This window comes from Arachis hypogaea, chromosome 17 (assembly GCF_003086295.3).
Source record: "Arachis hypogaea cultivar Tifrunner chromosome 17, arahy.Tifrunner.gnm2.J5K5, whole genome shotgun sequence".
Classification (NCBI taxonomy): Eukaryota; Viridiplantae; Streptophyta; class Magnoliopsida; order Fabales; family Fabaceae; genus Arachis; species Arachis hypogaea.
In genome coordinates this window covers 132,875,116-132,943,962 of record NC_092052.1, presented here as the reverse complement: position 1 = coordinate 132,943,962, position 68,847 = coordinate 132,875,116, and the positions used below count along the sequence as shown (strand labels likewise).

General features: G+C 35.8%; 8 protein-coding genes and 1 long non-coding RNA gene across 31 annotated transcripts in view; 4 read left to right on the top strand and 5 right to left on the bottom strand.

Moving 5' to 3' along the window:
- LOC112764565 (vacuolar-processing enzyme) overlaps positions 1–3,925 on the bottom strand; it is a 4,632-nt gene extending 707 nt beyond the window's left edge. Inside the window, exons 1-8 of the mRNA XM_025810236.3 lie at positions 3,432–3,925; positions 2,670–2,834; positions 2,435–2,591; positions 1,887–1,972; positions 1,589–1,788; positions 1,213–1,261; positions 785–997; positions 1–101 (exon numbers count right to left, since the gene is read on the bottom strand). The exon at positions 1–101 is cut by the window's left edge and continues 106 nt beyond it. Of these exons, the coding sequence (XP_025666021.1) occupies positions 1–101; positions 785–997; positions 1,213–1,261; positions 1,589–1,788; positions 1,887–1,972; positions 2,435–2,591; positions 2,670–2,834; positions 3,432–3,641 (1,181 nt within the window). The 5' untranslated portion in view covers positions 3,642–3,925. The remainder of the gene's footprint in view (positions 102–784; positions 998–1,212; positions 1,262–1,588; positions 1,789–1,886; positions 1,973–2,434; positions 2,592–2,669; positions 2,835–3,431) is intronic.
- An 11,669-nt stretch (positions 3,926–15,594) lies between these two features.
- Positions 15,595–18,901, top strand: LOC112766139 (uncharacterized). Of its 2 annotated transcripts, none has more exons than XM_025812006.3 (5): positions 15,595–15,695; positions 15,904–16,174; positions 16,482–16,587; positions 18,051–18,194; positions 18,352–18,901. In XM_025812006.3, exons 2-5 carry the CDS (start codon positions 15,918–15,920, stop codon positions 18,613–18,615), a joined length of 771 nt encoding a protein of 256 aa, XP_025667791.1. In that variant the 5' UTR covers positions 15,595–15,695; positions 15,904–15,917; the 3' UTR covers positions 18,616–18,901. The 2 variants fall into 2 exon arrangements, with proteins under 2 accessions (XP_025667791.1, XP_025667792.1); XM_025812007.3 differs by having other exon boundaries at positions 15,674–15,733.
- Positions 18,902–18,969: 68 nt separating this feature from the next.
- LOC112766138 (probable protein phosphatase 2C 72) lies at positions 18,970–21,329 on the bottom strand. The gene is made up of 5 exons (XM_025812004.2): positions 21,035–21,329; positions 20,056–20,364; positions 19,852–19,966; positions 19,482–19,705; positions 18,970–19,326 (listed from the first exon to the last, which is right to left on the bottom strand). Exons 1-5 carry the CDS (start codon positions 21,221–21,223, stop codon positions 19,111–19,113), a joined length of 1,053 nt encoding a protein of 350 aa, XP_025667789.1. The 5' UTR covers positions 21,224–21,329; the 3' UTR covers positions 18,970–19,110.
- Positions 21,330–33,007: 11,678 nt separating this feature from the next.
- Positions 33,008–35,119, top strand: LOC112766453 (protein PARTING DANCERS-like). Its single transcript, XM_025812354.3, has 6 exons — positions 33,008–33,268; positions 34,251–34,423; positions 34,504–34,592; positions 34,694–34,789; positions 34,891–34,985; positions 35,060–35,119. Exons 1-6 carry the CDS (start codon positions 33,184–33,186, stop codon positions 35,107–35,109), a joined length of 588 nt encoding a protein of 195 aa, XP_025668139.1. The 5' UTR covers positions 33,008–33,183; the 3' UTR covers positions 35,110–35,119.
- Positions 35,120–35,143: 24 nt separating this feature from the next.
- LOC112766454 (uncharacterized) lies at positions 35,144–37,268 on the bottom strand. Of its 2 annotated transcripts, XR_003184349.3 has the most exons (3): positions 36,856–37,183; positions 35,340–36,416; positions 35,144–35,250 (listed from the first exon to the last, which is right to left on the bottom strand). It is a non-coding gene; the product is annotated as an uncharacterized lncRNA (long non-coding RNA). The 2 variants fall into 2 exon arrangements; XR_011875723.1 differs by lacking the exon at positions 35,144–35,250 and having other exon boundaries at positions 35,958–36,416; positions 36,856–37,268.
- Positions 37,269–38,450: 1,182 nt separating this feature from the next.
- Positions 38,451–46,100, top strand: LOC112766786 (CRS2-associated factor 1, chloroplastic). 9 transcript variants are annotated; one of them, XM_072223740.1, is made up of 9 exons: positions 38,485–38,798; positions 39,664–39,765; positions 41,306–41,353; positions 41,731–42,558; positions 42,948–43,075; positions 43,476–43,701; positions 43,800–43,927; positions 44,052–44,950; positions 45,668–46,100. In XM_072223740.1, exons 4-8 carry the CDS (start codon positions 41,736–41,738, stop codon positions 44,937–44,939), a joined length of 2,193 nt encoding a protein of 730 aa, XP_072079841.1. In that variant the 5' UTR covers positions 38,485–38,798; positions 39,664–39,765; positions 41,306–41,353; positions 41,731–41,735; the 3' UTR covers positions 44,940–44,950; positions 45,668–46,100. The 9 variants fall into 9 exon arrangements, with proteins under 9 accessions (XP_025668464.1, XP_072079841.1, XP_072079839.1 ...); XM_072223738.1 differs by having other exon boundaries at positions 38,485–38,911; XM_072223739.1 differs by having other exon boundaries at positions 38,497–38,857.
- Positions 46,101–46,559: 459 nt separating this feature from the next.
- Positions 46,560–55,160, bottom strand: LOC112766788 (protein REPRESSOR OF SILENCING 3). 2 transcript variants are annotated; one of them, XM_025812686.3, is made up of 5 exons: positions 54,476–55,160; positions 53,206–53,430; positions 52,883–53,098; positions 48,129–48,533; positions 46,560–47,773 (listed from the first exon to the last, which is right to left on the bottom strand). In XM_025812686.3, the coding sequence occupies exons 2-5, from the start codon at positions 53,410–53,412 to the stop codon at positions 46,781–46,783; spliced, it is 1,821 nt and encodes a 606-aa protein (XP_025668471.1). In that variant the 5' UTR covers positions 53,413–53,430; positions 54,476–55,160; the 3' UTR covers positions 46,560–46,780. The 2 variants fall into 2 exon arrangements, with proteins under 2 accessions (XP_025668471.1, XP_072079842.1); XM_072223741.1 differs by lacking the exon at positions 48,129–48,533.
- A 329-nt stretch (positions 55,161–55,489) lies between these two features.
- On the top strand, positions 55,490–59,868 carry LOC112766789 (uncharacterized). Of its 4 annotated transcripts, none has more exons than XR_003815058.2 (5): positions 55,490–55,628; positions 55,753–56,428; positions 56,536–56,666; positions 56,903–57,248; positions 57,870–59,868. XR_003815058.2 is itself a non-coding variant. In XM_029294346.2 (4 exons), the coding sequence occupies exons 2-4, from the start codon at positions 56,027–56,029 to the stop codon at positions 56,973–56,975; spliced, it is 606 nt and encodes a 201-aa protein (XP_029150179.1). In that variant the 5' UTR covers positions 55,490–55,628; positions 55,753–56,026; the 3' UTR covers positions 56,976–57,337. The 4 variants fall into 4 exon arrangements, 2 of the variants coding, with proteins under 2 accessions (XP_029150179.1, XP_072079843.1); XR_003815060.2 differs by having other exon boundaries at positions 55,495–55,628; positions 55,972–56,428; XM_029294346.2 differs by lacking the exon at positions 57,870–59,868 and having other exon boundaries at positions 56,903–57,337.
- On the bottom strand, positions 57,816–59,817 carry LOC140181080 (uncharacterized). Of its 9 annotated transcripts, none has more exons than XM_072223747.1 (4): positions 59,017–59,608; positions 58,478–58,589; positions 58,199–58,384; positions 57,816–58,081 (listed from the first exon to the last, which is right to left on the bottom strand). In XM_072223747.1, exon 1 carries the CDS (start codon positions 59,606–59,608, stop codon positions 59,102–59,104), a length of 507 nt encoding a protein of 168 aa, XP_072079848.1. In that variant the 3' UTR covers positions 57,816–58,081; positions 58,199–58,384; positions 58,478–58,589; positions 59,017–59,101. The 9 variants fall into 9 exon arrangements, with proteins under 9 accessions (XP_072079848.1, XP_072079845.1, XP_072079846.1 ...); XM_072223744.1 differs by having other exon boundaries at positions 58,199–58,389; positions 59,021–59,608; XM_072223745.1 differs by having other exon boundaries at positions 59,021–59,608.
- Positions 59,869–68,847: the final 8,979 nt, after the last annotated feature.

Here is a 68,847-nt window from a genome sequence, read left to right as displayed (position 1 = left end):
AGTTTGACGCTGCTGTCTATATGCATTCTGTGAGACATTACTTCCATAACTTGTTTCTCTGCTGCAGCTTTCCTTGGAGAACCCTCAGGAGCTTTGAGGTACTGACAAACGAGAAACAGAAGATGATGTCAACAGGTAGATAAACCAGAAAATAAGTGTCAAGTGTCAACAAATAACGATCTTTATTTCATCGTGTAGACTCAGACATTAATGCCAACATTCCCAATCTAGTTCAAGTTCTGCATCCGAATAAATAACCCATATTCGGTTTAGAGGAAACCATTGTAAACAGAACAGGCATTCATCTAAAGTTCTAACTGAAGCATAGAGTTCCTAGGGTTTACCAAATTAAATCAGCCATAGAATATCTTGCTAATGGAATCTACTCTAATGGCACATTCAGGGCAAGGAGTGGTAGATTCTATGGAGTAACCTCAAATGGAATAGCCATTCCCAGCGTTAAGCTTCATAAGTTCAGGAACAAAACAACATTCAATTGTTTTGTACTTACAATAAATCAACGATAAGCCTCATTCCAAGTAATGGTGGATCACAATCCAAGTATCAGACAAGAAGCTAGACCTGAACTCCCAATACCATTCTCATATATCTTCATTGTTCAATACTAACTTATGCTATCCTTCATTAAATTTCAATGCTAGAATGATGAGAAAAATATATCTACCACTCAATCTGCTCCATTTTCAAATTTGGGTACACAAGGAGGACATAGCAAAGAAATAATTTGAACAGGAATAAAGTAAAATATTTCACAAAATGATACCTTATCCCAGAAATGGACAAGATCTGCATCACGTTGGTTTACTGCTGTCTTTGACGGTAGCTTCAAGGAGTTGTTATCCACAAACGTAAAATTTTCATTAGCTGGATTTGTACCCAAATATAGGAAGAGATTATTACTGCTAATCCCTATATCACCATATTGCATCACATGAGAGCCATACATTGAATTTCCATTGAAAGTCCTTTCTTTAACCTGGGAACACAGGAATAACAAAATTTTTCTCACTCAATTCATGCACACATTCTACAATTTTGAGACCAGAAAATCTTTAGGCCAATCAACATACACAATTTTGAAAACAAACAAAATTTTCTCCCATCCATTTAAGAAACCAAGGTATAAATCTACATTCCTCAGTTAATATTAGTTGATTATCTAAAACAACTAAGTTAGCAATAGGATCTTACCAATTGGTATTGTTGGTGCAAAGTTTCTGTATGTAAATTGTGTATGGCACTGTTCAAGAGTAAGGAGAACAAAACAAAGAATCAGTACCATAAAAGAACTTGCAGTAAAAAAGGAGGGATGAAAAAGATTGCCTTTTCCTTCTAGAACAAAATGCGTTCAGCAAATTACAAATACAAGGTATATAAAATCCTAATATTGACATGCTCTCATCATAGCAACCAATTGTTTTCAACACTTCATGGTGATAGTCTGGGAACAGATAACACACTCAATAAACCTTATTTAATTATAGCTCTCATATAATTTATAATTAATTATAGAGTCAGCAAATTATATAGGAAAAAGATTTATTTATTCTATATGCTATTTTCATACCTGTCTTCCATCCAAGCAACACTGTATAGGTCACCTAGACAGGTTCCAAATTCTGGTGGAGGACTAGGATTCTCCCCAGGGCAATATGTTCCCCAACTGCTTTCTTCTGCGTTTGCGGCTGTTGTTGCATAGATATTCAGACCTTCTGGAAGAAGGCCTTCAAAGATACTTCCAGATTCACATGCCTCGAGATAAAATACCTGCACCAGCATTACGTAAATCCAAAGAATTGGGAAATATCTCAACAAAGATTGATATAAACATTAATCAAGCAACGTATAGTATGCAAGTAACTTACCATGCTTTTATATGTTCCAGAAGCATGCTTCTTCTTCAAGACTTCGATCAGATCAGATGCATATAAGTAAGGACTAGTAGGCATCCCTGAAATCCATCCCAGTTCCCACAAAATATTAGACCATATAAGAGCTTCAAAAGGGCAGATATCATTGTTATGAGAAGAGTTGTATTGTGTAAGGATGCAAAGCAAAATTTTAGTAAAAGGATCACAAATGAAGACAATTTTGACTGGAATAAAGGGATCACGTCCAATCAATTCAGTTTTCTCTCTATCATTCTTATCTTGACACACTAAAAACAAAAAAGAAAAAAACTAAAAGACAATTTTAACCGTAAAAATAACCAGATAACAGAACATAACTTCTTTCACTGTTTCACTCCATGTTAGCAAATAAACCCAAAATGCTACAGCAAACACTATTTGCAAGTAATACTCCCCAGTAGAAGACAACCCATAGTACCATGCTGAAAAAGGATACAATCAACACATACACAATCCATGATTTTCGTCATAAAGTCCCTTTGGAAGAATTCAGAGCTACTTACCAAGCACCCCAGGACCCCCATGATCACTATAGTATATAAATATATGATCATTGGGACCACTATCCACAACCTTCCCACTGCCACCTGTAAGAGCGGACTTATTTCCAAGTATAGCAGCAAAAAAGTTGTTTACAGTAACATCTCCACCAACATAATCCTATCATAACAAAGTTCATATCAGAAGACTTTTTAAGTTTCAAACAGAATCAGGATTTGCAATAACAAGATCTCAAACCTTTGGAACTCCTTTGTAAACATCATCTCCATGTGGACTGTTAATGATGACTCCGGGCCTTGGGTTCTCTTCATTGAAAGCAATGTCATCATACATAAACACAATGATGTTTTCTTCTTTGAGACCACCTTTTCTCAGTAATTGATACGCATGACAAACATCAGCCTGAAAAAAGATGAAGCCTCATCAATCATCACTCATCAGTGAAACAAACCAAGTAATACAGTCCAAATGGTAAATTAGTACTAACAGCTGAATCAGCAAGTTATATAGACCAATCACCAATGACCACAGATTAAGTTGACCAAACTGAACAACCCAAACCCAGAACAAAACAGAGAGCAGTTTCTTTTTGATACGTGGAACACAAATTATCAATTATTGCAGGCTTTTGTTTCAGTGCAGTATAGACGTTAGATCCTCCAAGGGCCACTATTCACAATTCACCTTTAGAATCTAAGGTGCAAGTAGCTGAGGCGAATGCAGAATCTGCATCAAATGCCGATTTTAACCTAGACTGAAATAAAAGAAAATAGTATTCTAAATGCTGTCAACTAAACAAGATGCCCACGAACCAGTGGAACAGGAAAAACAATATGAAAACCGAAGGACAGTGATAAGCAACAGTTCATCAATTTCATACTAAACAGTCAAACAAAGAAGGAACAAAATACTGACAAGGGAAAGCGTTGAGGAAAGGAAAGCATAAGAAGAAAAAAAAAATTGAAGCTTGAAAGAACGGGAGTATAAGAATGACGGTACCTGATGTCTGTAATTCCAGTAGCCATTGGAACCAGCGATTAAAATGGCCCAGCGAGTTCCTTCCTCCACGTTGTCGCCGTCGTCGGAAGGCGCTTTGAAGAATCTGGAAGCTTCGGAAGGAAGGCGGATAACTTCTCGGTCGGGGTCTCGGACGGCGGAGACAAGGACGGCGAGGAAGGCCGCGAGCAGAAAGAGGAGAGAACGGCCCATTGGGCTGGAAAAGAAAGAGAGGGAGAAAGGGGTTTGAAGATTAGGTGAGAGGAGAAGAAGGAGATGAATAAAGAAAGGGAGCACTACTCCCTTCCCTCATATATATATTGGTATTCCCCCAATTCAATATTTCATGTTGTCGTGTGTATTATTATCATGAGGATGGTGTTTGTTAAGGAAAGAGACGAAGTAACGTCTCGTTGGAAGGTTCCTTCTTTTTTTTTTTTTTTTTTTGGGGGGGTTTCAAGGTTTGTTTTTTGTTTATTCATAGTGCTTCTTGCCACATTTGAAGGGTTCCTTGTTGCTTACGTTTTATAATTAAACCCTTTGCCAACTTTTTTTCCCTTCTCTTAATGCTTATTTGGGTGGTATTATTTTAATAAAAAAATATTATTTTAATAAAAAAAGATTTTTTTTTATATTTTTTAATATATTTGACAAATTTTCAATAATAAAAATAAAAACATTAAAAAAATAAAAAAAAAAATTTGAGAAGTTGTAATTTATATCTATTTTTAAAAGATTTTTTTCGTAAAAAAAATATTTTTTATGTAATAAATAAACAAAAAAGTACTTTTATATTGTTATACCCAAATATAATTAATAGATAAAAAAAAAATTTTTGCATGAGATATCCAAACATAAAATTACTTTTATTTTTTATCTTTTTTAAAAAAGATAACTCAAAAAAAATCTTTTTTTAAAAATTCATCCAAACATGTCTTACTCGTACTTTTTTTTCACCTTTCTTGCATTTTGCCTTTTTTTTTACAGAAAGAAATATTTTTCATTCGTAGAGAAGTCATTTGAGTCACAAAAAAAAAAAGAAGTCATTCCGATATTTACATCTATCATAAAAATATCACTTTTATATTTGATAATAAGAAGATAAATATAAATTTTTTTTGTTTTTTAAATTTATATATTCGTGTTGCTATTACAAGACAGTAAGATACATCTTTTTTTTATAGAATAAATTACCATTTGTATCCATGAAAGATATAAACGCTGACAAATGTATCTGTTTTGAGGGTTACCTAGGGCATGAACAGTATCCATATAAAAATAAAACGACAACTGTACCCACGGAAGATAGTTTCCGTGTGCCAAGAATACCCTAACGGACCAATTGTGTAGCCAACGTCTGGGTACTTTTGGCACACAAAAACCATCTTCCATGATTATAATTGTCATTTTATTTTTATATGAGTACATTTATCAGCATCTATATTTTTTATGGGTACAAATGGTAATTTATTCTTTTTTATATATATAAATCTAAATATTTTCAACGTCTAAAAATTTTTCTATGAACAGTAATAAACTTTTCTTATATTATTTTAGTGAAAGTGTGCATTTGAATTCTCATATGATTTAGACAAATTTATGAAGATAGATATTTCTGCAGAAATAAAGTATTCAGATTCGTTTTCACTTTGACTCGTGATCTCATAAAGTTTATTAAAGTTTGACCAGTTGAAAATAGGCATGCATGAGATTATTTTTGTATGTAATTTCTGAATGTTCTCATCTAAATTTGATCTATATTGTTGAGTATATTAATATGGTGATTATCCTAGTTTCGTTGCAACACTAATATGATAAAAGCTGCAGTAATTTCATAGCTGATATATGAGATGGACCAGATTATTAAAGTAATAAAAGAAATAGCATTTAGATGCGCGCATAAAGTTTATAAGATGTGATTATCTCAGAAAAGTATATATGTATAGCTCAAGTGTGAGATTTTTAAGAAATTATTATTTTCTAATATATTTATAGACAATACATATATTAATTATAATCGCAAATTAAGTTATTTTACATTAAATGACTTATATAATGGTGATCTCATTTATTGTTATAAATGTTGAATTAAATAAGTCATTATTACTTTTGATTTGAAATTAAACGAGAATAAAACTAAAGATACTATTTTATTTGGATTTTAGGATTTAATGGGTATCACACTCAAATATAAATAGTGATTTCAGGATTTTGGTCCCAATACATCAAAATCGTCTCCGTATCTCTTTTTTCATCAAAAGAGTTACAATTCAGTTCTACCAAGGATACAAAAGACTTTGGTTGAAGAAAATCAAAGAATCAACTCTCTCAATTATACTCACGAATTCAAGTACATCTTTGCGCTCTCAAGTATCTCTTTCTTAATGATTTAACATAGATGATCTTTGGGGCTAAGAAAATCTTAGAATTTTCATGTTTAAAATGAAGCTTTTCTAAAATTATTGAACTCTTAAATTTTTATTTTATCAAGCTTCTCGTTTTAAACTATTTTTAATTTAAGAGGTAAATATCAAATTAGTATCTGAAAGATTCTGACGGTGACAAAATGGTACTTGACTTTTGTTATTGACAAAATAGCCCCTGAAATATTTTAAAATTTGACAACGTCACCCAACCGTAAAAGGATGATGTCACAGTGAACGGAAAATATTGCTGTGGCCGTTGGAAGAGAGCTTTGATGATAGCAGAAATCTCTGACGACATTTCTGGTCTTCTTCTTCTTTGCCATGGCGGAAGGGGACGCAGTGGCGAGATGTTGCCATGGCGGAGAGGACGTTTTCTTCTTCTTCTTTGCCATGGCGAAAGGGGATGCAATGGCAAGATACTGCCATGGCGGAGGGGACGTAATGGCGTGTTGAAGAAGAAAAAGCAGCGAACACAAGAATACAGCGAGGTACTGCCATGGCGGAAAGGGACATAGTGGCGTGCCATGGCGGTCTTCTTCTTGAGCTGCCATGGTGAAAGGGGACGCAGCGACGTGTTAAAGAAAAAGTAGCGAATGCGAAAAAGAAGAAGAAGGTCGCCAGAAACATCGCTGGAGCTCTTTGCCATCATCAAAGCTCTCTTTCGATGGTTACATTACCGTTTTTCGTTCACTATGACGTCATCTTTTCACAGTTAAATGATTTTATCAAATTTTTAAATTTTTCAAAAATTATTATATCAATAACAAAAGTCAGATACCATTTTATCAGTGTTATCATCTTTTAGATATCAATTTAGTATTTACCTCTTAATTTAAATATGATTGGAATATTATTTTCGCATTTTTTGAATAAGAGTTTAATTTCATTGTTTCACGTCTTTTTAATTATCGCATATATATGGAGTTCAATAAAATTAACATTATTGTATCCCCTTTTTCTCTTTCTTTAGTCTTTTTCCCCCTGTTTTTTAAGTGATTCATGCTGACTTACAAAGTTAAAGCAATACCCTTTTTTTTTATGCGTAGTAAAGCAACACATATTTGATGATACAGAATGACTTAAACGTAGGATACACTACAATAATTTCATCATATAAATAATACAGTCGATTGATATCTACAACGTTTGTTTGTTTGACTTTGTGTTGCAGTTGTGTATCCGCCAGACTGCCACCCTTTTCATCCTTACTTCCTGTCCAATCCAATATATAATAATCAATTTTTTTTGGTAGTTTATAGCAATCAATATTGATGGTGAGAGATTTTCAACTTGCTTCATTAATTAAGATTTACTTAGTTTTCATACTTACCTCGCTTAGCTTTTTCAGATTGCTTCTAAACTCATTTACAACGAAATATTAATCCTTGAACAGAATTCAGGCAAATTGCTCACACACAAAAATGCATATTCTTTGCATATCAGAAATTAATTATTCTAAAATTACACTTGATGGATAACTAACACATGTCCCGCCAAGATACCGCATGTGACTGAGGAGGTTGTTTCACGAATCAGATAAAATAATATACATTGAATGTATATCAATACAGGATGAAGCATAAAACAAATAGATTATCAGCTCAATTCATGTTAAGAGAATATAAGAAACTATCGGCAGACTTATTTTTCAAAAAAAATATGGAGTTTTTCAAGTTTTTCAATTAAGATAACTATATTTATAGTTTTAAGGTTTTTCTAAACTCTCTTGGCTTGATTATGAAGAACTAACCAAACAGTCAAACCATTCACCTTAAAAACTGTTACCTAGATTATTTCTTTATCAATAATAGGTTTACCATTGTAATTTTTATTTTTATCAACAGTGTTTCTCAACGTCGAACATGAGCACCAGCTATCAGGAATCTCAACTGAATTGTCAAGCTTATATGCTTCTGCTAGCTCATCTGCTTTGTGTACTAACTCAGAGATAAAATTTGGACCAAATACACTTCTCAGCTCCAGAGATCTGCCGCAGCACTCCTCAGTGACTTTTGGGCAGGGTATGCTGCCATCACTCTCTGCATGCCACCCATCCCTTGACCACCCACGTGGTACAGGAATAGCCTGTGATTCCTGAGTCTGAACCTGTGATCCATTGGATTTTCCCTTTACTTCTGGTTTTGGTTCACCATGCAGATATCCGATTCCCCGGTTGACAAACCCAAACCCAATTGGATCTGGACCACCTAAAAGCTGCCCATTACGAAATTCATGGCAACAGCTGAGACACAGGTCAAAAGAGCATGTTTCACAGCTGTTGCCATGAATTTCGTAATGAGCAGCTTTTAGGTGGTCCAGATCATTAAAAGAAATAGCAATAAAAACTAAGTACGGTTATTGTTGTGATAAGGATACTTTATCATACCTTACGTGGATGACCATTTTCCATGATATATAATTTCTCAAGAATGACTTCATTTAATATGAAGTTGAAAAAGTTACCTAATGTACGTGTATAAATAGAGGCTTAAGCCTCTAACAATTACACACAAGCAATAATACAAATACAAAATCTTCTCTTTCTTTCTACGTACAAAAGTTCTTTTCTATTCATATATTACAACAACAACAGAATAAATATATTATCCTTCCTTCCTTCTCATACAAATAAATCCTCTTTTATGTTACAATCAAATACCCTTCTCCTTATATTACTATTACAATTCTTCCTCTTCTTTTATTTTATAAGTATTTTAAATTCTATTTTCTATTACTCTTTACATATAATATTAATAGCAATATTAACCATCTTTATTATATTGAGATAGTATCAAATGCAAATCTCTCTCTCTTTATTTTTAATACTTTTCTTATCTTTGTATATATATACACAATACAACATATAATTTTATTATATATATATAAATTATTATTGAGCTAATTATTTTAATACTAGAGTCTTCTATTTATACAACTTTATTATATATATATCTTTTATTTCACAATACGTTATCAGCACGAGACTCTGATCAAATCTTTAGGAAGACTCAGGTAACAAATTTTCATTATGTCGAAACTCTCTCATCTTGAATTCAATGCTCTCGATATATCTGGAAACAATTATTTATCATGGATACTAGATGCTGAAATCCATCTTGATTCAATGGATCTTGGAGATACCATTAAGGCTGAAAATAATGCATCCCAGAAGGATAAAGCCAAAGCCATGATTTTTCTCCGTCGTCATCTTGACGAAGGATTGAAAAATGAGTATCTTACATTAAAAGATCCTGCAGATCTTTGGAAAGACCTTGAAGAAAGGTACAATCATCAGAAAACGGTGATACTTCCTCAAGCCCGGTATGAATGGACGCATTTGCGTTTACAAGATTTTAAATCTATAAATGAATATAATTCTGCAATGTTTCGGATCACCTCACGAATGAAATTGTGTGGGGAAAAAATAACTGATCATGATATGTTGGAGAAAACTTTCTCAACCTTCCATGCCTCGAATGTGCTCCTGCAGCAGCAGTATCGAGAGAAAGGGTTTAAGAAATATTCTGAATTAATTTCTTGCCTTCTTGTTGCCGAACGCAACAATGAGTTGTTATTGAAAAATCATGAAGCGCGCCCAGCTGGCGCCGCCCCATTTCCTGAAGTAAATGCGGCAAATCATTACCCCAGAAGAGGTAAATGGCAAGCTTTTAATAACAAGAAAAATTATGGAAGGAAAAAGAATTATGTTCAAAAGAGAGGATCTCACCAGAAGTGGGACAAAGAAAAGAATATCGGGCAGAATAAATCAACCGAGGAGAAGTGTTTCCGCTGTGGTGGAAAGGGCCATTGGTCTCGTACCTGTCGTACCCCAAGGCACCTAGTCGATCTTTACCAGGCATCTTTGAAAAAGAACGACAAAGGAAAGGAAACAAATTTTGTTTCAAATGATGCTGAGAACTCCACCACTCATTATGATGTATCTGATTTCTTTGAGGATCCTGAAGGAAATATTGGTCATTTGATCAATGATGGAATAGTTTAATCTATGGGATTGTGAAGTATATATGTAAATAAATAATGTAAAGAACTTATTGTTAAGTTTTATTTTCTATGTATTTAAGTTTCAAATGTGATGTACATAAATAATGAAATATTAATATTTATGAATTTTGAAATTATTAATTGTGTCAAATTTTAAAATAAAATTTCAGTATATGACATTATTTTATGTGCAGTATTTCTTAGAAAATAATTCTGATCAAGTATTCAATTTAACTATGCATACTACTCATTTTATTATTATTTGTTTTTGAAGAATGGCAAGGATATGTAATGAAGATGTATGCCTTGCGGATAGTGCAAGTTCACACACTATTCTCAAAAGTGATATATATTTTACCCATCTTGTGCCAAAAGAAGAGTGTGTTAATACTATCATTGGCTCAGGCAATGTGATTGAAGGCTCCGGAAGAGCTGTAATTTTGTTTCCTGGAGGAACAACATTTATAATAAATAATGCACTATTGTCTACCAAGTCTCGAAGAAACTTGTTGAGTTTTAAAGATATTCGCCGAAATGGATATCATATTGAGACGATGAATGAGGGAAATCATGAGTATTTATGTATCACAACTCATGATTCAAATAAGAAAGTTATATTAGAAAAATTACCCTCACTTTCATCTGGGTTGTATTATACTAAGATTAGTGCAATTGAATCACATGCCACTGTAAACCAGAAGTTTACTAGCCCAAATGAATTCATAACTTGGCACGACCGTTTGGGCCATCCGGGAACAACCATGATGAGAAGAATTATTGAAAACTCTCATGGACATTCACTAAAGGACCAGAAGATTCTTAAAACTAGTGAATTTTGTTGTGCTGCATGTTCTCAAGGGAAGTTAATTTTAAGGCCATCACCAGTAAAGATTGGATTTGAGTCCCCTGAATTCCTAGAAAGGATTCAAGGTGATATATGTGGACCTATTCATCCACCATGTGGATCCTTTAGATATTTTATGGTCCTGATAGACGCATCTTCGAGATGGTCACATGTGTGCTTATTATCTTCTCGCAACCTGGCGTTTGCGAGATTACTGGCTCAAATTATTCGATTAAAAGCACAATTTCCAGAAAATCCAATTAAAGCAATTCGCCTTGATAATGCTGGTGAATTTACTTCCCAAGCTTTTGATGCTTATTGTATGGCTAATGGAATAAGTGTTGAACATCCAGTAGCTTATGTTCACACACAAAATGGGTTAGCAGAATCACTTATTAAGCGCCTCCAATTAATTGCTAGACCCTTGCTTATGAGAACAAATCTCCCAACCTCGGTTTGGGGGCATGCTATTTTACATGCCGCAGCACTTATTCGTTTGAGGCCAACGAGTTATCATCAATTCTCTCCTATACAATTAGTTTTTGGCCAGCAGCCAAATGTTTCCCATTTAAGAATATTTGGGTGTGCGATATATGTTCCCATTGCACCACCTAATCGCACCAAAATGGGACCCCAAAGAAAATTGGGGATATATGTTGGATATGATTCTCCCTCTATAGTGAGGTATCTTGAGATACAAACTGGTGATGTGTTTAAAGCCCGGTTTGCCGATTGTCATTTTGATGAATCAAAATTTCCAACATTAGGGGGAGAGAATAAGTTTCCTGAAAAGGAACTTAATTGGAATGCATCATCGTTGATGCATTTAGATCCTCGATCAGCGCAATGTGAACTAGAAGTTCAAAAGATTGTACATTTGCAAAGAATAGCAAATGAATTGCCTGATGCATTTTCCGATACAAAGAGGATAACCAAATCTTATATACCAGCGGAAAATGCCCCAATTCGAATTGATGTCCCAGTAGGACAAGTAGCTACTGAAGCGAATTCACGCCAGAAGCATGGCAGGGCGGAAAATGTCCCAATTCGAATTGATGTCCCAGTAGGAAAAATAGCCACTGAAGCAAATACACGCCAGAAGCGTGGCAGGCCTGTCGGTTCTAAAGATAGAAATACTCGAAAGAGAAAAGAGGTAAATACTATTCCTGTTGAAAAAGACATAGTAGAGACACCCGCAGTTGTCCAAAATTCTGATATAACGCCAGAAGACGTTCAGGTACCTGAAAACTGTGAAAATGACGAGATCTCGATAAATTATGTCTTTACAGGAGAGAAATGGGACCGAAATAAGACAATTGTCAATGAAATATTTGCATATAACGTGGCATTAGATATCATGCATGAAAGTAAGGATCTTGAGCCAAGATCAGTTGAAGAATGTCGACAAAGAAATGATTGGCCAAAATGGGAAGCAGCCATGAAGGCTGAATTAGACTCACTTGCAAAACGTGAAGTATTCGGACCTGTAGTCCGTACACCAGAAGATGTAAAACCTGTTGGATACAAATGGGTATTTGTGAGAAAACGAAATGAGAAAAATGAAGTTGTGCGCTATAAAGCCCGACTTGTGGCACAAGGTTTTTCACAAAGGCCCGGTATAGATTATGAAGAAACGTATTCCCCAGTAGTGGATGCGATAACATTGCGTTATTTGGTCAGTTTATCTGCATATCATAAACTGCATATGCATTTAATGGATGTGGTAACAGCCTATTTATACGGCTCATTAGACCGGGATATCTATATGAAAGTCCCCGAAGGACTAAAGATATCTAAACCATCCAATGAATATTCGCAAGGGTTATACTCAGTCAAATTGCAAAGATCTTTATATGGTCTAAAGCAATCTGGACGAATGTGGTATAATCGTCTTACTGAGTATCTGGCCAAAAACGGTTTCAAGAATGATGATATATGCCCGTGTGTTTTCATAAAGAAAACTGCTTCTGGATTCATTATAATTGCTGTGTACGTTGATGATTTAAATATCATTGGGACTCCTGAAGAGATTCCAACAATTATAAAAATTCTAAAGGAAGAGTTTGAGATGAAAGATCTTGGAAAGACTAAGTTTTGTCTCGGCCTGCAGATCGAGCATATAAAAGACGGGATCTTTATCCATCAAACAACATACACAGAAAAGATCTTGAAAAGATTTTATATGGATAAGTCACATCCATTAAGTACCCCAATGATTGTAAGATCTTTAGATGTGAAAAAGGATCAATTCCGTCCTAAAGAAGAAAATGAAGATATCCTTGGTTCTGAAGTACCATATCTTAGTGCCATTGGAGCGCTAATGTATCTTGCTAATAATACGCGACCTGACATATCTTTTGCTGTGAATTTACTAGCAAGATATAGTTCCTCTCCAACCAGAAGACATTGGAGTGGAATCAAACAAATCTTTCGATATCTTCATGGGACAGTTGATATGGGTTTGTTTTATCCCCATGGATCCAAGTCACAATTAGTTGGCTATGCAGATGCTGGATACTTGTCTGATCCACATAAAGGGAGATCTCAAACAGGATACCTGTTCACATATGGTGGTACAGCTATATCATGGAGGTCCACGAAACAAACGATTGCAGCAACCTCCTCTAATCATGCTGAAATACTGGCGATTCATGAAGCTAGTCGCGAGTGTTTTTGGCTGAGGAGTTTGATTCAATATATTATGTCATCATGTGGACTGATTGATCATAAGATAGCTCCAACTGTCCTGTTTGAAGATAATACAGCATGCATTGCTCAACTTAAGGGTGGATATATCAAAGGTGATAGAACAAAGCATATTTCTCCCAAATTCTTCTTCACTCATGACCTACAAAATCAAGGGACAATTGATGTCCAACAGATCCGTTCAAGTGACAATCTGGCAGATTTATTCACAAAGTCACTCCCAAAATCCTCCTTTGAAAGATTGGTACATGAGATTGGGATGCGCCGATTTCGAGACATTAAATGATGTCGGCAAGAGGGGGAGACTGTACTCTTTTTCCCTTGGTCAGGTTTTTTCCCATTGGGTTTTTCTTGACAAGGTTTTTAATGAGGCAGTCCCCATCACAAAGGATTTTGTACTCTTTTTCCTTCACTAAAGTTTTTTTCCCATTGGGTTTTCTTTAGTAAGGTTTTAACGAGGCATAATCCTAAATGGTCATCCAAGGGGGAGTGTTGTGATAAGGATACTTTATCATACCTTACGTGGATGACCATTTTCCATGATATATAGTTTCTCAAGAATGACTTCATTTAATATGAAGTTGAAAAAGTTACCTAATGTACGTGTATAAATAGAGGCTTAAGCCTCTAACAATTACACACAAGCAATAATACAAATACAAAATCTTCTCTTTCTTTCTACGTACAAAAGTTCTTTTCTATTCATATATTACAACAACAACAGAATAAATATATTATCCTTCCTTCCTTCTCATACAAATAAATCCTCTTTTATGTTACAATCAAATACCCTTCTCCTTATATTACTATTACAATTCTTCCTCTTCTTTTATTTTATAAGTATTTTAAATTCTATTTTCTATTACTCTTTACATATAATATTAATAGCAATATTAACCATCTTTATTATATTGAGATAGTATCAAATGCAAATCTCTCTCTCTTTATTTTTAATACTTTTTCTTATCTTTGTATATATATACACAATACAACATATAATTTTATTATATATATATAAATTATTATTGAGCTAATTATTTTAATACTAGAGTCTTCTATTTATACAACTTTATTATATATATATATCTTTTATTTCACAATAGTTATTAATGTAGAACAGATTTATTTCTTTGTGCATGGGGAAGAGAAAAAATGGCGAAGGGATATAAGATTGGAAGAGTTTTTAAGTTTACCAAAAATATCGTTATTTTAATTGTTGATTTGAATTATAAACGATATATATAATATATATTAATTAAAATCAATTAATTAAAATTAACTATTAAAATAATTGAAATATTAGTATTTTTAGTACACTTAATTTTTTTTTATAAAATTACTTTTTATAGATAATTAAGTTTTTTTTAATATATTATTTTATTTTGATTAATTTTTTAAAAATATATTATACACGCTATCTTTCGTTCTCTTCAAACAAACATCTTTTAATATTAGAAATATCCTTATTTTGACACCTTTTCTTCTTTTTTTTTTGTCATACTAAAAAAGGGTCAACTTTTTGTATAGAGTAGAACAAGATTTTTTCATGATAAAATATTATAATTTGGCTAATAAAAAAATAGTTTAATTTAGATTTGACTAATTTAAAAATAACACTCTACATACCATTTTTAATTGATTTATAATAATATTTATTCATAAAATATAAAGTAAAAAGTATTGATAATTAACATTATGCAAACAACATTTTTTTTGGTGACTTATGCAAACAACATTTAATATAAGAAAAAATATTTAAAACTTTTAAAAATAAAAATATTTGAAATTTAATTAAAAAATTTAAAATTTAAACTACTCAATAAAAATAGACGAGTGAACAAACCAATCGACCAACCTAAATTTGTTTAATTCTTTATATCTCTAACATTATTCATATATAAAGATACTACTTTATGATAGAAACGAATTTGAATCCTCTAAATTTTAAATTTTTACTTTAGAGGATAAAGTGTGATATCTCATTCTTGAATAGTTTTTCTCTCATATTTTCTTTTAGTTTCAATAAATAGTAAGAGATCACACTTTATTCTTTAAAGTTAAATTCAAAATTTAACATTCCACCACCAAATATGGGCCCCACTTTTTGTATGTATATATTTTATGTAGTGATTTTATATTCATGAGCCCAAAATAAGAACTGAGAAGACCAACCCAAGTTAAATGATTTAAGCCCAATTATATATTTGGCCCACTCTTGCACCTACGCCATTACGGCAATACTCTTCTATTCTGTTCCGTTCCTCAACAGTGGCGCTCTGCAAAGCAAAGGTGACCAGAGCTCATCATTCCATTTTTTACTCTGCTCAGTTATTTCATCTCTGTAACTTTATGGTTTTCGCATTTTAGTTCGTTGTTTATTTCACTTATCATAATACTGTTACTGTTCCTATGTTGTTATCACCGACCTGAATGTTCTGCGCTCCATCTATTTGTTGATATGTTCAAATGAGTAACAGTTTGGGTACCCTGTGTGTAGGTTATCTGTTTGATATGGAAGGTGGAGAGAACATTCTAGATATCATTCATAATGATTATGATGATGGTGATGATGTTGAAATGGTTGATGTTGAAGAAGGAGAGTTGGTGGAACCTGATTCCCGGAATTCTTTGGGACAAAGTGAAGCTGGAGGTACCAATGAAGCAAATGAAGACTCTCATAACAAGGACCACAGGCTTAGAGCTAAAAAGAAAAGGAATAAGAGAAAGAAGAAAGCTTCAGGGTCCAACAAGGCAATTGATATAAACAGGTTTATCATTTTCTCCAATGCGAAATTTAATATTATCTTCATGAACTCATTTTAACTTTATGACCCAGTAGAATTCGGATTGTTTTATGATGTATTTAAGGCTTTTGAATTCATCTCTTCATTTTCATTTAGTTATAGAATGAAGCATTGGTCACTGCTCCTTTTTAATCCCAACCTCAATATAGTCCCTGAAACTTAATCGAATTAATGTGTAGATAAGCCTTGATTTGTTTGTATCACTGTTAACAAGTTTTTGCTGCCATCTTGTCCACATGATTGAATTTGTAATGAATTGTGTGCTTTTCAGATTTGTGATAGATGTGTGTCGCCGTTTGAAAGAGAAAAAACAATATATGGTATACACTGCTGTAGGTTGCCTTGGGATTTCTGCACTAAGCGATCTCGTCAAAGAGGTAGGTTATGTATTCCATGTCTTTAGAAAGCAAGTTTCATTTGTTCTTTTTTTTTGTCCATAAGAGTGCACCATGTGACTTGGTAGTATTCAACTAGAAGTCTAGAAGATATATCTAATCAGAGGGTCTACCAACCCAATTGTTTTTCTGTCATCAAAAGCTAATCAAGGATTTGTTTCTAATGATATCTTTGTATTGGAGTTTTCAGCCTCCTTCACAAAATTTCTCTCTCTGCATCTTGTCATGTGTAGTTGTTTGCTCCCACTAGTTTCATACTTCTAAATCCTTCTTTTCCCACCCAAATTGTGTATGGTTTTCAACATCTTACATATTGTTTAGAATTGTCTTTGTTTTATGTCTTGACCTGTTTTGGCCACATGTGCAAGCTTATTAGATGATTTCCACAATGGTCTGTTCTTTTAATCACTCTCTGAAATGTGCATTTCAAATTACTATTTTTGCGTTTTGTTTTCCTTTGAATTTCTCCATTTCTTAAATGGAAATGTGGTTATGTTTGGGAGTAGGCGCAACTTACTCACCTATTGCAAGGAAAGGTGGGAGTTAAGGTTCCATCAGATTTGGAAAAGTCTTAAGCTGCTATGCTCATCAACTCTTTCAAGCATCACACAACCATTCATAGTTCTGATGTGTGTAATTTTCCCATAACATTGCAGATTTTCTTCCTGATGCTAGTTTGCTCCTTCTCCTCTGCTTGAGCCTCATTGTTCTTGAGTGAACCACTTCATTATTTACTGATTTTGAAGGTTGATATCCATTTATTTATGTTGATATGTATATGCATGTAGACTGTAGAGAATGCTTTTAGTTTTCAGTTTAAACTAAATTAAGATTTACCATGCCCTGTTGTGAAGGTGAAGGGAAACTAGTGCAATCAACTAAATCATTTTTACTCACCTAAATTTACAGAAAGTTCAGAGCCAAATTTATATCTGATTTCCTCTAAAATTACATCATATCACATTGATGGTTATCTCAATATCATTTCATTTTTTACATCGCAAGTCATCTAGTATTTTTCCCCCTGGTTAACGTCTGCATCCTTTTCTACTCTAGCTTCTTCAAGCGTTGGAAACTTGGCAGAAATTTTGAAATACTATAACCTATGAACTTAGTCTGCTTCTTCTTCCCTTCCCCCCCCCCCCCCACTATTTTGACAGTGCCATTATACATTATTATATTATATTATAATTGGGCATGTACTTTTCATGCAATGGCTGGGCAATGTCCTCTATTTATATTATCTCATGGGTTTAAGCCGTAAAATTTTCCACTGATACAAACCGTGTGTTACGTGAGATGTTTGTGCACCAGGTTGCCCTTTTTTTTTTGGAGACATTGCTTACTTAAATTTCAGACTTATAGAACCAACTTGTAATTTTACTATCTTGAATCTGTCCAAATCAATACACCACAAACTTCATAATGATATGTGAAAGTCACAGGTTGATGCAATTCAGGCTTGTGGGGGCCAAAAAACAGCTGATGGCAGTCGATTCCGGACAGGGGGTGGCATACTGTGGAACATCATTAAAGTTCGAGAACCAAAGGTGTACAAAGAGATAATGAAAAAAGTAAAGGAATTCGAGGTGTGTAATTGATGTTTTTTCTAGTGCTCACACTTTTTTTCATAAGTTTTCTTTTAAAAAAAGTAATTGATAGCCAAGGTCCAAGACTCTTAAAAGTTGTTATCGGCTTTGTAGTAACTTCTATTTGTGTCATTCCTCATTATGTACAATGATGCAGAAGCAATTCAGGCAGCCATACGTTAAGCAACCACCTGTGCCAAAGAAGATAGATCCTTCGGAAGGGATCAACCTTCCGTTTGCTGACAGAGATGAGGGAAATGTTTTAGGCAGTGCCTTCCCTGCTTCCCAAATGCAAGATCAACATGAACCAGCAGCAACTTCTGAAGCGAAACCTATCCCTGTTATTCATGATAGGTTAAGGACCCCTGTTTCGTATGATGATGATCTGCTTGGAGAGGATCCAGAAAAAGATGCAACCTGATTATGGAAGTAAATAGCCCTTTATCACATGGCAAGTTTTTGGAGTTCTACTTCACCTCTTTTTCATACCCCTTTTGGACTGCTACTCTGTTCTGCTTTTCGCCCCTCCCCAACTTCTTTTTGCTATACAACTTACAAGAGATTGAGCAGTGTTTGTATATTCCTTTTTTCTTCAAAGAGAATCGTGCTAAGTATTTTTCTTTTCTTTCCCCCTTTTTTTAATTACAAAAGAATGTTGGATGTATAGTGATTTCAATTCTCTAATATGAAACGCTGCATTTGTCTAATATGAAACCTTGTCTCTGAAGAGTTCTATTAAAAATAATGAACTAAGAACTGGAGGACTTTTTGAGGATGTACTAATCACTTTCAGAGTTTGAATTTCTCTTCCATACTACTATCATTAAGTGATGTATCATGTATATAAATATATCACATTGAACTAGGCTTGCGATTCCACATTATATCATAGCAAGGCCTTTGTCAATAACGCAAGTTAGTTAACATTATTTCCAGTTTTTACATATACTAGGCTCCTTTGTTTCTTCTGCAGGAAGAGGCAAACTGCGGTGCAGTCGTCTACCTTGGAGGAAGGATATTTGCTTTTCCATGCAGCTGTAGCTGCTTCCACCACTGCCTTAGCTGCCGCTGCTTCATTCTCTGTCATCCACACGATCGAGCAAACCTCGATGTTGCTTAGTACATCCCACACCTACAACAAGATAAGAAACCTCTGAACCATAATGCTAATGTGAAATGAAAATGAAAATCAACATCCATAGATTTTCTTTCCCTCCCCCTCCCCCTTTTATTTTTCCTTTCTAAATCTTCATACACACAAGAAACCATTAGTCACACAACACATACCCCATCACTTGCAAGCACAACAAATTGGTCACTTGATGTTAGAGGGCGAAACGAAATCTCCGGAATAGCAATGATACCGTGGTCCTTAAGAATGAAATCTCCAAAAGCACGAGACATGGCTAGGCCTGGGGAGTTCTCATTGGGTAACCACACTCTTTGGATGTGTGGTTCCTCATGTAGAGCAAATACACGACCATTACAACTTCTTATTCTATCTGCTTCACCTGCATTGGGTCAATATAACATACTTAGTATGCAAAATTATCAAGTTTGAGAACTCATTATACTCATAAACTTGAATGTTTGATATCCTTGTTAGATGGTTAAGGCTTGAATGGGAAAAAGTGGTCATAGTATTAGTCTCTCTTACGAGGTAATCCAGGCTTCATATCTGTGGTCAGTTGAATGGGAATGATTTCACCGTCACAAATTGTCCCCAAGACAGCTCTTGAGTCACCAAGGTTAGCCATGATAAGATCTTCACTCTGTTTTGTTGTTATGATTAGCAAATTTTGAGGTACAAGAGAAGAGACCACAGAAGCAGTGCAAATATTGCAATAGTTTCATGGTTTACCTGTCTTATAGCAACTATAGCTGTAGTTCCACTGCAAGAGAAATCTAGATTCTCTAGTTGATTCACCTCCTTGTCCATCACCCTGAAAGCACAAAGAATAGCTTCTTTCCACTCTTGAAAATTCTTGTTTGTGCACGAGTCATCATCTTCCAATATGGTATTGTTATCAATCTTGGCATGAGCTATCATATTCTTTTGGTCCAGAATGAGTGAAGACAAACGCTTGTTTACTATTTGGCTCACTATGCGACCATTCCTTCCGTGCCCATCAAAAACACCGCAAAATGCTGCATCCTCCATTCCATAACCCTTTAAGGATGAAAAAAGAAAGAGAGAAATCTTCAACGATGAGTTGAATCCCATTTTGGCTATCCCATTTTGGCTCTTGAAATTTTCGACCGGCCTCAATTTCGACCCTCAAATTTATAGTTACCCAATTAACACCCCCAAATATTGGATTGTGCCCCACGCTTGCCCCTGTAGCTATCTCCGTTAACGGAGATTTGATGTGGCACGTTAAGTTGACAGAGTGTGTATCCACGTGACACCCAACTTGCTAGAATGGATGTGTAATGAGTGAATGACGTGGCAAAAGTTGAATGAACTCAATTTGCGATCCTCTTTTCCCAATATGTTCGAGACTTTACTGGAGAAATTGAGTTCATTCAACTTTTGCCACATCATTCACTCATCACACATCCATTCTAGCAAGTTGGGTGTCATGTGGATACACATTATGTCAACTTAACGTGCCATATCAGATCTCTGTTAATGGAGATATCTACAAGGACAAACGTGGGTCACAATATAATATTTGGGGGTGTTAATTGGGTAACTATAAATTTGGGGGTCGAAATTGAGGCCGGTCGAAAATTTCAGGGGCCAAAATGGTTTCAATTCCTTCAACGATTTTATTATATGCTTTGTAATAATGAACATATATCAAGCAAAAATTTTGTTCGACATAATAAACAATTACCTGGCAAAGAGTGGCAGCATCTTGGTTAAGTCCTTTGCTACCCTTTTTAGAGTGAATAGAAGAAAGTCTGTGAATCTTACTTAAATTAACATTCTTGCTAGATTCATACACTGTTACATTCTCTTCAGTAGCTAAGTTAGATGATTCGTGATGAATCTCTGAAGATTCAGCGGATATGCAGATACCCATTTCAATTGAGGAAGCTTTTCTTTTTCTAATTTCTTTTTATTTACGGTCAAAGAATCAAATAAGTCCTAATCCTCATTCCTCAAGAAGTTGAGGAACTAAATATATAGCCATTTTACAACAAACGTGCATACGTAGAGAGCTTACAAGTTATTAAAATCTTTATGATTGACTATTTTATATTTTTTAATGTCTTTTTATTAAACTAGGATGTCCCAACAGTGGCTTTAAGGGACATGTACGTCGTATTTCTACCATATTATAGTCATCAAGGGGTATGACTTTCTATTTTAAATTAAGTTCACTTGCATCATGTTATATTCTAATTGAGTAAATATTGTTTTTGTCCTCAACGTTTGGGGTAAATCATATTTGTGTCCCTAATGTTTAAATCATTCTATTTGTATCCCTAACGTTTGTAAAAATGATTCAATGTTATCCTGCCGTCAATTACACATCATGAACGCTTTAGTTTGAGTTTTAAAAATCTCTTCTTAAAGTTAGAATACAAATGTTTGGGATAGAATCGATGATCCACTTTGAAAAATAGATCATCAAAAGTTGAAACTGATTTCTACAACATTTACATAATTCACTTTTCTAGGAACATAATTGAATCTAAACACAAATAGTGTGTATAATATTAAAATCGAACACATCCAAGTGATACCTAATTGAGAATGAATACATCCAAATGAGAATAATTGAAAAACATAATCTGATTTGTTAGTATAATTGATAGTAGGATAACATTGAATCACTTTTATAAACGTTAGGGATACAAATAGGACGATTTAAACGTTAGGGACACAAATAAGACTTACCCCAAACGTTAGGAATAAAAACGATACTTTACTCTATTATAATTATTAGCAAGGTTATGCAAAATTAGTGTTCCATTATTTGAACAATTCATACACGTTTGATGCTATATCACTATTCCATAGAATGTAGATACAACTAATTGGGAATTAATCATACAAGACCAATTATTGGTAGTTCTTATCAATTTTCTCGTAAGATGCGTGGTTTACTTACTTTGGAAGGTCAAACCAATTCTAATTCTAACAATGAAATATAGATGGATGTTGAGGATTACTTATACGGCAATAAATATAAATCTAGAGTGGAAGAACTTTAGGTTCGCATGAAAGGGCAAACTTCTCACATGATCATTCAATTATATGATGCGTTCAATTGAAATATAATAATGAAAGTATGAGATAAATAAAAATTAAAAAGGGAGAACTCAATTGTTACGATGTGTCACCAAAGAAAAAAAAAAGGAGAGGAGAGCTTTAATATCTTAAATACTCTCACTGTTATTATTAAGTTTTAAATTTCTTACTAGCGTTAGGTTACCTTTAATTTTGACCATTTTATTTAAGATATATTATATTCATGTAATCCGTTATATGTGATATAAATAAAATACACAATTTTCTATTTATAAGAATAAGAGGAATAAAAATACCCACTCATAATAAATAATAATACCAACACAATAATATTAAATAGTACTGGAAAAATTACATAAACAAAAAGTAAAAGAGATAGAGACAAACTAACACAACAAGATTTTTAACGTAGAAAACCTCTTCAATGTGATAAGTAAAAATCATGAGTTACCAAAATCAGAAAATAACTTCATTATGATGAAAAATAGGGTACAAAAAAAATCACAAATTAGAGTATAAAACATGTATATAACAAGTCAAACAACCCAAATTTCAAATCTCATAAACAACAAAAAAGATGAAGATACCACAAAAATAGAGCCTCTGTCCGAGCTTTATTTTTTCAACTGTAGACCTCCAATTGAAATCTCCACTATTTAGAATGAAGAATAAGATGAGGTGAATATGCAGTCCAAATTTCACGCCAATCCAACGTGAACAAGCAAGAAACGAACGCTCAAAGTCTGTTACTCTGCTAAAAAACGTAGACAGTGTTCTCGCTTCTCTTTCTCTCTTAATGCTTGTGTTTTTGACAAAATGAGACCTCCCATTTCAACCTTAGCATTCTTAGCAATTTCAACTATCTATGGGTCTGGATACCAACATTTGGGCCTTTCTCCACGTAGGAAAGGAACCCAAAGCCTAACAAATCTCCCCCTCACGACTATGTGGAGGTAACCGCCAATCCGCAATTAAGCAACAAACTTCAAACTTCCACCTTGGTGATGTCTTAGTCATCATATCAGAATCACTCTCATAAGTGTGAACCTTCATAAGTTCTAACAACTCAGCATCCAAAACATCATATACCCAATGATACCTCACATCAATATGTTTGGACCGAGAATGAAGAGTAGAGTTTTTACCAAGATGTATAGTACTTTAACTATCACAAAACAACACGTACCTCTCTTGAGCAAATTCAAGTTCCTTCAAGAATTTCTTCATCCAAAACATCTCCTTGCACGTTTTATTAATGGCAATAAACTCGGCCTCGATAGTGGACAAAACAATACATTTTTGCAATCTAAATTGCCAAGACACAGCTCTACCTACAAAGTTGATCAAGAAGCCTGAAATGGACCTTCTAGAATTAATATATCCGAGTCAGTATAACCAAATGGAATAGGCTTCTCACTTCCATAACACAACTTCATGCTAGAAGTACTACGAAAATATCTCATTATCCATTTTACAGTATTCTAATGCTCTCTTCCGGGGTTTAAAATAAAATGGCTAATACAACCAACAGCATGAGCTATATTTGGCCTTGTGCACACCACAACATACATTAAACCACCCATGGCTGACGCATATAGAATTTTTTCATATCTTTCTTCTCTTCTTTACTTGATGAATTTTGCTTGCAACTCAATTTGAAGTGTGTAGTAAGAGGAGTACTAACGCCTTTGTTGAACCTATGCAACATTGTCTCAATATATTTCTCCTGTGATAACCAAAGTTTCTTCTCCTCTTTATCACGCTAGATTCTTATACCAAGAATCTCCTTTATCATCCCAAGATCCTTTATTGCAAATGACATCGCAAGTTTCCTTTTCAACGTGTCAATCATAGAAGTATTCTGACCAACAATAAACATGTCATCAACATCTATCAAAAGGATAATAAAATCATTACTAGCAAACTGTTTAATAAATACACAATGATTAGAAGTAGTCTTCTTATAGCCTTGTCTATCATACCAGACTCGAACTTCTTGTACCATTGTCTTGAAACTTGCTTCAAGCCATATAAACTCTTCTTCAGTTTGCAAACATGATCTTCTTTGCCTTTTACTATGAAACCTTCAGTTTGTTGCATGTAAATTTCATTCTTAAGATTACCATGAAGAAAATCAATTTTCACATCCATTTGTTATATCCCTAAATCAAGACTTGCAGCCAAACTCAAAACAGTTCTAATAGAAGATCTTCTCACAACCGGTGAAAAGATTTCATTATAGTCAACTCCCTTTTTCTACCTATAGCCCTTGACCACCAATCTAGTCTTGTATCTTGAACATTGAGAATTTTCTTCATGCTTCAACCTATAAACCCACCTGTTTTGCAAAGCTTTCTTTCCTTTTGGCAACTTCACAAGCTCAAATGTTTGATTATCATGCAAGGATTTTATTTCATCTTGCATTGCATCAAACCATTTCTTATTGTCATCACCTTCCATAGCTTTCTCATAATCTTTAGGTTCTCCTTTATCAGTTAATGTCACTGAAGGTTGTAGATGGTTTAGAGAAGGGGGTTGAATCTATAGCCTTCTTTTGATTTAATGAATTAAGCCTTTAATATCTAAGTTACAGTTAAAAACTGTTTGAACTGTGTAGTGAAAATTTTATGAGACAAGAGAAGAAAGATGACACAGACATGTATTCTGGTTCAGTTGCCTTGTGCAATGCAACCTACATCCAGTCTCCACCACAACAGTGGTAACATTTCCACTATAGTTAAATTATTACATACACCAATTTCTTAGGATTCACTCAATCCTTTCACTCTCAAGTTCTTATCTAGCTTGACTTGGTTATGCTAATACCTAACTCTTCACTCTAAGTGCTAACCCAACTTAGAAAGGGGCACCTCACAGGTACAAGACACAAGACATATGAAACAACCTAAAGAAATCTGAAATAACTCTAGGCTTTTTTCTCAAGTATTTCACTCAACCTTTTGTCACACGTTGGCTTTTTCTTGAATTCTCTCTTTTAACCTTTTACCTCTCAAGAAATTACAGAAAGATATACATTGAAAATAAAATACAAGCTGTAAAATATGAAGGAGATTAATGCATCATCAACCTTTGTTGCTATAAGTTGAACCGGATTATTTAGCTATCTCTGATGAAACTTTTCATCTTGGTGGAATGTTTCTTTAACTTAGAAATACTGTCTAAAACGTTGAACTCTTCACAGGGAAGCTCTCAAACAAAACTCAGATTCTGGTTCTCTCTCCTTATCTTTAAAAATGAAAAACAATTTCTTTTTGTACCTCTTGCTAAGTTGCTGTTTGGATTTCTCTTTAGTCAACTCTTCGAGTTGTGTGCTTCCCAGGCTTGTCATTTCATTTTCTTCAATTAACCCCCAAATTAGGGATTTCAAAGCTGGTCATTTTGCTTGACAGAAGACCTCAGATCAGCAAAGAGAAATGTTTCAATGGTAAACCCAAATCTGAACCCTTGAGCAAGTGCTTTGTCCCCAAGAAACAATTTTAGCCTTTGATTCACAGTAGTGATTTTCAGAGAACACTTTCTCCATTTATCCCAAATTGGAGTTGCAGAAATTTAGAGAAGGAGTAATGAAAGTAAATTGCATGCAAATAGAAATAAATCACATTTATTCTCTGACTTAGCTTAGCTTGCTTTGATTTGGATGATTAGACACTAGCTTTTGATATTTACCTTTCTCTCTCTCTTTCTTCTCTGGTGAAATGAACAAAGAGAACAACTCTCTCTCTCTCTCTCTCTGATTTTGACCGAAGCAAATTATGTGAACGTTGGCTTTGAAAAGTTTCAGCTTGGTGAAAACTTCTTGGACTTGGGTTGGATATATGTTCCATCTGGCCCAGCTGAATCTTTGCTTTACTAATTTTGGGCTTTGTTAGCTAGAGAACTCACTAACAATTTATGTTTTATTTTCTCTATCTCATTGGGCTGCTGCTATTGTAATTTTGGCCTGCACCAATAACCAAAACAATTAAAAGCTAATTGGGTGTTTAATCCTTTAGATCAATGTTTGTCATCATCAATTTAGTTAGTTAATTTCTTAACTCAACAATCTCCTCTTTGATGACAAACATAGTTATGAAATTGATCAAAAGAAATTTAATTCAATAAGATTAAAGTACTTCCCTTTAGATGAAGTCACTTGCTTTTGAATTGCTCTCCCTTTCCTTCTCAAGAGTTGCTCCCCCTAAATTAGTGTTCTTCTTTTGTTTCCTGTTTACATATTCACGTAGGGAATACAACACTATACTATATACAATTTGTTATCCATGGATGAAGCATACAGCAAGAATTTTAACCTTTTCAACATCACATGAAACAGAGTCAAAGAATGTATCAAAAACAGCAAGACCAGTCAGCCCAAATAAAGCAAGAGCAACAAAATACAAATACTAATACTAATACTACTCCCCCTTTTTGTCATTAACGGAGAAAATTGCAACCAGCTTCCAAACCTGCAGCAAACAGTTAAGACACAGTCCAGATAATTAGAAAAGTAAAACAAAAATTAGCAGTTGTTAAATAATTTATAGTCATCCGAGACTGCTAGGAAGTCCAAACACAAAATACAATTGTTCCATGAGACAATTTTCAAAATAAAATAGCATATAAAATAGCAAAAGAGGAGGCATCCTTAGGCATCCGAACCATCCTCTATCTTGATCAGAATCAGCATGATCTTCAGGATCAGTGGCCATTGTTTCATCCTTTTGGAGATTGTCAATGAACTTCATGAAAACTACCACTCTAGCTCTGGACTTTTTGAGGAAGTTTGCATGCTTGGCAACAAGTTTCCTTTGTTCTTTGCTCATTGCAATTAGATGATTGGATTGAGAAATAAATTCTTGAACTACATCTTTCACCACTCCATATAAAAGTGATTTGTGTCCAGTGGAAGCTGAAGTCCCAGAGGCAGATGGAGGAGAGGATTCTTCTGGTTCATAGTCATCATCATCATCATCGATTACCACCCTTTCAGTTTGAGTTGGTCCTTTTTTCTATTGTTTCACTGAACCACCTCCTTTTAGATATGAGTGTCTATTTTCATATGTCTCATTTGACAAGTTAACACTAAAATATTCAAAAATACAGGTTAAGAACATGCCATAAGGAAGAGCTTTATCTTTCTCACTTCTAACACAATCAAACATGTATCTTACCATTAGGTATGCAAAAAAAATTTCAGTTTTTGTGAGAATAGCATACAAAACCAAAGTATCACAGAAAGACACCCTTTGATATGAGTCACTCTGAGAGAGGATGATATGGTTCACTATGCGATGTAACTGAGTACGAGTGTAACCAAGAGCTTTGTGAGTTGGAGTGATGCCATCAATCAAAGATATGTGTTCACACACATAGGCCAGAGCATCATTGTAAGAAAGACCTACCCCTTCATTCCACTTACCCGAAGTGTATGCACAAGCACCAACATCAGTGTATTTCAACGAATCACTATTGGTTTCATTGTTCAAAACAAGATCTCGGCCTTTAACATAGGAGTGAATGGTGCCCTCATGATAGGTCATGTTTGCATAAAACTCTTTGACTAAAACTGGGTAAAGTGGTTTTTTATTTTAAAAATATGATTCCAGTCCAAAAATTCAAAATTTTCAGCATAAACAAAACCTTTCTTTTTCAGATTTGGTAAATCAACTAAAAAGGTGGAACATTACGATGAGCAATAACACCATCATGGAAATCATTGTTCATTGCATATCAAAAATGGAGAGGATTGTAGTTTGAGTGGGAGGACATAAAGTGTGATTTGTGTGTAAAAGGATCAATGGAGGGCTTTTTAATTGATTTGAAAGGAATGCGAGGTTTACCTCATTGAGGACGAGAAGGAGCAGACCTAGGTTTAGGTCTTGTGGGTTCAGGCGCAGGTTCCTCTGCAGCAGGGCGCTTCCCTTTCGAAGTGCTTGGCTTGGAAAGAGCGCTAGGTGGAGCCGTCGGCTTGGAGGAAGAAGGAAACCTTGAAGGATTTTTCGTTCGTGCCATGGGGACTGTACGAGGAGGAAAGGTAGGAGGAGATGGAGAGGGCGTGAAAGTCTGATCTTGGGAGCGAGTAGAAGGTCTAGGTTTCTCTGAGAGTTTGAGGATTTTAGCCCTTGGACTCTTTTGAATCACAATTTTCTTCCTCATTAGAGTGAACTCAGGTTTCGAATGAAACAAAGCACTAATGGTAGTGGGGAAGAAACGAAGAGGTAGTGGATGGAGTTAAGAAGAGAGAAGTTTGGTAGCTGCACCAAGAAAAGAGGTTTCTTGAAACATGCAACTGCATCACCTATGACTTGACCTTGAAAAGACTTGACATCATAGAAAAAGGTGATTTGATTTGATTAACAAATAAAACAAAACATTTTTAAAAGAAAATTTTTTTACTAAAGGACAAAACACAGAATATCACATGGATAATGTAACACTCATTGGGCCCAGAGATGGTGGTGTTTAAGGAAACATATTGGACCAATGTAACTCTGAACTAAAGGGTTGGCCTAGAAGATTCAGATCGTGTAAATGAGCCCAGAAAGTGATATTCAAAGAGATGGTTCTTCACTTGCCCATAATTGTCTCATCCATACCTGAGAGAAAAAAACTTCAACAAAAACATCAACTATGCAGAAATAACGAATCATGACTTAAAATTTCTAGATTAGTCCTAAACTTGCAAAATCTGTCTTCAGCTAGAGGTTTGGTAAAAATATCTGCTAATTGATCTTCTGATTTAACAAATTAAATGCTAATATTCCCTTTTTGAACATATTCTCTTATTGAGTGAAATCTCACCTTAATATGTTTAATTCTAGAGTGCAAAACTGGATTTTTGGAAATATTTATGACACTCATATTACCACAAAACAAGTGAATATTTTCAATATTTAATTTAAGTGTTAACCCAACTTGGATGCTAATACCTAACTCTTTACTCTAAGTGTTAACCCAACTTAGAAAGGGGTACCTCACAGGTACAAGACACAAGACATATGAAACAACCTAAAGAAATCTGAAATAACTTTAGACTTTTCTCTCAAGTGTTTCACTCAACCTTTTGTCACTCATTGACTTTTTCTTGAATTCTCTCTTTCAGCCTTTTACCTCTCAAAAAATTACAGAAAGATATACATTGAAAATGAAATACAAATTGTAAAACATGAAGGAGATTGATGCATTAACAGCCTCTGTTACTATAAGTTGAACCGAATTCAACTGACTCTGATTAAGTTCTTCATCTTGGCAGAATGCTTCTTTAACTTAGAAAATACATTCCAAATGAACTCTTCACAGAGAAGCTCTTCAAAGCAAACTCAATTTCTAGTTCTCTCTCCTTGTCTTCAAAAATGAAAAACATTTTCTTTTTGTACCTCTTGCCAAGTTTCTGTTTGGATTTCTTCTTAGTCAACTCTTTGAGCTGTGTGCTTTCTAGGCTTGTCATTTTACTTTCTTCGATTAACTCCCAAATTAAGAATTTCAAAACTGGTCATTTTGCTTGATCAAGATCTCAGATCAGCAAAGAGAAATGTTTCAATGGTAAACTCAAATCTGAACCCTTGAGCAAGTGCTTTGTCCCCAAGAAACAATTTTAGCTTTTGATTCACAGTAGTGATTATCAGATAATACTTTCTCCATTTATCCCAAATTGGAGTTGTAGAAATTTGGAGAAGGAGTAAAGAAAGTAAATTGCATGCAAATAAAAATAAATCACCTTTATCCTTTGACTTATCTTAGCATGCTTTGATTTGGGTGATCAGACACTAGCTTTTGATATTTACCTCTCTCTCTCTCTCTCTCTCTCTCTCTCTCTCTCTCTCTCTCTCTCTCTCTCTCTCTCTCTCTCTCTCTCTCTCTCTCTCTCTCTCTCTCTCTCATATTTTGACAAAAGCAAATTATGTGAATGTTGGCTTTGGAAAGCTTCGGCTTAGTGGAAGCTTCTTGGACTTAGGTTGGATATATGTTCCATCTGACCCAACTGAATTCTTTGCTTTATTAATTTTGGGCTTTCTTAGCTAGAGAACTCACTAACAATCTTTATTTTATTTTCTCTATCTCATTGGGCTGCTGCTATTGTAATTTTGGCCTGCACCAATAACCAAAACAATTAAAAGCTAATTGGGTATTTAACTCATTAGATCAATGTTTGTCATCATCAATTTAGTTTGTTAATTTTTTAACTCAACAGTTACATACCCATCAGTAAATATCACATACTCATTAGAAGAATACCTCCTAGGATGAAAACCTAGTGGATCTTTAGGTAGCCCAGGTTGATTATCAATATCATCATCAGCTAGAGCATCAATTAGATCTCCCATCTACTGATCATTAGGAACCAAAAGCTTATTTTGCTGTATATGCTCTTGATCTTGTAATTTCCTACTTGCAATAATAAGAGGAGCAACAATACTCACTCACAACAAGTAATAACAGCAAATCAATAATACTAAATAGTAGCAAAAAAATCACATAAACCAGAAAATAGAGGCAAGTTAACACACCAAGATTTTTAACGTGAAAAGCCTCCTCAATGTGAGAAGTAAAAATCACGAGTCATCAAGACTAGAAAATAGCTTCACTATTATAAAAAAAAAAAAAAGATATAAAAAAGTCACAAATTACTATACAAAATGTGCATACAATAAGCTAAACAACCCAAGCTTCAAAGTTCATAAACAAAAAACAAAGAAGATGAAGATACCACAAAATAGAGCCTCTGTCTGAGCTCTATTTCTCCAACTGTAGAGCTCTAATCAAAATCTCTACCGTTCAAAATGAAGAAAAAGATGAGATAAATATGCAGTCCAAATTTCACGTCGATCCAATGGTGAACGTGTGAAAAACAAACGCTCAAAATCTGCTATTCTGCTAAAAAACATGGACAGTGTTCTTTCTTTTCTTTCTCTCTCAATGCTTGTATTTTTGACAAAATAAAACCTTTCATTTCAACCGTAGCACATTTTTAACAACTTTAACTATCTATGAAACTGAATACCAATATATTGGCCTTTTTTCATATATGAAGAGAATCCAAAATCCAACGATATGATGTTTAAGGTAAAAAATAATTAAAACTACGCAATGGAATAATATACTCAAAGAAGCCAAATGAAAGTGAAAACTATCAAATTATTCTAAATGAGAAAGGATAACATTTGTCCTCCTAATTTTTATGTAAATCGTTGCCTTTATACTAGTTAAAAAGATATATATATATATATATAAAATCCTAGACAACGATTCATGATTAAATTATGCAATGCTTAAATAGTGGTTAAAAAAAAGGAGAAAAACCTTGTTAGCAGAATGAGCATAAATCATGGATAAAAAGATAATTTTAAACATAAAAAGGTAAAGCATATGAAGAACCCAAAATTTATGTAGTTCTAATTCAAAATCCATGAGGATCTCATCATGATTTATGTAGTTCTAATACATGCAATATTCTTTGATATCTCTTATTTTTATTCAGACACAGTTGTTCTTTTTATATGTTACTCAAATCCACTTCATATGCTAATAGCCTAACACACGATACATTGACTTAAATTAGGAGGGGGCAATGAGTAGAGTAGGATAGGATTTAGATCCAATTCTGATTTTATCTGTGGGTAAAATTTTTTATATAAACTCAATCATATTCTATTCACAAGTTGAGAATATTCCAACTTTAACCCTATCCGTTATTAATTCGTGAGTATCCGATCCTATTCGGAAGTTACCAAAAAGATGCAACATTATTATAATTTGATAATAATTTAAAATAGAACTGACTTTTAATAAAAAAGAAATAGGAAGAAAAACATGAAGGATTTTAAGTACCTCGTTTCGGGTTAAACTGAAACCCTTTATCGGACCTGGATGAACAAATAGTGGCAGTACCCTCGTCGACAACAGGGTCTAAATCTTCGACGTATAACAACCTTGTAATGAAGTGGTTCTTCACATTCGCAGCACCCGCCGCTGTCGGCAAAGGAGCGGTTGCGACATTATTCTGCGACGAATCCTGGTTCTTCAGCACCCTCTTCTCCTTCTTCCGTTGGGTTTTCGTATTCTCTGCTTCGTTCTGCCTTTCTCTCTCTCACCCTTAACCCTCTTTTCCCTGCAACGTCGCCGAAAAAGTCTTTTTCCTGTCCACGCCACCTACTCCTCCTTATTAAGAATTGCAGTTCTGTCTCTGTTCCTCTCTTCTCATTTTTTTAATTTGTCTTTTTAGTTTTTTGTTTCTTTTTATGATTAAGATGAACAAACAAACCCATATATGAGGATAAGAGAAAAAAAATAATTTTAAAAGTGATCTACAACTAGAACAAAGTTAGAACAAAATAGTTTTAAATTTAAACTTAATAAAACTCCCGCTTAATACTTTTTTGTGTTACGAAACTTTGAATTCTTGCTCACATAATAATTTTTGTTACTTTGCCACTTGTTAACCCGTACATTTGTTGTTCAACAAATCTATACACTTGTCCTTTAACAAACTTACTACTATTCTCGTATTATATATTATATTATATATTAAAAAATAAAAGAAAAATGCTTGAAGTATAAAATTCTTATTTTTTATTTTTTTTTTAAAAAAGATCAGAGAAGTATAAATTCATTAAATTGGTTCAAAACTTGGCGGGAAACACTTTTTTTGTGTGTACCTAAGAGGCTAAGACGGGAATCACGTTCCATCTTCTATTTCCGTTATTGGTTCTCTGCAATACCGAAAGAGAACGAACTTTGAGTTCGAGATCCGTCTAGCAAACCGCTTCTTCTTTCTTCTCATTTCTGATGCTCAGTTCTCAGTTCTCAGTTCTCATGGATATGCACCTCAGTGATTCAAGTACTTCAGCTCCATCGCATGCCACATTATCTGGTACCGATCTTTTGATTTCTTAATCACCTGAAAAACACCGTTACAGTCACAATTTCGTTTCCAGAACGAATGCTCTTTGCTTATCGATTTTATTTTATTTTAATTTTCTATTGAATATTAGTTATTTTTTTTTTTGTTTTCCTTAGCGATTATGTTTGTTCCGCGAGAAAACTAATCTTGTTTTGTTTTGGTTGGATTCCGTTTGTTAGCGTTACGAATCCTATAAATAGAGGACATGGAATCGATCTAATGCTAGTTGATACAGTAGTAAAATTAGTAATAATAAGGCTTTGATTTACTAATAGCAAGATGAAACGAGAAGAGTAGGCTCATGCGATTCTCTTTCTCTACTTTTTGGTTTGATCTGATTTCGGTGTAGGAACAACTTCATAGTGTATCGGCAGAAGAAAATTTCAAAATCAATTTGAATTTCGTGTTTTAGGAATCTATTGCTTTTATTCATTGATCTTTTTTCACAGTTCGAATACCATAAACATTTTTTGAAGTAAGATTTTGATTAAATCAGCACTACAATTCATTGAATAATCAGAATCTGGTTTGTAACCACAGAATCCATGGGAATAAGGGAGTGACAAGTTTAACTTCCCTTAATAACTGCCTAACTAGCTTGTATGAAACAAACAATTCGTAACTATCATAAATTAATTATGGTGTAACAAATCTAGCTATAGCATGGATTGATTTGTGGCGTATGAGAATATTTTAGGTAACTAATGGCGTTTTCAAGAGAATGCTCCATAATATGTACTGGTAGAGCTGCTTGTTAACCTGCAACTGTAGATTAAAAAGTATATTATAATGCTTCTGAATTCCGATCATTATCTATTTGTTTTAGCTTCTTAAGTATGCACTATTGCACTGTCTTAACCCTGTACTGAGTAATTACAGCTTGATGCAGGCAATTATAGCATCGCATGTTTGTTTTTATATTTATTTTTCGTGCTTAAATGTTTAATCACAGGAAATTGCATCCAACACTTTATAATGAGGCTGCAATTATGGATTGCTGCAGGCCCAGGGGGAGTCTGTTTGATGAGAAATGCATGGAAAGGGGAACATCCATCTGTTATCAACTTTATCTCCAGTTTCCTCTCTGCAAATTCTTTTCGCCTTAACTTTGTCCCTATTGCTCCAGTAATTGACAGATTCTGTGTCCTCTTAATGTTTATTTCAAATACTTGCTCTCTACTGAACTTCGAGAAGCTTATTTGTAGGACTTCATTTTCAATTGTGGGGGTTTGTCTGTAGCCTTTGTTTTTGTGACTAACTGGGATTGCAACAATGTATCTCTGATCTTCAGCAGGTAACTGAGCTGTTGATTTTCAAGTCTTTAGTTGGGACTTTGTCATCTATTGAATAAAGAGCTTTTCGAGTTGTATGTCAGGTTCAAATCTTCTCCTGCAGAGTTCAGAAATTGAGAACACAATTTGCACGCTTTTATGTTATCATCACACTCCCAGCTAAACAGCAAATCGATTCATTTATTCAGTCATACTTCAAGTGAGTTAAATACGTTACTTTTATTTTGTTCTAATTGATCATTTGCTATGTACAACTTCAATAGTGAGAAAGCAAGATCCATGTTTATGTTTCACCAATAGATTTGAGATGGTGATTGGCAAGCCTACGTTTGTTCCAGTTCAGGACATAGAGATGGGGTTTGAAAAGATGGTAAAAATAGCTCATTCATCTGGAGGTAGAAACTGAAACTTGATACCAACTATGATGTGTTGTTCCAATTCATATTTCTTATCTTCAAAATAATTGCAGTATACAAGCAGCAGAATATTGGAGAGAAACTGAAAGCTGAGGTCAGTTGACAAATAAGAACCGCATAGTAGCAATATGCTACAATCTCCGATCTAGAATAGACATAACACCCATTTTCATGCCCCAAAACTCAATTCATCATCACTTCAAAGTTCAAACTAAACATTCATCCTTACAGCAATCTTAAACTCCTGTTCCAATATCCCCAAAAACTAGAAAAAAGTTTAAAACTAGAAAAATTAAGAAAGAAATTAACTTTATGATGAATTAAAACATATACCTTTGCTCCAGCAACCAACTAAGCTTCACAGTTCACACTACTCAATTCACTTGCAAAGAGAACGCATAAGAATCAAACTGAAGTTACTATAAAATACTCTCATTCTTGAAGTTAATTACGTTCATACCACTGTCCAAAAACTATACAAAAAAAATTGCCTTTTGTGTGTTGGCGATGGAGAAAAACAGAAAATAGAAAACCCCAAAAGGACGTCGCTTCGTAATTCCGAAAATGCCCTTCACCCTTCGGTTTATCGGTTAGGAGAGTTATGTTTCACTGTTTTGAGCAAGGTTGCGAGAACTGGACCGGTCATTGAATCGGTCAGGTGACAGGTTTAATGGTTCAATGGTTCAACCGGGGTCCAACCGGGGTTGAACCGGTTTCATTAAATATATAATATAATTATTGAAAATTCAATATACAATTTTAAATATACAAATTCAATAAAAATTTCAATCCATCATGATCATGTTTAATTCTAGAAAAATAGAAAACTTAATATTGAACAACACTCTCATTCTTGTTTAATACAAGGGTATACTCTCATCATGATCCTCTGCAATATTCAATTCACAATCAAAAGAGGAAAGACAAGCAAATGGCTAAAAACAAAAACAATGAAGGAGAATCAAATCCGTAAACCACATTAAAATAAAGGAAATCTGTCATATGACTTGTAAACAATGGAAATCTGTCAATAATCAAATACCAAATAATCATTTACTAGCTTACTTCTTTATGGATGAGAAACTCACTTCTCCTTTCTATTCATTGATCCTATTCAGACCTTCAAAATGTTACTCCTTATTGTCACACCAGCCATTAAATCTATCCGTTACAAACAATGACAATACTACAATAAATTACATAACTTAGTTAAAGAAACGATTTCTTCCCTAACCCAGCCACAACTATTAAAAATTCCAGCCAAAACTTGCCAGCTAGTTACTGAAAACTAACCATAGAAAGATACTGAGCAGGCACAGAGGGCGTGATCGCCTGCAAGAACTGCTCCAGATTGCTCAATCACTTCTCAGCATTATCTTGTGGCTGTGGGTTACTTTGTGATTGTTCCATCTGTAACAATCAGAAAATCAAAGGCCAGAAAATAATTTCAGAAAACCATGAACAAATAAATAATTCAGCAACCAAAATCATGAAGCAGCAAACAAATTCAAATAACCTCAGAAAATCAAAACCCAAAACCTTGAAGCAGCAAACAAATTCAAATAACCTCAGCAAATCAAAAACCACAAAACTATGAAGCAGCAAACAAATTCAAATAACCTCAGAAAATCAAAACCCAAAACCATGAAGCAGCAAACAAATTCAAATAACCTCAGAAAATCAAAACCCAAAACCATGAAGCAGCAAACAAATTCAAATAACCTCAGCAAATCAAAAACCACAAAACCATGAAGCAGCAAAAAAATTCAAATAACCTCAGCAAATCAAAAACCACAAATCATGAAGCAGCAAGGAGGAATAATAGAACAAGTGAATAACAGAGTATCACCGGCGGCGAGTAACGGCGACGACGGAAGAGGAGGCGAGCTCGGCGACGACGCAACAGGAGGCGAGCTCGGCGACGACGCAACAGGGGGCGAGTTCGGCGACGAAACAGGACGCGGTGGTGGTTGCCGTGCTCAACGCTGTCGCTGCTGTCGCTGCGGGATGCGGTGGCGATGGCGGTGGAACTGTGGGTGGTGAACTGCTTTTTCAGTGATTCTTCTTCTCTTCTGGCTTCTGGAGTTCTGGGATCTGGGTGATTTCTGTGAACATTAGGGATTTAGGGCTTCGTTTACTCGTTTAGGCGTTTAGCCCCCTTTTTTTTTTTTTTAAACTCCCAAAACGACGCCGTTTAGCATTTTTATTTTCAAACCAAAAACCGTAAAAAAACCGGACAGTTCTTTCGGTTCACCGGTTAACCGCTGGTTCGACCGGTTTTTTGACCGGTTTTTTGCCAAACGATTTTTGACCTTATCCGGACCGGCTAGGTAACTGATTTCCGGTTAATTTGGTTGAACCGGCCAGTTCGGTTCGATTTTTAGAACCATGGTTTTGAGCAATATTCTGAAAACTGGACCGGATTACCGGTTTGACCGGTCTAATCGTGAACCGGCAGTAATTACGGTCCGATTTGTCCTCTAAAACGGTTTCTCTAAAAACCGGAAATCGGCCGATTGAACCGGACAGAGAACCAACCGGTTTAAAAGAAACGGCGTCGTTTTTGCCAATTTACTTACTTTCACTCTTGGTTCTAAAGCTCCTCCGTTTCTTTCTCCCTTTCTCCCTCCGTTTCTTTCCTTCACAGAAACTCAGCCAAAAAACCCTAGCACTGTAAGCCTACACCACCGCCGCCGCAAGGAGTGGCATACTGCCGCCGTCCGTCCGTCTATCTAGCTTCCCTCGTGCTCCAAGTCTTCAACCCCCATTCGTTGTCACCGATCGCAGCTGCTTCCTCGAGCTCGGCGTCCGTCGTCTTTGTCTGCTCAGCTGCGCTTCCGCCGCCGTTGGTTGCCGTTAACGTTCGCGTCTTCGTTCAGCCGTCGTCTTCGTTCGCGTTCTTCGCCGTTCAAGTTTGCTCGGCGTTCACCGTTCGCGTTCACTCGCCGTTCACCGTTCAGGTTCGCCTTCGTCTGGAAGCCACGTTGCCCTGCTTCAAACTCTGCGACCAACCCGCGCGCTTCAACTAGCCGTCGAACTGCTCTCTTTTGTCGCTGCCGTGAGTTCCCTAAACCCACCACCAGACAATACACTCACACAACACCAATACTCTGCTTGAAACTCTGCAACTTCTTATTTCTATTACGATAAGTAACTATTTGATTTGGCAGTGGTTTGGATTTTTTTCATAGACTGAATTAAAGTATACAATAGTTATGTTCTCTTCTCTATCACATTCAATGTTCTGAAAACCGGACCGGACTGGCCGGTCGAACCGGTTCAACCGGGAACCGACAACAAAAACAATCCGGTCCGCTATCTATAACCGCTCTGTCAAGAACCGTTTAAAAACCGTTGAACCGGTCAAAAACCGGCCGGTTGGACCGAACCGGAAACCGACCGGTTCCTTAAAAACGACGCCGTTTGGAGTTTTTTGGAAAAAAGAAAAAAAAGGAAAAGCAACGCGTCACTCTCACCCGGTCACCTCCTTCCCCCAACACCCCTCTCTCATTCGTGAATGCCACACTCATCTCATCCCTTTCTAAAGCAAAGTTCACAATACTGACAAACCAAAACCCTAGCCTCCTCCTCAATGATTCTACTACCGCCGTGCGTGGTTGTCGGCGCCTCCGTGGGTTCCTCCTTCCCCCTTTCCCGAGCCAAAACCCAGGACCTCTATTCTAGCGCGGCACGTCATCCCCATCCCTGGCCTCTTTGTTCAAGCCTTGGAGCAGCTCGCCGTCGTCTCGTCGCCGTTTCGTTTACAACCCAGAAAAAAGAAACAAAGCTTCGGTAGCGCTGAGAGCCCCTTGCCCCCTTCTCTCCTTCTCCTTGCCCCCATCCCTGGCTCTGTTAGTTTGTTTAATTTTGCTTCGCATCCGCTCCTTCCTTTTAATTTTGCCATGGTTAGTGGTTACTGATGAGTGATGAGTGATGGCTCTGTTTAATGTTGTTTCTGGTTACTGATGGGTTTGTTTAATTTTGCTTCGCATTCGCTTCTTCCTTTTAATTTGCTCTATTTACTGATAAGTGATGGCTCTGTTTAATTTTTGAATGCTTTGTTCTTCTTGTTCTTTTTAATTTCTGGAATTTTTGTTCAAATTTGTATGTAATGTTTTGTAATGTTTGATAATGTTGCTGTTTTGTAATTGCTGGTTGCTGGATGCAGGTTTAGTGTCATCACTATTTTGGAGTGTTTATGTACTAATGTTTGTTGCTATTTTGTCATTGCTGGTTGGAGGTTTAGTGTGATTATTGGTTAATGTTTTGTAATGTTTGTTGCTGAATGCTGATTGTTGAGTTCAGATATGGTCTTCTTGCTGAATGCTGTTTGTGCTGAATGCTAAGTGTTTGTTGCTGAATGCTGCTGCTGTTTTTAATTTCGTGAATGATTTATTAATTTCATTGTTCTTAACCGCTGTTCTTGTTAAAAATTTGCAATTGATCTTTTGATTGATTATATGCCTCATGTTTTTAATTTCACTCTACTTCTAGGCTTTGAAATCAGTTTATGATAACTGATGCAATTATTTAGTTGAATAACTGATGTAATTATTGAGTTCAAGAGATTGAGTTTTTCTGTTCTCATTATTAGTAAGACATGGATAGTTTAGAATTTTCTATTTCTTTCCCTTACTTCTGAAGTTCATTGTTTCAGAAGGTTTAGTGTTGGCTTCAACTTTCAAATGGGAATTGGGAGCTGGTGAAGATAATAACATCTTCTGGAACTGAGTCTGTTGTTTTACTGCCTGATGGAAAAGTAAGATTTGATCTAGAATTACCATAGTACACAGTGATGTTTGTTTCATCTAGCTGGACTCAGTGAGACAACTGGAAAGTGTTCTTTAAATTTAACCTTGTTAATCATATCTTGTACAATTTTGGTTGCCATAAATCCCTTGAAGAAAGTTCTTCTGTATGGTAATGATTATATTGAAGCCTACAAGCGTAAGAATCCTGTTTTGTTTTACTTTTTGACTTAGCTACATTAAGGCTATATTCTCTATTTTTAACTTGTGCACTGCAATTCAATCCAACTATTTTTAAAGAAAGTATAATTATGTTAAATGTCAACATATTTGCTGTAAATTTGAGTATTTTGATGATTAATTACATTTAGTTGGTGATATTTTATATAGGGTTTTAAATTTGAAAGATACTTTATGATGTTTATTTATAATTTATTTATTATTTTATTAAGGAACGGTTTTTCCGGTTGAACCACGGTTAGACCGGTTAGACAATAAACCAGTGATCCAGTGATTAGAGCGGTTCAATGACCGGTCCGGTTTTCAAAACCTTGATCACATTGATACTAAGCTTTGAATTCTCTTATTTCGTTTCAAGTTTACCGCACTCAACATGTTTGATGAAATGCTTTAACCATATTTCGGGTTGGTTTTATCATTTCTAGCTTTTAGAAACTTAGTAAGTTGATTGCATGTGAAATTAGAATAATTGGATCTTAGTAATTAGGAAATTTTAGCTGCACAAATAGCATCTTTGTAGAAAACATATTAGCATGATGATTCCACTTGCATTAGTGTTCTTCTGGTAAATTTTAACGGTTAGTGTGAACTTGTTAATTTGCTAATTGTTCTTGTGTTGTTGTTCTGTTGTTCTTCTGTTATTTTTATTTTATTTTATTTTATTTTTTGTGATTTTCTGTTCTTGAACCTGTTAAGTTGATAATTTGCTAAATTGTTGGGCTGCTGTTGTTTTAATTTGCTAAATTGTAGGTTTCTGTGATTTAATTTGTTGGATTTTCTATTTAGGTCTTGTTCTTGTTTATTTGCTAAATTTTTGTTGTGTATTTGTTGTCTTTGAGATTCTTGCTGGATATTGGTGATCATTGATTTATTATATGCTTCATGTTTTCATTGTTTTCTTCTTCTGAAGGAAAAAAAAATTCTGTTTTCATTGTTTTGTTGATTGTTTATTTTGTTTCAGAAATTAATTTTTTGTGATCAATGCTCAAACTCTAAATGTTGTTCTGTTGGTTTTGCCGTGTTTGTTTTGTTTCAGAAATCAATTTTTTGTTATCAATGCTCAAACTCTGAATGTTGTTCTTCTGTTTTTGTTTTGTTTCATAAATCAATATTTTGTGATCAATGCTCAAACTCTGAATGTTGTTCTGCTGTTTTTGTTGTTTCAGAAATCAATTTTTTGTGATTAATGCTCATACTCTGAATGTTGTTCTGTTTTGTTTTAAGGCTGAGTTTAGAAGAGGTGATTGATTTCTGAGTGTTGTTTTGTTTTTGTTTTAAAGCTGTGTATTGTGTTCAATTTTCATTTTGTAGGAAATTCTTTGAGGTATATAAGAATTAAGAAGAAAGACTATTTTAACGGTATTATTCTGTTGATTCTGGTATGCTACAAGCTTGAACATAGAATTGAAGAGAGAAACCCTTTATTATTTTATCATTGGCCTATTTTTGGCATTGCATATCATTGTAGTTTGTTTATTCATAGAACTAGTTGTTTATGATCCCCCTTTGAAGTAAAAAAATGCAGTAGAAGAGTGTTTAGAACCAGTTGCTTTATTCATTGAATTTTTATAGAATCAGGTATTTATTATAAAACAGTTTTTCCGGTTGAACCATGGTTGAACCGGTTTTTTCGGTTGAACCGGTTGAACCAGTTGAACCAATGAATTAGTGAACCAGTAATGAGCGGTTCGATGACCAATCCAGTTTTCTGAGAGTTCACTTCACTTTTGGATCAGTGAAAATGGCTCTAACCGTCAAGCTGCCAATACGGTTCCCAATTTCCGCGCCAATTATCGACCCGTATCCGACCCATGAACCGACCCAAATATCAACAGAGGTCAGATTCTCTCGTTGGAACAACGCCAATGCCGCCAAGTTCAACGAGCGCCGGCGAACCCAGCAGGAAATCGAGGATGAGATACGCCGCACGCGCCGCTTCGACTCTGCCGACAAAATCGCCGGAACCGCCGAGACTTCTGCCGTTTCCAGCGCCACTGTTAAAACCTTCAAATCCGCCGGGACGCCCTCCGCTCCGTCGAGGCCTTCCATCCCCGGCAGGAAATCGAAGTACTCCAAACCGCCGGCGGAGCCCCCGCGGGATTCTCATGCGGCGGTTAGGTTTTCCAGCACCCCGAATTCGAATCCAAGCAGGACTCAATTGGCGCCAGCAAACGTGAGAATCGGTGACGACGGAGTCTCCTACGTGGTCGAAGGCGCACCGTTCGAGTTTCGGTACAGCTACACGGAAACGCCAGCAGCGAAGCCGGTGAAGATTCGGGAGCCATCGTACGTGCCGTTCGGACCAGCGACGATGCTGCGGCCATGGACCGGACGGGCACCGCTGCCGACGAGCAAGAAGAAGTTGAGGGAATTCGACTCGTTCGTTCTGCCGCCGGCAGACAAGAAGGGGGTGAAGCCCGTCCAGAAGCCCGGGCCCTTTTTACCTGGATCGGGCCCGAAACACGTGCAGTGGAAGGAAGAGTTGTTGGGGGAGCCATTGACGAAGGAAGAGATCAATGCGTTGGTTGCCGGCACCGTCAAATCTGCCCGCCAGCTCAATATTGGTACTTTTGCTTGTTTTGAATTTTTTCTTTAATTTTTTTTTATTATTATTTTTTACATATTTGAGAGTTAAAGATATCTAGTTAATTGATGTGAGGCAGAAGTTAGACTTTGCTCGAAAATATCTAGTTAGTTTGTACTTGGGAGTTTTCTAAGGTAATGAAAAGTGTGTTCCTTTTGTTGATAATTGAAATATCCTTTTGCCCCAACAAAATTAAGGGTTAATCAATAAGATAAGATATGCAAAATTTGGCCCAATTGGAAAGGTTATGGTGGATCAGGGTGTGTATGTGAATGTTTGTGCAAATTTGATTACTCTGGGTAGTGTTATGTGAATTTCATGGAAAATTTACCTTTTTCCTACGCACTCTCTGTGTTGGGTGTTTTTCAGGTAGAGATGGTTTGACACATAACATGTTGGAGAATATACATGCTCTTTGGAAACGACGGAGAGTGTGCAAGATAAAGTGCAAAGGAGTGTGCACCGTCGACATGGATAATGTGTGCCAACAGTTAGAGGTTGGTTTTTTCTGCTCTCAACTGTCCCACTTTTCACTGATATCAATTCATAATGACCTCAAATCTGTGCTTGTGTTTTGGAAGTAAAACCTCATCTTGTGTGGTCGATGTGTATTTGCTTTTGGGTTAAAACATTCGTTTATTTGTTCATCCTGCTATGCAATTTAAATGGTAAAGGAGAATATAGTTCATGCATCTTTTGTTTTGGGGTGGGGGGCTACGGTTTCCGATGACATTTTCTTTGGCTTCTCTCAAGGATATAAATTTTTAACTTTTGTTTTTCTTTTCTTTACGATGCCTTCGCTGATCTTACTTTTCTGAGTTGACCATGTCCTCTGACATTCCTCAATAAAGAAATTAATTGTTTTTCATTACTTATGGTCTTTGTCTGGTTTCGTAGGAAAGGACTGGGGGAAAAATCATTCATAGGAAAAGTGGTACGGTATACCTCTTCCGGGGCAGAAACTACAACTATAGAACACGCCAACGTTTTCCTCTGATGCTGTGGAAACCTGTATCTCCAGTATATCCTAGGTTGGTTAAGCGAGTTCCAGAAGGCCTAACACTAGAAGAAGCAACTGAATTTCGTCGGAAGGGAAGGAACTTGGAACCGATATTCAAGCTAGGTAGAATCTTTCAGATTTTCATTACAATTTAACAAGAAAGCAAGTTTTTGCTCTTTTTTTGCTGACCATGTGAGACTAACTTCTATCTTTATATACAGCAAAAAATGGTGTTTACTGTGACCTTGTAGCAAATGTCAGAGAGGCTTTTGAAGAGTGTGAACTAGTGCGAATAAATTGTCAAGGACTAAATGAAAGTGATTATCGAAGGATTGGAGGAAAACTAAGGGTATAGCCATTTTCTCCTATATCTTGCAAACAACATTGAAGATTTTTTTTTTTTTGCCCTTTTTTCGTTGGTGATATAGGATAATAAGTAACATTTTTCTTCCAATTTTGTTTCTTGACTGTAGGATCTTGTTCCATGCATATTGCTCTCATTTGAGAATGAACACATACTTATGTGGAGGGGGAAAAAGTGGAAGTCCTCTTTCTCAGGTCTCGAAGATGATTACAATGAAGCCAATAAAATTGATGTTGACAGTGACAATTCCAATACACCGACTTCAGATGCCCCAGAATTGTCTGAAATGTCTTTACAGGAGAATTCATTAGAGCATCGAAGTAGTGAATCTTATGACACTAGTATTTCTTCGAGTTCAGATGATGTGAGTTTCTCTCAAGCTGAGGTGCCTTACCCTATAGAAGATAGCAATCCACCTTTCTCGATGGTTACCGATGCTGCTTCACTTTCTATGGGAACCTGTGAAGTTGAAACCACAGATGATGTCAGGGGTTCTCCACCTTCTGATAGCACAAAATCAAGTGTTTCTGTGCTGGAAAGTTGTGAGAATTCTATTGATGGCAAGTTAGATCCTTCTACAGATGGGTTGCTAGATAGTTCAAGTGCAGCTGATGAAAGTTTAATTTCAATATCATCTGCATCTTGCACAGAAGGAGTTATGTTACTGTGGGAGCAAGCTGTTGAGAAAGGTAGTGCACTTGTTTTAGATGACAGATCTTTGGATGCTGACAATGTTTATCAAACCGCAGTGGCTTTTGCCAAATCAGCTCCCCCAGGGCCTGTTTTTAGCCGATCTAGAAAGGTTAGGGTTCAAAATAATGACGAGCAAGAAGATTCAACTTTGGAGAAAAAAGAAGTTACCACTGTTGTGATTGAAGGTAAAATGGAGAACACTCAGAAGAGTTCCGAAATTCGAAGAAAAGATTTTGATGAGCGACAGAGGAATGTAGTGCCACAGGGAACAAGAGTAGATGAACTTGTGAAACTTCTGACATGATACCACCAAAAGTAGGTACTTTGTTGCACAATAAAATTATTATTGTTTTGATATCCAAAATAGTTGACTGTTTTATTTTTGAATGGAATTAAATTATCGTCAAAAAGATATCTAAGTGTGATCCAAGTTTAGACTTGATTCACAACGTTTGATGTATCTTTTTCTTTGTGAATTGGATGTATCTTTTTTATTGAGTGAAATTAAAAAGGCACGAATGTCTTTTATATTATTTTTTTATACTCAATATTTGTATACTATATGTATGAATTTGTGTGCTATGTTGAACAAAAATGTATACTATGCTTAAATATTTGTATGCTGTAATAAACTAGAAATTTTTTAATGATTTATGACAAATTAGTGTGAGTTACCAGGCTATTAACTTCGATTATTTGTGTGCTATTGTATATGTTTTTTTCTTGATTATGGTTATTTATGATGATCTTAGTTTTTTTTTAAATTGAGTTGTTTAGAAAATTAGTGTTATTCTATGATTTTGGTTTTTGTGCTATATGTGTGAATTTTTGTGCTATGCTGAACAAAAATTTGTGCTCCGCTTAAATATTTGTGTGCTATGATAAACCAGAATTTGTTTAATGATATCTGTCAAATTAGTGTGAGTTACCAAACTATTAGCTTCGATTATGTGTGTGCTGTAAAAATGAAGGGGTGTGTGTTGTTTCACTTTGCTTGATTTACACATGTAATGTGGTATGGTTTGTTTACAGTGTTGATGGACAACTGCAAGAAAGACAAGGCGATCGCTGAACTTTTCAAGAGCCATTGCATTCAAATCTGATTTGCACCTCTTGCTTCTAAGGGCAACATTCCATGAACACAAAGGAGATGTGTTGAGTGCACTCAGAGATTGTCGTGTCACACTTTCTGTGGACCATAACCACCAAGAAATGTTGGAACTGCACATCAAAGTTAATAGCCATGAGCTATGATGACATACTTTAAAAGAGTGTCATCAGCACCTTTTTATGTGTGTGTTTGTGGTTTTTTTTTTTTTTGAAAAATAGAACCTGTAATGTAATATTGGCTTGCAATGAATGGTGATCGGTTTATACACCATGAAGAAAAAGAGAAAGAAGAAAAAATAAATGTGTAATAAAAATCAATAAAAGAATATACACATAAATTTTGGTGCAACAAAAATTTGTGTGCTGTGCTTTGACAATTTGTGTGCTATGGTTTGAAAATTTGTGTAATATTTGCAAAAAGTTGTGTACTATATCGATAAGTTTGTCAATAGTAGTATCCTTTTGTGTGTGTCTGTTGGAAAATGGAACTTGTAATGTAACATTGGCTTGCAATAAATGGTGATTGGTTTACACACCATGAAGAAAAAAAGAGAGAAAATAAATGTGTAAAAGAACTCAATAAAAAAAATACACACACTTAAATTTTGGTGCAGCAAAAATTTGTATGCTGCGCTTCGAAAATTTGTGTGCTATAGTTCAAAAATTTGTTACGTGCAAAAATTTGTGTGCTATATTGATAAGTTTGTGTTACGTGCAAATTTGTCTGCTATACTTCAAAACTTTATATGCTATGCTCCGAAATTTGTATGCTCTCCAACAAAAATGTGTACTGCAGAACATGTAGAAAGACTTGTACAGGTAATACAATCTCTTTGAATTGTGCGCCATAAAATTTTCAGAAAATTTTAAAAATAGCACGTTGTTAAGCAGTCCCTACAGCATTGTCCAATCAAACAGAAATCAATCATTTTGCAGTATCTGAAAATTAATTTCCCTCATTTTGCTATGCATAAGCCAAGAAAAACAACAAATTAAAAATACACGACAGTGTTATTTATGCTTCTTTACTGGTTCTCAGGAGTTGGGACGTTTCCTTTTGAGTGATCCACTTAAAGCAGCTTTAGCCTTCGCCCACTCTTTCAAAGAAGAACAACTTCTCATGAATGTGCAAGTTTCGCCTACTTCAACCCTCGCAGTGGATCTCTCTTTTTGTACTGTTTCTTCAGACGATCCTTCCTTTTCTCTTGTCTCACTCTTTTCCTCATATGCAGTATCATTGGCACCACCACCATCATGTTGACTCTTTTCCGGTATACACCCATCACTAGTAACAACTTCATTAATGGCATCCTTACCTACATTATTATGCTTGGGATTGTTGGAATTTGCAGGGTCCACGGTAGACCCCTTGGCCATTGGCTCTGAGAATGTAATGCCTGCCAAAATCTGTGAAATGCTAAATGAACTGTTGTCTCCAGCAACCAGTTGTGTCCATGATTGCTTCCGTCGCCATGATGCACCTCGACCGGTCTTCTTCAACTTCACATTGTTGTCAGCAGGCTGAGATTCAGCATGCTTTCTTAATGCTGATGTGTTGGTATGATTATCTTCAGTGAGCTCCTTTGTCGATTCTGTATCGGTGGGTTCACTCCCTAGGTGTTCATGCCCTTCCATGTTTTCAGTTTTGTCGTTTAAAGATATGGATTGGGATGGACTATCAGGTCTTTCTTGTTCTGTAGGAAATATGAGAGTGCCATTGAAAGCAGTATTACCTCCATTACCAAGTAGTTCTTTCCATGATGATTTCTGAGACCATGAAACTTTAGACGGTTTGCCAAAATCATCTTCTGACTCAACAGGTTGCACTCCAGATTCTACCTCATCTGGAAGGGTCTGCACATTATTCTTTCCTTTAGCAGTAGTAGACACATGTCCAATGCTTTCCCTTTCCGATTTGCGAAGTGATTTTCTCTTATTGTTGGGATTGCTCTTATGCCCTTTATGCACATCAGACTCACTCTTGTCATTTTCTTCCTTACCAATTTTTGATTTATTGGACCATGAGTCCTGAATATCCAAACAGCAATTAGAAACAATATAAATAAATCTATTCTTTGATAAAAAAAAATAAGGAGTGATACAATAAGAGATAACTTAACCGGTTTCTTTCGTAAGGGGAGTGGATCCTCTCAATTTTTTTCTCTTAATTGTTTGGTAAAGTGTGATCTCTTATCATTCAATATCTTTTCTCACATATTTTTTTCTTGGTCCCACTTAATGTAACGTGAGAGATCACACTTTACCAAACAATTGAGGGAAAAAAAATTGAGAGAATCCATTTGCTAGTAAGCCCTATTGAATAATAATAATAATAATAATAATAATAATAATAATAATAATAATGACAGCAATGAAAATTAACCTGATTTTCCAAGATCATTTGAAGTTTCTCACTCCCTATTATGGACGATTTATTTTTCTGTGTGTTCACGTTAATAATGAGATCATCTTCATCTGTTGAACTACCTACTTCAGAGTCATCAGGATGTGCAGGTGATTCAAAGGAATCCTCTGTTTCAAGATTCTTCTTTTCGAAAACATTTTCTTTTCCAAGTAGTTTGTTCATCACGACATTCATTATGTTAATTTCTTCATCATTCATTCCTCCAATTTCTGTTGCCCTTTCAATATGTAGTTTTCCCCTTTCTGTGCCAGAAGGACTACAATGTTCCTTGCAATCACAGAAATGCACAGGGAGAAGAGGAACTTTAATATTCTGGAAACTGTATTTGTGCTTTCCAGTTCCAGTGAATGGTATAGATTTTACCTGCATAAGTACAGATGTTGCATGTGAAAATTGAACCATATGATTAAGCATTAACGTTTCTTTACATGACCGAATATAAGGGAAAGGCAAGAATGCATTCTACATAATAAAACTGTTACACACTTATATATCACAGATAAATGGAAGTCTTAAATTAAATATCAACAAAAAAAATCCAAAAAATTTAAAAAACATACAAATTGAGCCAAAATTTAGCAATAGAAGCATGCAGGCTTAGCAATTGTAGGGGTATATAGCACATGATTGAGGCAGAGGAGAGCAGGAGCCGGATGCAATGGAGCTTCTGGTGCGGAGTGCTTTTCTTTCCGTGGTGTTGAGGCCATAATCAAAATATGGTGGGTAGTCAGGTCAAAGACAAACAACTTGGGTAACCCAATTAGGTTCTTCTTCCTCTGTTGCAGCCTCATTCATCCCTTCTCTCTGTCTCAGCCTGTGTTTTGTCGCAGTTGGAACAGAGGAGAAACAAAGACAGTAAACAAAGGCAATGTATCTTATATGTTATGCTATGGCCAAATTAGAGTTTCTCATGTTTTTTATCATTTGCACACGAGTTCTTTTTTCTTTTTTCTGGTGTGTGCATTTCTGCAGATTCTTCTTTAATTTTGCTGAAATAGCTTCTTGGTCTTCAATGTTACATGATAAAAAGAAAAGAAGGAAAAAAGGTGTATTGTTCACATCCAAGGATAACAATGACCTTTCTCAGGTTTGAAAGGCCATATATGGATAATCCTCCAGATGTGTGCTATGTTCAGGTTGAATTCTGAATCAATATCACTTTTTTTCATTTTACATTATCCAGTGGCTTGCTTTCTTTGGAATGCATTGTTTAGTATCTTTGGCGAGTGTTGGGTGTATCCTAGAGGCTCAGAGCAATTCTTATTGATTGGCATTGACACATTTGGCTATGACAGACATTCCAACAAGCAAGCCATGTGGGATAGGATTTGATGCCTTGCTTGTACATGGTGCAAGGCACGTAAACATTTGAGGTATCTGGCTTAGAAATTAAGAGAGATAGATTAGTGAATTTCACATTTTTGCTACATTCATGCTAGGCTCTTCTGTTTGTTAGTTCTTATTTATCCGAACTTTTGTTGCTTAAATGATAGCCTACCTCCAAATGACACACATATTCCTACAAATGTGCCCTATCCATGCTGCATATTCTCCACAGCACCTCACACACACCCTTCTGCTGAGTCAGCAAGTCAGTTACGCTGACCCTGCCCCCACCAGATCATTCTTCTAAGTGCATATTTGAGCGCCATTATTTTGTTAAAAAAAGATCTTTTTTCAATGAAAAAATATCTTTTTTTATTTTTTAACGTGTTTGGCAAATTTCTAGTAGTAAAAGTAAAAGCACTAGTAAAATAAAAAAAAAATCTTTTTTGAGAAGCTGTAATTTACATCTTTTTTTAAAAGATATTTTTTCCTTAAAAAAAGATGTTTTTCATGTAATAAATAAACAAAAAAGTACTTTTATATTGTTATACCCAAACATAATTGATTGATAAAAAGACCTTTTTACATGAGATACCCAAACATAAAATTACTTTTACTTTTCCATAAGATCTTTTAAAAAAAGATAACTCAAAAAAAGATCTTTTCTTAAAAGCTCACCCAAATAAGCTCTAAACCTGCCCCACATTTTCCTTAACCCATTTACCTTTTTCTTCACATCTTATATCTTCAGCTGCATACTTTCTTATAGGGTTAAGTACTGAAATCGTCCCTAAGGTCTGGGGTGAAAATCAAAATCGTCCCCGACCTTTTTTTGTTATTAAAATCATCCTCAACGTTACAAAACGTTATAAAATCGTCCTTTTTCACTTCAATTTTATTTTTTTCCCATATTACCCTTCATTATTAATAAAAATAATTAAAAATAATATTAAAAAATTAAAACAACCCCCCTCCCCTCCCACCCCTCAACCCTCCCCCTCCGCCCTCCGCCCTCCCCCCTCCCTCCTCCCTCACTCACTCTCGCCTCCCCCCTCTGCCCACTCCCTCACCCCCCCCCCACCCCTCAACCCTCACCCCTCCCCCTCCCCCATCCCCCTTCCCGTAACTCCCTCTCACTCACCCTCCCGACCCCCCACCCCTCACCCCTCACCCCTCACCCCCTCAGCCCACTCCCTTCAGCCCACTCCCCTCACTATCCCGTAATCCCCTCACCCCACTCCCGTAACCCCTTCCCCCAGAACCCACCACCACCCCCACCTCAGAAAATCATAACTCAGAAAATTATAACTCAAAAAATCAGAATAATCAATCAAAACTCAGCAACAATAATCAACAAATTCAGCAACAACAATAATCAAAACTCAGCAATAATCAAAACTCAGCAACAATTCACAAAAAATTTGGAAATTCTACAACAAAAAGAACAGTGGCAGAAGAAGAAGAAGAAGAACAGTGGCAGATCACAGGCGGCTTGGTCGCCGTCCCTAGACGTCGTCGCACCAGGCGCAGGAGTGGTCACCGTCGCTGCAGAGAAGCCGCACTGTCACCGTCGCATCCTTGCCGCCAGCTTCGCCGGATCTGGCCATCGAACCAGTCCTTGCCACCGCCGTTGGAGTCGCGAGCAGAAGCGGGAGAAGAAGATGCGAGCCAAGGCCGAGGCGGAGGGGTGGCCACCGTCGCTGCAGAAAAGCCGCACTGCCACCATCGCATCCTTGCCGCCAGCTTCGCCGGATCTGACCATCGAATCCGTCCTTGCCGCCGCCGTTGGAGTCGCGAGCAGGAGCGGGAGAAGAAGATGCGAGCCAAGGCCGAGGCGGAGGAGGCGCCGTGCCTGGCAGCCGCCGTCCCCCGGCTTCCCTTCCCTCCCCCTCCCCCCACCCCCTTCTCGCGCCCCACCCCCTTCTTTCTCTCCCCCCGTTTCTCTCTGTATCCCTTTCTTTCCCTCTTTCCCTTTTTTTAATTTAATTTATATTTATTTTATTTTATAATTTTATTTATTTTATTTTTTAATTTTTTTAATGAGGGGTAGTTTGGTAATAAAAAAAATAAAATTGGTAAAAAGGATGATTTTAAAGCGTTTTTAAACGTTGAGGATGATTTTAATAACAAAAAAAGGTCGGGGATGATTTTGATTTTCACCCCAGACCTTAGGGACGATTTCAGTACTTAACCCCTTTCTTATAAGGTGCATTACAACTTAGGTTCTTAATCTCAAATTCTTGACCATTTTAAACCTTATTACGTGATAAGATGTTAAACCTAACATGTATTACATGAACAGAAATTTTAACAGAATAGAGGAGGAATATAAATGAAAACCATTTAAAACAATGATATAAAAATATATACAAACCCTCCCCCCCCCCCCCCCCCTTCTCTTTTTTTCTCTCTCTTCTCATGAAAGTACCTAGAAGGCAACAACGAGTCTTCAAGGCTTCAAATGTTGCAAACATTCCCTGAAGTCTCTACATATTATACAGGGACAGTCCCGAAAAAACACATATACATCACAGAACAAAAACAAGACACCAAAAGCACAAAATTACCTATAAGATATGTAAAAGAAAAGAATAATCCTAAAAAATCTAAGATGACACACTTCAAACAAACAGACCATCTGAGAACAGCATAATTAGACACTCCCACAAATGTTGGCCTTGTTATTCCTGCCAAATGCCAAAACCTTTAAAACATGTCATAATAAATGTTTACAGTATGGCCTCATAGAAATGGAGACAGCTAACAGTTCAGATCATTTCTTAGTGTCATTCATTACCGAAATAACTGTACCAATAATATTGTGAGCTTAATTCTTGACATTGAAAAAAAAAACCAAAAATATTAAGACATGAATCCATGACAAAGCTCTACAGTATTTCACATAATATTTCCCATGTTATACCACTTTCATACGCAAAAATGGCATTCTACAAAGCCATAGCCACACTAGATACACACCAAAGACTGGCATCCACACCTTTTAGCTTCACAGTTTAAAGGTTATTCAAAACACAAACGCCTTTAAAGGTCACGGTTCAACATCCAAAAAACATGTTGAAACACAACCAGTGAACATATTTGTAGATGGAGTTCATTCAACGTAGGGTTCCCAAACTGAAAAAAGATCCTCTAAAATGAGATTAGTAAAGTGATAAAGTGAAGGTTTAATCACCACTGAATTTGTAACTTCTAACTTATGTGAACCCCACTATCTTAATTTGTAACTTTACCAACATCCTCAATTTAGAGGAGCTTGATCCATCCAGACTCATTGGATATTGGCTTTTAACAACGTCAATGACCAATGAATACATACTTGTGTCGACTAAATGAATAAATAAAGGTATGTTACATTAGTATGTCACCTTTCTTAACCTCGGGAAGTAAATGTGGAGCTGCTTTGTCTTTAAACTCTCTTTTGTGGGCTTTTCCTCTAACTTATCAGTAGTGACTGGTTTGTCACTAACATGCTCAATCTTAGACATAGCATCTTCATCCCATTCTCGTTTCAACCGCACTAGATAATGTTCTTTAGCCTTCTCAAGCTTCAACTTCTCACCCTTCCAAACACAACCATTATACTGCCAAGACAATTTTTTTTTTTTTAGTTTTTAACAGAAAATGCATATTGTTATAATCAATTGAATTTAATGAAGTTTTAACTAAAAAAAAAAGAGAAAAAACTAACCTTGCTAAAAAGCCTGGAAAGAGATTTGTCATCGGTGGGAAAAGGAAGGAAGTCAAGATAGGCGAAACTGCGACCTTTGGTTCGGATTGTTTCGACTGCTTCGACATTGCCGAAAGAGCTGAACAAACTGTGTAGGTCTTGTTTAGTTACTGATTCCCCCAATCCACCGACAAATATTCTCACCGTCTTGTTCTGTTGCCCCTCCATGCCCTAAGGATCGTTAGCCTGCACTCAATTAACAATAATACGGTGATATAGGAATGCTATTAAGTTGGTTCGACAATGTTTTGTGCCTCCAAGAGTAACAATTAGAAGCGGCAATTTTTTTCTTAATTAACAATATAGGCAGTGCAAATTTTAACAAAGCTCATCACAATGATTAACAACAACAAAAAGCACTAAAAGAACAGTGAATCAGTAACATAGGCAGTGCAAATTTAAAATTTAAAATTTATCATCAAATACAATCTGTGAGCAAAGCCAATCAATCAAGCACTGACTGAGCATTCTGTTCTGATTCTGTGACTGGGAAGCAACAAATTCAGCAACAAATTCAAGTTACAGCAACAAATTTAACAAATCCTAGTAAAGTCCCGATTTACAGCAAAAAGGCAAATTTATTAATTACCAATTCAGCAACATGCAGAAATACAGGGAAAAGGGGAATCTGGAAAAGAGAGAGCACTAAACCAAAACATTAACCAATAATCACAAAACACTAAACCTTCACCCAGCAATTACAAACAAAGCCAGCAATTACAAACATTAGCACGTTATGAAACATTCCAAAACACTAAACCTTCACCCAGCAAAACCAGCAACTACAAACAAAGCCATCAGTAAATTTGAACAAAAAAATTAAGAGCCATCAGCCTACAGCATTCAACAATATTGCAACAAACAAATTAGGAGCCATCAGCAACTGGTAAACCAGTAAAACACTATCAGAGCCATCAGAGTAAGTATTACTGACTAAAACACTAAAACAGATTAACAGAGTAAGTATTACTGACTAACAGAGCAATCAGAGTATAGTGAATACAAGACAGAGCAATCAGAATCATACATACAAATTTGCAAATTTGTAAAATTTCCACCATTAACCACCAGCAAATACAAGGGAATACCAAACTGGAAACCAAGACGGAAGACCGAAGAAGAAGAATTGAAGAACCAAACTTCAAAGTTCAAACCAAGACCGAAGAAGAATTGAAGAAAAAATGGAACAAAAATTGAAGAAGAAGACCGAAGATGAAGACGAGCCACTAACCTGGGTTCGGTGCCGAGAAGCCAGCGAAGATGAAGAGTACCTGCCGAGTTACTGGGTTAGGGTTCGACGACCTGGGAACGGCGGCGACTATGGAGGGCTAGGGTTCCTCCGCTTCAGAGTTCTCCAATCTCCAGTACAGGGAGTATAGTGACAAATGATTAAATGAATGAATGATTGGGGGAAGAGGGGGGAGGGGGGGTGTTTGGTTCACGCAGAGTATTGTTGTTGTGTGAGTGTATTGTCTGGTGGTGGGTTTAGGGAACTCACGGCGGCGACAAAAGAGAGCAGTTCGACGGCTAGGTGAAGCGCGCGGGTTGGTCGCAGAGTTTGAAGCAGGGCAACATGGCTTCCAGACGAACGCGAACCCGAACGGTGAACGCGAACGGTGAACGCCAAGCAAACTTGAACGGCGAAGAACGCGAACGAAGACGACGGCTGAACGAAGACGCGAACGTTAACGGCAACCAACGGCGGACGCCGAGCTCGTGGAAGCAGCTGCGATCGGTGACAACGAACGGGGGTTGAAGACTTGGAGCACGAGGGAAGCTAGATAGACGGACGGACGGCGGCAGTATGCCCCTCCTTGCGGCGGCGGTGGTGTAGGCTTACAGTGCTAGGGTTTTTTGGCGGAGTTTCTGTGAATGATAGAAACGGAGGGAGAAAGGGAGAAAGAAACGGAGGAGCAAATTTGGCAAAAACGACGCCGTTTCTTTTAAACCGGTTGGTTCTCTGTCCGATTCAACCGGCCGGTTCGACGATTCTCCTCCGATTTTTAGAGAAACGGTTTTAGAAGACAAATCGGACCGTAATTACTGCCGGTTCATAATTAGACCGGTCGAACTGACATGTTCGGTCCAGTTTTCAGAATATTGCTCAAAACAGTGAAACATAACTCTCCTAACCGATAAACCGAAGGATGAAGGGCATTTTCGGAATTACGAAGCGACGTCGTTTTGGGGTTTTCTATTTTCTTTTTTCCTCCATCGCCAACACACAAAAAGGCAATTTTTTTTTGTATAGTTTTTGGACAGTGGTATGAACGTAATTAACTTCAAGAATGAGAGCATTTTATAGTAACTTCAGTTTGATTCTTATGCGTTCTCCTTGCAAGTGAATAGAGTAGTGTGAAGCTTAGTTGGTTGCTGGAGCAAAGGTATATGTTTTAATTCATGATAAAGTTAATTTCTTTCTTAATTTTTCTAGTTTTAAGAAGTGAGAACTGTTGTTGGGATACCATGCTTATATTTTTATTTTTTATTTTTTAAACTTTTTTCTAGTTTTTGGGATATTGGAACAGGAGTTTAAGATTGCTGTAAGGATGAATGTTTAGTTTGAACTTTGAAGTGATGATGAATTGAGTTTTGAGGCATGAAAATGGGTGTTATGTCTATTCTAGATCGGAGATTGTACCATATTGCTACTATGCGGTTCTTATTTGTTGGTGTGTTGGTTGCAATAGTAGTTGTTTTCTAATGTTTTGCACTTCCCTCTTGGAGATTACATTCTCTGTTAGATTCGGAGAAGCTCTCAGTAGCTCTGCCAGCTAAGGATATGGGGAATGGAGTAGATTTGGACTATGAGTTGGAGTCTAATGTGGATGGGAATTTGAGCATTGGAGAGACCCTAGATAGCAGTTATGGAGGGAAAAATAGTGAAGATGCAATTCAGAAAGGTTTCATTCATGAAAGACCAAACTATGCACATGATCCTGTAGAATACAGATATAATGCTTCACCACTAGGGGTTCCTTCAAAGGGCATAACATTTCTGGATGAAGATTTGGGCACCTTAATCACTGCAAGAAAATCTTCAAATGGCAGTGGAATGCAAAGGGGGGAAATGAAAGCTCAAAATGAGAAGTCACCTCTATCGAAAGTTCCTTTGTCCAATTTGAGTACTTCATTGACTCGGATGAACTCCTTATTGCTTCAGAGTTTTAACTCTTCTTATATGGTATGGAGTTTCAGCTTTGTGGTAAAAAAAAGATGAGACATTATGGAATATGTATGTATGGACTCCTAATTGTTGCATATTGTGTATTGATTGATCATTGATGACAGAGACCTAGGTGGTCTTCTCGTCCTGATCGTGAACTCTTATCAGCAAAACTGGAGATCGAAAATGGCCGTGTCGTATCAAATCCTTCTGGGCTTCATCCACCTATTTTCCGGGATGTTGCCAAGTTCTCAAGGTATGATCATAATAGTTAAATGTGCTAGATAGATATATAGCATTGAGTTGTGAATTATTCTTGTTCCATTTTTATCATTGTTATCATTCTGCAACTTTGATAACGTTGATTAATTCAGCAAGTCCTTTGTATTTTAGTGCTTCAAATTTGAAATATGCACATGTCAACTAGATTTCACCATTCTTCTTCCAGTAGATAATTGATGGTTGAAGCATTTCTCTACATCTGTTCTTCAGGAGTTATGCACTGATGGAACGCAGGCTCAAAGTTTACGTCTACAGAGAAGGAGATAAGCCTATATTTCACTAGCCAAGGACGAGGGGACTATATGCATCCGAAGGTTGGTTTATGAAACTGATGGAGGGAAATAAACGGTTCGTAGAGAAGGATCCTCGCAGAGCTCATTTGTTTTACCTGCCATTCAGTTCACAAAAGCTAAGAATTATTCTTGCTGAACAAAAGCTTAATGGTAAGCAGATGGAGCAATACCTAGAGAGGTACGTGCATTTAATCGCAGGAAGATATCGATTCTGGAACAGAACTGGGGGAGCAGACCATTTTCTTGTTGCTTGTCATGACTGGGTGAGCTTCTGTTTCAGACTGTCATTTCTTTGATTACTATTTATGTAATGTTTTTCAACAAGTTAATGTCAATAAGTTCATTCTTTTAATTGACCTCCTTTTGGAAAATGTTTTAAGCAACAAGCATTTATCAATTCAAAATTTTGACCGAGATAATTAGTTAGGATTGATCATACTCAAAGCGAGGCGCTTCACACACACATCTAGACAAGTGTACAAGTCCTTACGATTAGGGGAGAGAAATGATGTCTACACCTAACACCACCTTCTGTACACCTTCCTTTTATGGTATAAAAGACAATTTTTTTTATCTTCTTTCATTTTCTATCGATCATTTTTAATACCAAAAGTGGAAGGTATATACAAAAGTGGTGCGTATAACATTTCTCCTGTGTAAAATATAGCACTAACCTTCCCTTGAGGGAGATCAACGTCACTTGGACAAGTCGAGGGTATTGTAAAAAATTTCAGCAAACCTCAAGGAGTGTAATTTGCCCTAGTTTTTATGATAAAACATGTAATAATCACTTTAATTGGATGAAAGGGATGATGGCCATATACCTAATGTAGCATATAAAAAAAATGTGCATTATTAATATGATATTGTTTATGAAATTTCAGGCCTCTCAAATCACAAGGCAACCAATGAAAAATAGTATTAGGTCTCTCTGCAACTCAAATATTGCTAAAGGCTTCCAAATAAGAACTAACAAACAGAAGAGCCTAGCATGAAATTTGGCTTCCATAATCTCGATGCCTCTTGGCTCTAACTCTCCCTAGCACCCATCTTGCCTCTTCAAGTTTGCCTGGTTCCGCAAGGCTGTTAGGTGTCTCTGTACAAATATATCCAAATTTAATAGTGTCAACGTTACATTCTAAAACTACCATTCATGTCATAAGAATCTTGAAATTCATTATTCTCACAAATAGGAATAGATAGAGTTACTAACCCTGATCCATTGATTGGAGTTCATATTGAGAATTCACTTGTCTATTCCTTTGCCCTTTCTTTATTTCTTCGTCAAGACTTGTGAAAGAAGAAGAGGAACTTCATTGGCAGGAAGAGGAATTCTGGTTTTGTTTCTCATAAAACTAACTTCCATCAAGTTAGTTACTTTCAAATATCTACTAACAAGCTTTCCTTCATTTAATTAATTGATATATTTATTAATCCTATAAAATGAAACACACAACACTAGAGACATAATATAATTTCTTACAAAATGTACCTCCAAGAACTAGAAACATTAGAGTTGCTGGAACCGTAGCCAAACACAAGGATATTTTCCATCCATATCTCTGGACTTCCTAAACTAATTAGCCCCATTTGCAGCTAGGACACTGTCAAAAGTCATTAGGGTAATAGAGTCATTTTATGTTTAAGTTACACTTTGGCATATGGAAGATCTCGGGTCCACTAAGGGAGTAGGGTCCGAGTGAGATTTTTTTTCCCTTGAGTGTGTCAACATTAACTTTTAAATGTGAAATCCAAGACCAATGTATTAGATGCGCAAAGAAAATTGCATTGATATAACATAAGAATTATGATTATTCAAAATAATAAAAATAAGGCAAGGGGCAGCAATAGCATAATAACAACAACAATAAAACCTTGCCCAAGTCTACATAGATCAAACGTCATGAATCAAGTCTAAACTTGGATCACACTTAGATATCTTCTTGACAATAATTTAATTCCATTCAAAAATAAAACAGTCAACTATTTTGGATATCAAAACAATAATAATTTTATTGTGCAACAAAGTACCTACTTTTGGTGGTATCATGTCAGAATTCTCACAAATTCATCTACTCTTGTTGTTCCCTGTGGCACTACATTCCTCTGTCGCTCATCAAAGTCTTTTCTTCGAATTTCGGAACTCTTTCGAGTGTTCTCCATTTTTACCTTCAATTACAACAGTGGTAACTTCTTTTTTCTCAAAAGTTGAATCTTCTTGCTCGTCATTATTTTGAACCCTAACCTTTCTAGATCGGCTAAAAACAGGCCCTGGGGGAGCTGATTTGGCAAAAGCCACTGCGGTTTGATAAACATTGTCAGCATCCAAAGATCTTTCATCTAAAACAAGTGCACTACCTTTCTCAACAGCTTGCTCCCACAGTAACATAACTCCTTCTGTGCAAGATGCAGATGATGTTGAAATTAAACTTTCATCAGCTGCACTTGAACTATCTAGCAACCCATCTGTAGAAGGATCTACCTTGCCATCAATAGAATTCTCACAACTTTCCAGCACAGAAACACTTGGTTTTGTGCTATCAGAAGGTGGAGAACCCCTGACATCATCTGTGGTTTCAACTTCACAGGTTCTCATAGAAAGTGAAGCAGCGTCGGTAACCATCGAGAAAGGTAGATTGCTATCTTCTATTGGGAATTAATCATACAAGACCAATTATTGGTAGTTCTTATCAATTTTCTCGTAAGATGCGTGGTTTACTTACTTTGGAAGGTCAAACCAATTCTAATTCTAACAATGAAATATAGATGGATGTTGAGGATTACTTATACGGCAATAAATATAAATCTAGAGTGGAAGAACTTTAGGTTCGCATGAAAGGGCAAACTTCTCTCATGATCATTCAATTATATGATGCGTTCAATTGAAATATAATAATGAAAGTATGAGATAAATAAAAAATAAAAAGGGAGAACTCAATGGTTACGATGTGTCACCAAAGAAAAAAAAAGGAGAGGAGAGCTTTAATATCTTAAATACTTTCACTGTTATTATTAAGTTTTAAATTTCTTAATAACGTTAGGTTACCTTTAATTTTGACCATTTTATTTAAGATATATTATATTCATGTAATCCGTGTTATATGTGATATAAATAAAATACACAATTTTCTATTTATAAGAATAAGAGGAATAAAAATACCCACTCATAATAAATAATAACACCAGCACAATAATATTAAATAGTACTGAAAAAATCACATAAACAAAAAGATAGAGACAAATTAACACAACAAGATTTTTAACGTAAAAAACCTCTTCAATGTGATAAATAAAAATCATGAGTTACTAAAATAAAAAAATAGATTCATTATGATGAAAAATAGGGTACAAAAAAGTCATAAATTAGAGCATAAAATATGTATATAACAAGTCAAACAACCCAAACTTCAAAATTCATAAACAAGAACAAAAAAGATGAAGATACCACAAAAATAGAACCTCTATCCGAGCTCGATTTTTTTAATGGTAGATCTCCAATCAAAATCTCCACTATTTAAAATGAAGAACAAGATGAGGTGAATATGCAGTCCAAATTTCACGCCAATCCAATGGTGAACAAGCAAGAAACGAACACTCAAAGTTACTTTGCTAAAAAACGTAGACAGTGTTCTCGCTTCTCTTTCTCTCTTAATGCTTGTGTTTTTGACAAAATGAGACCTCCCATTTCAACCTTAACATTCTTAGCAATTTCAACTATCTATGGGCTTGGATACCAACATTTGGGCCTTTCTCCATGTAGGAAAGGAACCCAAAGCCCAATAAATCTCCCCCTCACGATTATGTGGAGGTAACCGCCAATCCGCGATTAAGTAACAAACTTCAAACTTCCACCTTGGTGATGTCTTAGTCATCATATCAGAATCACCCTCATAAGTGTGAACCTTCATAAGTTCTAATAACTCAGCATCCAAAACATCATATACCTAATGATACTTCACATCAATATGTTTTGACCGAGAATGAAAAGTAAAGTTTTTACCAAGATGTATAGCACTTTAACTATCACAAAACAACACGTACCTCTCTTGAACAAATCCAAGTTCCTTCAAGAATTTCTTCATCCAAAACATCTCCTTGCACGCTTTAGTAATGACAATAAACTTGGCCTCGATAGTGGACAAAACAACACATTTTTGCAATCTAAATTGCAAAGACATAGCTCTACCTGCAAAGTTGATCAAGAAGCCTGAAATGGACCTTCTAGAATTAATATATCTGAGTCAGTATAACCAAATGGAATAGGCTTCTCACTTCCATAACACAACTTCATGCTAGAAGTACTACGAGAATATCTCATTATCCATTTTACAGTATTTTAATGCTCTCTTCCTGGGTTTAAAATAAAATGGCTAATACAACCAACAGCATGAGCTATATTCGGCCTTGTGCACACCACAATATACATTAAACCACCCATGGCTGATGTATATAGAATTTTTTTCATATCTTTCTTCTCTTCTTTACTTGATGAATTTTTCTTGCAACTCAATTTGAAGTGTGTAGTAAGAGGAGTACTAAAGCCTTTGTTGAACCTATGCAACATTGTCTCAATATATTTCTCCTGTGATAACCAAAGTTTCTTCTCCTCTTTATCACGCTAGATTCTTATACCAAGAATCTCCTTTATCAGCCCAAGATCCTTTATTGCAAATGATTGCCTTTTCAATGTGTCAATCATAGAAGTATTCTGACCAACAATAAGCATGTCATCAACATCTATCAAAAGAATAATAAAATCATTACTAGCAAACTGTTTAATAAATACACAATGATTAAAAGTAGTCTTCTTGTAGCCTTGTCTATCATACCAGACTCGAACTTCTTGTACCATTGTCTCGAAACTTGTTTCAAGCCATATAAACTCTTCTTCAGTTTGCAAACATGATCCTCTTTGCCTTTTACTATGAAACCTTCAGTTTGTTGCATGTAAATTTCATTCTTAAGATTACCATGAAGAAAATCAATTTTCACATCCATTTGCTATATCCCTAAATCAAGACTTGCAAGCAAACTCAAAACAGTTCTAATAGAAGATCTTCTCACAATCGGTGAAAAGATTTCATTATAGTCAACTCCCTTTTTCTACCTATAGCCCTTGACTACCAATCTAGTCTTGTACCTTGAACATTGAGAATTTTCCTCATGCTTCAACCTATAAACCCACCTGTTTTGCAAAGCTTTCTTTTCTTTTGGCAACTTCACAAGCTCAAATGTTTGATTATCATGCAAGGATTTCATTTCATCTTGCATTGCATTAAACTATTTCTTATTGTCATCACCTTTCATAGCTTTCTCATAACATTTAGGTTCTCCCCTATCAGTTAATGTCACTGAAGGTTGTAGAAGGCTTAGAGAAGGGGGTTGAATCTATAGCCTTCTTTTACTTTAATGAATTAAGTCTTTAATATCTAAGTTACAGTTAAAAACTATTTAAACTGTGTAGCAAAAATTTTATGAGACAATTTTATTTTGTCTCATAAATATCAGAAAACAGAACTTAGAGAAAGAGAAGAAAGATGACACAGGTATGTATTCTGGTTCAGATGCCTTGTGCAATGCAACCTACATCCAGTCTCCACCACAACAGTGGTAAAATTTTTACTATAGTTAAATTATTACATACATCAATTTCTTAGGATTTACTCAATCCTTTCACTCTCAAGTTCTTATCTAACTTGACTTGGTTATGCTAATACCTAACTTTTCACTCTAAGTGATAACCCAACTTAGAAAGGGAAACCTCACAGGCACAAGACACAAGACATATGAAATAACCTAAAGAAATCTGAAATAACTCTAGGCTTTTCTCTCAAGTGTCTCACTCAGCCTTTTGTCACTCGTTGGCTTTTTCTTGAATTCTCATTTTCAGCCTTTTACCTCTCAAGAAATTACAGAAAGATATACATTGAAAATGAAATACAAACTGTAAAACATGAAGGAGATTAATGCATCAACAACCTTTGTTGCTATAAGTTGAACCGGATTATTTAGCTATCTCTGATGAAGCTCTTCATCTTGGTGGAATGTTTCTTTAACTTAGAAACACTGTCTAAAACGTTGAACTCTTCACAGGGAAGCTCTCAAACAAAACTCAGATTCTGGTTCTCTCTCCTTATCTTCAAAAATGAAAAATATTTTCTTTTTGTACCTCTTGCCAAGTTGCTGTTAGGATTTCTCCTTAGTCAACTCTTCGAGCTATGTGCTTCCTAGGCTTGTCATTTCACTTTCTTCAATTAACCCCCAAATTAGAGATTTTAAAGCTGGTCATTTTGCTTGACCGAAGACCTCAGATTAGCAAAGAGAAAATGTTTCAATGGTAAACCCAAATCTGAACCCTTGAGCAAGTGCTTTGTCCCCAAGAAACAATTTTAGCCTTTGATTCATAGTAGTGATTTTTAGAGAACACTTTCTCCATTTATCCCAAATTAGAGTTGCAGAAATTTGGAGAAGGAGTAATGAAAGTAAATTGCATGCAAATGGAAATAAATCACTTTTATCCTCTGACTTAGCTTAGCTTGCTTTGATTTGGGTGATTAGACACTAGTTTTTGATATTTACCTTTCTCTCTCTCTTTCTTCTCTGGTGAAATGAACAAAGAGAACAACTCTCTCTCTCTCTCTCTCTCTCTCTCTCTCTCTCTCTCTCTCTCTCTCTCTCTCTCTCTCTCTCTCTCTCTCTCTGATTTTAACCGAAGCAAATTATGTGAACGTTGGCTTTCAAAAGCTTCAGCTTGGTGGAAGCTTCTTGGACTTGGGTTGGATATATATTCCATCTGGCCCAATTGAATTCTTTGCTTTATTAATTTTGGGCTTTGTTAGCTAGAGAACTCACTAACAATCTTTGTTTTATTTTCTCTATCTCATTGGGCTGCTGCTATTGTAATTTTGGCCTGCACCAATAACCAAAACAATTAAAAGCTAATTGGGTGTTTAATCCATTAGATCAATGTTTGTCATCATCAATTTAGTTATTAATTTCTTAACTCAACAATCTCCTCATTGATGACAAACATAGTTATGAAATTGATCAAAAGAGATTTAATTCAATAAGATTAAAGTACTTCCCTTTATGTGATGTCACTTGCTTTTGAATTGCTCTTCCTTTCCTTCTCAAGAGTTGCTCCCCCTAAATTAGTGCTCTTCTTTTGTTTTCTGTTTACATATTCACATAGGGAACACAACACTATACTATATACAATTTGTTATCCATAGATGAAGCATCCAACAAGAATTTTAGCCTTTTTAACATCACATGAAACAGAGCCAAATAATGTATCAAAAACAGCAAGACCAGTCAACCCAAATAAAGCAAGAGCAACAAAATACAAAATACTAATACTAATACTACTCCCCCTTTTGTAATCAAGGGAGGAAATTGCAACCAACTTCCAAACCTACAGCAAACAGTTAAGACATAGTCTAGATAATTAGAAAAGTAAAACAAAAATTAGCAGTTGTTAAACAATTTACAGTCATCCGAGACTGCTAGGAAGTCCAAACACAAAATACAATCGTTCCACGAGATAATTTTCAAAATAAAACAGCATATAAAATAGCAAAAGAGGAGGCATCCTTAGGCATCTGAACCATCCTCTTGATCAGAATCAGCATGATCTTCAGGATCGATGGCCATTGTTTCATTCTTTTGGAGATTGTCAATGAACTTCATGAAATTGCCACTCTATCTCTGGACTTTTTGAGGAAGTTTTCATGCTTGGCAGCAAGTTTTCTTTGTTCTTTGCTCATTGCAATTAGATGGTTAGATTGAGAAACAAATTTCTAGACTACATCTTTCACCACTCCATATAAAAATGATTTGTGTCTAGTGGAAGCTGAAGTCCCAGAGGCAGATGGAGGAGAGGATTCTTCTGGTTCATAGTCATCATCATCATCATCATTGATTACCACCCTTTCAGTTCGAGTTGGTCCCTTTTTCTGTTGTTTCACTGAACCACCTCCTTTTAGATATGAGTGTCTATTTTCATATGTCTCATTTGACAAGTCAACACCAAAATATTCAAAAATACAGGTTAAGAACATGCCATAAGGAAGAGCTTTATCTTTCTCACTTCTAACACAATCAAACATGTATCTTACCATTAGGTATACAAAAGAAATTTCAGTTTTTGTGAGAATAGCATACAAAACCAAAGTATCACAGAAAGACACCCTTTGATATGAGTCACTCTGAGAAAGGATGATATGGTTCACTATGCGATGTAATTGAGCACGAGTGTAACCAAGAGCTTTGTGAGTTGGAGTGATGCCATCAATCAAAGATATGTGCTCACACAGATAGGCCAGAGCATCATTGTAAGAAAGATCTACCCCTTTCATCCCACTTACTCGAAGTGTATGCACAAGCACCAACATCAATGTATTTCAACGAATCACTGATGGTTTCATTGTTCAGAACAAGATCTCGGCCTTTAACATAGGAGTGAATGGTGCCCTCATGATAGGTCATATTTGCATAAAACTCTTTGACTAAAACTGGGTAAACTGGTTTTTTTATTTTAAAAATATAATTCCAGTCCAGAAATTCAAAATTTTCAGCATAAACAAAACCTTTCTTTTTCAGATTTGGTAAATCAACCAAAAAAGTGGGACATATGGTACGATGAGCAATAACACCATCATAGAAATTATTGTTCATTGCAGATCGAAAATGGAGAGGATTGTAGTTTGAGTGGAAGGTCATAAAGTGTGATTTGTGTACAAAAAGATCAATGGAGGGCTTTTTAACTGATTTGAGAGGAATGCGAGGTTTACCTCTTTGAGGACGAGAAGGAGCAGACCTAGGTTTAGATCTTGTGGGTTCAGGCACAGGTTCCTCTGCAGCAGGGTGCTTCCCTTTCGAAGTGCTTGGCTTGGAAGGAGCGCTAGGTGGAGCTGTCGGCTTGGAGGAAGAAGGAAACCTTGAAGGGTTTTTCGTTCGCACCATGGGGACTGTACGAGGAGGAGAGGTAGGAGGATATGGAGAGGGTGTGGAAGTCTGATCTTGGGAGCGAGTAGAGGGTCTAGGTTTCTCTGGGAGTTTGAGGATTTTAGCCCTTGGACCCTTTTGAATCACAGTTTTCTTCCTCATTAGAGTGAACTCAGGTTTTGAATGAAACAAAGCACTAATGGTAGTGGGAAAGAAATGAAGAGGTAGTGGATGGAGTTAAGAAGAGAGAAGTTTGGTAGCTGCACCAAGAAAAGAGGTTTCTTAAAACATGCAACTGCATCACCTATGACTTGACCTTGAAAAGACTTGACATCATAGAAAACGTGATTTGATTTGATTAATAAATAAAACAAAACAATTTTAAAAGAAACTTTTTTTACTAAAGGACAAAACACAGAATATCACATGGTGGTGTTTAAGGAAACATATTGGACCAACGTAACTCTGAACTGAAGGGTTAGCCCAGAAGATTCAGATCGTGCAAATGAGCCCAGAAAGTGATATTCAGAGCGATGGTTCTTCATTTGCCCATAATTTTCTCATCCATAACTGAGAGACAAAAATTTCAACAAAAATATCAGCTATGCACAAATAACGAATCATGACTTAAAATCCCTAGATTAGTCCTAAACTTGCAAAATCTGTCTTCAGCTAGAGGTTTGATGAAAATATCTGCTAATTGATCTTCTGATTTAACAAATTGAATGCTAATATTTCCTTTCTGAACATGTTCTCTTATTGAGTGAAATCTCACCTCAATATGTTTAGTTCTAGAGTGTAAAACTTGATTTTTGGAAATATTTATGGCACTCATATTGTCACATAACAAGTGAATATTTTCAGTATTTAATTTAGATGTTAATCCAACTTGGATGCTAATACCTAACTCTTTACTCTAAGTGTTAATCCAACTTAGAAAGGGACACCTCACAGGTACAAGACACAAGACATATGAAACAACCTAAAGAAATCTGAAATAACTCTAGACTTTTCTCTCAAGTGTTTCACTCAGCCTTTTGTCACTCATTGGCTTTTTCTTGAATTCTCTCTTTCAGCCTTTTACCTCTCAAGAAATTACAGAAAGAATACATCGAAAATGACATACAAACTGTAAAACATGAAGGATATTGATCCATTAACAGCCTCTGTTACTATAAGTTGAACCGAATTCAACTGACTCTGATTAAGTTCTTCATCTTAGCAGAATGCTTCTTTACCTTAGAAAACACTTTCCAAAATTAATGAACTCTTCACAGAGAAGTTTTTCAAAGCAAACTCAATTTCTGGTTCTCTCTCCTTGTCTTCAAAAATGAAAAACATTTTCTTTTTGTACCTCTTGCCAAGTTTCTGTTTGGATTTCTTCTTAGTCATCTCTTTAAGCCGTGTGCTTCCCAGGCTTGTCATTTCACTTTCTTCAATTAATACCCAAATTAGGGATTTCAAAAATGGTCATTTTGCTTGATCGAAGATCTCAGATCAGCAAAGAGAAATATTTCAATGGTAAACCCAAATATGAACCCTTGAGCAAGTGCTTTGTCCCCAAGAAATAACTTTAGCCTTTGATTTACAGCAGTGATTATCAGAGAATACTTTCTCCATTTATCCCAAATTGGAGTTGTAGAAATTTGGAGAAGGAGTAAAGAAAGTAAATTACATGCAAATGGAAATAAATCACCTTTATCCTCTGATTTAGCTTAGCTTGCTTTGATTTGGGTGATTAGACACTAGCTTTTGATCTCTCTCTCTCTCTCTCTCTCTCTCTCTCTCTCTCTCTCTCTCTCTCTCTCTCTCTCTCTCTCTCTCTCTCTCTGATTTTGACCGAAGCAAATTATGTGAACGTTGACTTTGGAAAGCTTCAGCTTGGTGGAAGCTTCTTGGACTTGGGTTAGATATATGTTCCATCTGACCCAGCAGAATTCTTTGCTTTATTAATTTTGGGCTTTGTTAGCTAGAGAACTCACTAATAATCTTTGTTTTATTTTCTCTATCTTATTGGGCTGCTGCTATTGTAATTTTGGCCTGCACTAATAACCAAAACAATTAAAAGCTAACTGGGTATTTAACTCATTAGATCAATGTTTGTTATCATCAATTTAGTTAGTTAATTTCTTAACTCAACAGTCACGTACCCGTCAGTAAATATTACATACTCATTAGAATAATACCTCGTTGAAGGTCGTTGCTCTCTAGTAGACCTCCTAGGATGAAAACCTAGTGGATCTTTAGGTAGCTCAGGTTGATTATCAATATCATCATTAGCTAGAGCATCAATTAGATCTCCCAACTACTGATCATCAGGAACCAAAAGCTTATTTTGCTGTATATGCTCCTGATCTTGTAATTTCCTACTTGCAATAATAAGAGGAGCAACAATACTCACTCACAACAAGTAATAACAATAGCACAATAATACCAAATAGTAGCAAAAAAATCACATAAACCAGAAAATAGAGGCAAGCTAACACACCAAGATTTTTAACGTGAAAAGCATCCTCAATGTGAGAAGTAAAAATCACGAGTCACCAAGACTAGAAAATAGCTTCACTATGATAAAAAAAAATAAGACATAAAAAAATCACAAATTACTATACAAAATGTGCATACAATAAGCTAAACAACCCAAACTTCAAAACTCATAAACAAAAAACAAAGAAGATGAAGATACCATAAAATAGAGCCTCTGTCCGAGCTCTATTTCTCCAACTGTAGAGCTCTAATCAAAATCTCTACTATTCAGAATGAAGAAAAAGATAAGGTAAATATGCAGTCCAAATTTCTCGTCGATCCAATGGTGAACGAGTGAAAAACAAACGTTCAAAATCTGCTATTCTGTTAAAAAACGTGGACAATGTTCTTTCTTCTCTTTCTCTCTCAATGCTTGTATTTTTGACAAAA

What these genes read in the sequence shown, in the direction of transcription:
- LOC112766453 (XM_025812354.3), top strand. Translation starts at nt 33,184, where the DNA reads ATGCTCAGTTCTCAGTTCTCAGTTCTCATGGATATGCACCTCAGTGAT. An exon ending in ACTTTGTCCCTATTGCTCCA is followed by an intron (nt 34,424 to 34,503) that starts GTAATTGACAGA and finishes GCTTATTTGTAG; the next exon opens with GACTTCATTTTCAATTGTGG. An exon ending in AATAGCTCATTCATCTGGAG is followed by an intron (nt 34,986 to 35,059) that starts GTAGAAACTGAA and finishes AAATAATTGCAG; the next exon opens with TATACAAGCAGCAGAATATT.
- LOC140181080 (XM_072223748.1), bottom strand. Translation starts at nt 59,608, where the DNA reads ATGGTTACCGACGCTGCTTCACTTTCTATGAGAACCTGTGAAGTTGAA.
- LOC112766789 (XM_029294346.2), top strand. Translation starts at nt 56,027, where the DNA reads ATGGGGAATGGAGTAGATTTGGACTATGAGTTGGAGTCTAATGTGGAT. An exon ending in GTTTTAACTCTTCTTATATG is followed by an intron (nt 56,429 to 56,535) that starts GTATGGAGTTTC and finishes CATTGATGACAG; the next exon opens with AGACCTAGGTGGTCTTCTCG. An exon ending in GATGTTGCCAAGTTCTCAAG is followed by an intron (nt 56,667 to 56,902) that starts GTATGATCATAA and finishes TCTGTTCTTCAG; the next exon opens with GAGTTATGCACTGATGGAAC.
- LOC112766786 (XM_025812679.3), top strand. An exon ending in ATGTGTGCCAACAGTTAGAG is followed by an intron (nt 43,076 to 43,475) that starts GTTGGTTTTTTC and finishes CTGGTTTCGTAG; the next exon opens with GAAAGGACTGGGGGAAAAAT. An exon ending in GGATTGGAGGAAAACTAAGG is followed by an intron (nt 43,928 to 44,051) that starts GTATAGCCATTT and finishes TCTTGACTGTAG; the next exon opens with GATCTTGTTCCATGCATATT.
- LOC112766138 (XM_025812004.2), bottom strand. Translation starts at nt 21,223, where the DNA reads ATGGGTATCTGCATATCCGCTGAATCTTCAGAGATTCATCACGAATCA. An exon ending in CTATAGTTGCTATAAGACAG is followed by an intron (nt 19,967 to 20,055) that starts GTAAACCATGAA and finishes ACAACAAAACAG; the next exon opens with AGTGAAGATCTTATCATGGC. An exon ending in TATGAAGCCTGGATTACCTC is followed by an intron (nt 19,706 to 19,851) that starts GTAAGAGAGACT and finishes GACCCAATGCAG; the next exon opens with GTGAAGCAGATAGAATAAGA.
- LOC112766788 (XM_025812686.3), bottom strand. Translation starts at nt 53,412, where the DNA reads ATGGAGGGGCAACAGAACAAGACGGTGAGAATATTTGTCGGTGGATTG. An exon ending in TTTCCAGGCTTTTTAGCAAG is followed by an intron (nt 53,099 to 53,205) that starts GTTAGTTTTTTC and finishes TTGTCTTGGCAG; the next exon opens with TATAATGGTTGTGTTTGGAA. An exon ending in AAATGATCTTGGAAAATCAG is followed by an intron (nt 47,774 to 48,128) that starts GTTAATTTTCAT and finishes TTGGATATTCAG; the next exon opens with GACTCATGGTCCAATAAATC.
- LOC112766139 (XM_025812006.3), top strand. Translation starts at nt 15,918, where the DNA reads ATGGAAGGTGGAGAGAACATTCTAGATATCATTCATAATGATTATGAT. An exon ending in TAAGCGATCTCGTCAAAGAG is followed by an intron (nt 16,588 to 18,050) that starts GTAGGTTATGTA and finishes TGAAAGTCACAG; the next exon opens with GTTGATGCAATTCAGGCTTG. An exon ending in AAAAAGTAAAGGAATTCGAG is followed by an intron (nt 18,195 to 18,351) that starts GTGTGTAATTGA and finishes ACAATGATGCAG; the next exon opens with AAGCAATTCAGGCAGCCATA.